The 60,948-nt window shown below is 40.3% G+C and overlaps 1 protein-coding gene, 3 non-coding genes and 1 pseudogene across 4 annotated transcripts; 3 read left to right on the forward strand and 2 right to left on the reverse strand.

The window, feature by feature from the left end:
* Window positions 1-2,335: 2,335 nt before the first annotated feature.
* On the reverse strand, window positions 2,336-45,509 carry SLC28A2 (solute carrier family 28 member 2). The gene is made up of 18 exons (XM_054564930.1): window positions 45,281-45,509; window positions 42,282-42,378; window positions 42,060-42,148; window positions 30,323-30,414; window positions 28,982-29,165; window positions 27,384-27,525; window positions 26,665-26,778; window positions 26,237-26,314; window positions 25,100-25,180; window positions 24,567-24,647; window positions 22,582-22,707; window positions 22,373-22,503; window positions 21,775-21,943; window positions 21,366-21,563; window positions 20,664-20,745; window positions 19,229-19,327; window positions 18,909-19,020; window positions 2,336-2,450 (listed from the first exon to the last, which is right to left on the reverse strand). The coding sequence occupies exons 2-18, from the start codon at window positions 42,360-42,362 to the stop codon at window positions 2,336-2,338; spliced, it is 1,974 nt and encodes a 657-aa protein (XP_054420905.1). The 5' UTR covers window positions 42,363-42,378; window positions 45,281-45,509.
* On the forward strand, window positions 37,365-38,031 carry LOC129063849 (SIN3-HDAC complex-associated factor-like; annotated as a pseudogene).
* A 12,182-nt stretch (window positions 45,510-57,691) lies between the features above and the next one.
* On the reverse strand, window positions 57,692-57,763 carry TRNAH-GUG (transfer RNA histidin (anticodon GUG)). The gene has a single exon. It is a non-coding gene; the product is annotated as a tRNA-His (tRNA).
* Window positions 57,764-58,438: 675 nt separating this feature from the next.
* On the forward strand, window positions 58,439-58,510 carry TRNAH-GUG (transfer RNA histidin (anticodon GUG)). Its single transcript has one exon. It is a non-coding gene; the product is annotated as a tRNA-His (tRNA).
* A 1,476-nt stretch (window positions 58,511-59,986) lies between these two features.
* On the forward strand, window positions 59,987-60,058 carry TRNAH-GUG (transfer RNA histidin (anticodon GUG)). The gene has a single exon. It is a non-coding gene; the product is annotated as a tRNA-His (tRNA).
* Window positions 60,059-60,948: the final 890 nt, after the last annotated feature.

Below are 60,948 nucleotides of genomic sequence, written 5' to 3' on the forward strand. Positions count from 1 at the left end.
GCCTTTTGCTTTTCTGGGAGCAAGAGTTAAGTTTTTAAAAATAAAATTGGTAGAAGTTATTCAGTCTAATGAAAAATGTAAGCTGTAACATGGGTAGAAATTATATAAATTCTAATAAATTTCCTAAGTCATGCTTTTCTTGTTGATGATAAATGTTTATCATAAGAGTTGTTCTTTGCATTAGAACCATTAGATGACCTAGTTGCCCTTGTTCCCAGATCTGCATCACCATTACCTGAATAAAGATTTGGCTGCTTCAGTTTTGATCTTCGGACTTGTACTTTCAACATGCCATGGGGCACCTGTCTAGGTGCCTCAGGCCACCCCCAGCAACTACCAGCCAGACCTATTCCAGCTCCAGGCCCCACCCTTCTGAGACTACCTGAGGTGCCAGGAGAGGAGCGGGACATGGAGCAGGCACGATTGAAGTTGCAAAGAAATACGTGGTAAAGGTATGCAGAAAGTACTGGGTGTTAAGTTGGGATATATGAGAAAGAAAGATAGCCAGGGAACCAAGGAGAGAGGAGAACATTCCTTAAGCATCTCTATGTTCCAAGTGCTTTAACATTAAGACACTTAATCTCCACAAACCTTTGATGAAGCCATTATTATCTTAATTTGTGTAACTGTGAGAATAGAGGCTCCAAGAAGTTAGAAGCCTTTTTCAGTTACTTAGGTATAGATTTCTTAGGGAAAGTCAGTAGTTCTGTGTGGTAATTACATACATGGATGGGTAGCATGAGACAGTGGTAAGAAACAGATTGAAAAGCTAGAATTCCCCCAGATAATGGAAAGCCTTATTAAATCATGTCCTTTTCACTGCAGTAGGCTGGCTTACTTCCTTGTTAGCTCTGTAACCAAAGGCAAGTACACTTAAGCTCTTTACCCGAATTTCCTTGTTTTTAAAATGGAGAGGGTGAGGAGTGATGTCATCCCACCTACCACAAAAAGTTCTGTTAGGAGCAAATGAGACAGATTCTCCTGGATGTGAGATGTGGGACAGCCAAAATAGCCAGGAGCTTGCGGCCACAGGCAAGAGCCAGGTGGGAAGGGCCAGAAGAAAGAGGTGGCTAGAAAGAGGCCCAGACAGTGGCCACAGGAATCTAAGGCCTCATTTTAGTGTCAGGGCTTCATTCTCTATGGCAGGGTTTCCTGTAAAGAACAAGACAGTAAACGTTTGCAGCTTCGCATAGTCTTTATCACAGCGACTTCACCATGCCCAAAACTAGCCATAGATAGTAGGTAAATGAATGGACACGGCTGGGTGCCAATAATACTAACTGTGGACATTGGAAAAAACTAAAACCCAAAATTTTGTTAGTTCCAATGAATTAATGTAAAGAAGACATTCATACAATCTTTTGAAACTCTTCCTTAAGCCTTAAGTTTCTAATATATCCAAAGGAAGTCTATATATCTAATATAGGAAGTTTCTTCCTATAATATTTATAATATTCTTATAAATAATATTAGACATAAGAAATATATTAAACATTTTAAATCAGAATGTTTCAATCTTCGCACTGTTGACATTTGAGGCCAGAGAATTCTTTGTTGTGAGGGCTGACCTGTGCGTTGTACAATGTTCAGCAGTGACCCTGGCCTCTACCCAGCAGATGTCAGTAGCATCCTCCCCTGCTTTTGTAACAATTAACTAATGTCTCAAGACATTCCCCAATGTCCCCTGGGAGGCGAAATAGACCTACTTCCCACTGAAAACCACTGTTTTAAAGGATTCCCTGTAAACATGAAGCAAAAAATGGTCCTGAAGCAGAAAACTAAAACCAAGTAAGGGCCTTTAAAGAATGGACATGCCTTTCAAGTTTGCATACAGGAGATACTTTTTGTTTACTATGTAATGTTAAAGACTTTGCATGTGTGACAACCAGAAAAAATTTTATTATTAAATATTCATATAACTTTCATTTGTACTTTTAGTACCATAAGTCTAGCTCATCCACCAAACTCCCCAAGAAATGCAGCCTTTCGCCACAGTACACGTTACATACAAAATCACATTTATAGCAGACTGCATCACATAACTTTTAAGATGGCAACTAGAAGCAAGATTTGCAAGATTTCTTTTGGTATGGTAATATTTATTATTTCACATATAAACTCAGACAGAGCCCATAAGAGCCTATTTAGTTTAGCCAAATAATGGAAAGACAAATGCTGATTTTCATTATTGGCATAGAGTGAACCAAAATGAAATTTTTACATTTGCTGTTAAAGGTCATGGTGAGTTAGTTGTAGAGCAGGAATTCTTGAGTACCTTAATACCTTTGCCATCGGAAAATCTGTCAAGATCAAGACTTACAAAAACGGGCCAGCCTTAGGCACACACAGCATTGGTGTAGAATTCACAGCAGTTAGCAAGGGCTATGGCACTGAACTCTTTATTTTCCCATGGACCAGAAAAAGAAGCATTGGTGCCGTTCAGAGAAGTACTGAAATGAAAAGCCAGAGAGATACACAGTGGGTCAGATTTTTAAAAAATGCAATAAGGCATAGCAATAAGTTCTACCAAGCAACTGAAAAACAAAAATAAAGACCTGTTAATGGATCCAATCACAATGACCAATTGAATAGAACAGAATTAAGTGCATGTTTTCTCATTCGTGCCCCAAACTAGTACCTTTATATCTAGTTCCACACCCCCCACCCAGTACCAGGCAACCACCATTTGGCTCTGTTTCTATGAGTTTGACTTTAAAAACAATTTTTTTGATTCTCCATAAAAGTGATGCAGTATTTGTCTTTATCACTCTTATTTCACTTTGCTTAGTCTTGTTGCAAATACCAAGATATTCTTCTTTTATAAGGATAAATAACATGTATATACGTATAGTTTGTCTGGAAAAAGTCCAGCCATTGTTAATATAACAAGAACAGTTTGCCCAACATCCATGTAACGTGGCAGCCAAGGAGAGTGGACCAGAATGTGCATGTGTGAACAGTGAGACTTCACTGTACTGGTCAGTGTGGGCAGTAGACACCAGTTGACTGACTATGTGTACTGTGTGGCCATACATTCAAAATGACTAAGAGAGTGAAGCAATGAATGTACATCAAATTTTGCATTAAGCTTGAACATTCCTTTAATGGGAAACTATTCAGATCATTCAGGAGGCTGCAGCTGTGGGCAACTGATGATTGGCAGCTTCGTCATGAGACAGCACACTCGCTCATGCATCACCTCTCATGCAGAGTTGTTTTGCAAAATATCAGATCACGCAGGGGACTCAGCCCCACTACAGCCCAGATTTGGCACCCTGTGACTTCTGGCTTTCCCCAAAACTAAAATCACCTTTGGAAGGGAAGAGGCTTCAGACCATCAGTGACATTCAGAAAAATACTACAGGGCAGCTGATGGTGATTGGGAGAACTGTGTAAGATCCCAAGGTGCCTACTTTGAAGGGAACTGAGGTGTCATTGTCCTATATACATTGTTTCTTGCATGTTGAATCTCCTTCAGTAAATGTCTCTATTTTTCATATTGCATGGCTGGATACCTTCTGGACAGACCTCGTATATATACTTCATTTTTTTATTCATTCATCTCTCAGTGATCATACAGGTTGTTTTCATACCATGGCTACTTGAATAATGCTGCAATGAACATGGGAGTACAGATAGTGATTTCCTTTCCTTTGGATATATACCCAGCAGTAGGATTGCTGGGTCATGTGACAGTTCTATTTTTAATTTCTTCAGGAACCTCCATACCCTTTTCCATAGTGTCAGTACCATTTTACATTCCCACCAACTGTGGATAAGGTTTTCTTTTCTCCACATCCTTCCCAGTATTTATCGCTTGTGTTTTTGATAATAGCCATTCTAACAGGAGTAAGGTAATATATCACTGTGATTTTGATTTCCATTTGCATGCTAATTAGTGATGTTAAGCACATTTTCATGTACCTGTTGGCCATTTGAATTTCTTTGGAAAAATGTCTATTCAGTTCCTCTGCTCATTTTTTAAATAGGATTTTTTTAAAAAACATTTTTGCTATTTAGTTGTATAAGTTCCTTATATAGTTTGGGTATTAATCCATTATTGGATATGTGGTTTGCAAATAGTTTTTTCCAATATATAGGTTTATATTTTAAAATTTGTTAATAGTTTGTTTGTCTTTGCTGTGCAGAAGCTTTTTAGTTTGATGAAGTTCCACTTGTTTGTTTTTTGCTTTTATTGACTTTGCTTTTGATGTCAAATAAAAAAAAATCATTCGCAAGACAAAAGTCAGGAAGCTTACTATGTTTTCTTGTGTGTGTTTTAAGGTTTCAAATCTTACATTCAAGTCTTTAATCCATTTTGAGTTGATTTTTGTGTGTTGTGTAAAATAGGGATCCATCTGGTTTTATTCTTTTGCATGTGGATATACAGTTTTCCCAACACCATTTATTGAAGAAACTATTTTTTCCCCATTGTGTCTTGGCCCCTATATTGAAAACTAATTGAACATTTGTCCATAGGTTTATTTACGGGCTGTCTTCTGTTCCATTGATCTGTGTGTCTGTTTTTATGCCAATACCATTCTGTTTTAATTACTATAGATTTGTAGTATAGCTTGAAATCAGGAAGTGTGATGCCTCCAGCTTTGTTTCTTCTTTCTCAAGATTGCTTTGGCTATTTGGGGTCTTTTGTGATTCCATATGAATTTTAGGATTGTTTTTTCTATTTCAGTGAAAAATGCCATTGAGATTTTGGTATAGGTTGCATTGACTAGATTTCTTTGGGTAGATGGGCCTTTTAATAATATTAATTCTTCTAATCCATGAACATGAGACATCCTTCCATTTATTTGTGTCTTCAATTTCTTTCACCAGCATTTTACACTTTTCAGTATACAGATCTTTCATTGTCTTGGTTAAATTTTTTCCTAAGCATTTTATTTTTTGATGATATTGTAAATAGAATTATTTACTTCATTTCTCTTTCCAATAGTTCATTGCTAATGTATAGAAACACAACTGATTTTTGTATATTGATTTTGTATCCTGCAACTTACTGAATTTGTTTATTAGTTCTAACAGTTTTTTGGTGGAGTCTTCAGGGGTTTTATATGTAAGATAATGTCATCTGCAGAGACAATTTTATATTTTTTTTGATTTGTGTGCTTTTTATTTCTTTATATTGCATAATTGCTCTATGTTGAATATAAGTAGTGAGAGTGGGCATCCTTGTCTTATACCTGATCTTACAGGAAAATCATTCAGCTTTCTAACATTGAGTATGATGTTATTTGTGGGCATGTCATACAGGGTGGGGCAAAAGTAGGTTTACAGTTGTGAGTATGCAAAACACAGTTTATTCTTCTATTATTTATTAATTATTATATTATTTTTCATAAAAACAACTGCAAACCTATTTTTGCTCCACCTTCTATATGGCCATTCATTATTATGTTAAAGTGCATTCTATACTCAATTTGTTGAGAGTATTATTTTAATCATGAAATGATGCTGAAGTTTGTCAAATGATTTTTTTTTGCATCTATTGAGATGATCATATGATTTTTTCCTTTATTTTGTTAAAGTAGTTTATCACATGTATTGATTTGTGTGTGTTGAAACATCCTTGCATTCCAAGAAACAGATTACACTTGATCATGATGTATGATCCTTTTAATGTATTGTTGAATTTGGTTTGCTAATAGTTTGTTGAGGGTTTTTACATATATATTTATCAGAAATATTAGCCTGTAATTTTCTTTTCTTGTAATTTCACTATCTGACTTTGGTATCAGGTAATTCTGGCCTCATAAAATGAATTTGGGAATCTTCACTCCTCTTATGTTTTTTGGAGTAATTTGAGAAGATTGATGTTAATTTTTCTTGAATGTTTGGTAGAATTCACCAATAAAACCATCTGGTCCTGGGTTTTTCTTTTTTTGAGAGGTTTTGATTACTGATTTCATCTCCTTAGCAGTTATCAGTGTGTTCAGATTTTCTACTTCATGATTCAGTCTTGGTAGGTTGTACGTTTCTAGGAATGTATCCATTTGTTCTCAGTTATCTAATTTTGGGGGGTATAATTGTTAATACTACAACTCACCCTTGAACAATATGGAAGTTAAAAGTGCCAATCTCCTATACAGTAAAAAATCCATATATAACTATAGTCAACCCTCTGCATATGTGGGTTCTCATTCATGGAATTGACCCTTGAACAACTTGGGTTTGAACTGCGTGGATCAATTGAACTTCAGTCAGTTGAAAAAAATTCACATAAGTGGACACACACAGTTCAGATCTTGTTGTTCAAGAGTCAACTGTAGTTTCTTATGATCCTTATCAGTATTTCTGTGTTCAGTTGTAATATCTTCTATTCCATTTCTGATTTTGTTTATTTGAGTCTCCTCTCCTTTTGTTACCTTAGCTAAATGTTTTCACAAAAAAGTAAAAAAGAACATCTGCTAGTTTCAAAGATTTTTTTTCTGTTGTTTTTTTGTCTCTTTTATTTATTTATGCTCTGATTATTGTTATTTACTTCATCCTACTATCTTGAGGCTTAGTTTTTTCCTAGTTCTTTGAAGTGTTAAATTGGTTGTTTATTTGAGATCTTTATATTTTTTCTTAATGTAGGTGTTGATCACTATAACTTACCTATTAGAACAACTTTTGCTGAATCTCATAAGTTTTGGTATGTTGTGTTTCCATTTCTTCATTTGTCTCAAGTTTTTTTCCTAGTTTTATTGAGATATAATTGACATATAAAATTGTATAAAGTGTGCAACACAATGATTTGATATATGTCTCTATTATGAAGTGATTACCAAAATAAGTTAACATCCATCACCTCACATAGATACAATGTTTTCCTTGTCAAGATATTTTTACATTTCTCTTTTGATTTCTTTTTTGACCCATTGTTTAGGAGCATGTTGTTTAAGCTCTACATATTGTGAACTCACCAGTTTTTTTCTTGTAATTGATTTCTAGTTCCTATCATTGTGGTTGGAAAAGATGTTTGATATGATTTCAATCTTTCTAAATTTATTAAGACTTGTTTTGTTGCCTAACATGTGATCTCTCAGATAATTTTCATGTGTACTTGAGAAGAATGTATATTCTGGTGTTGGGTGAATTGTTCTGTAAATGTCGGTAGGTCTATCTGGTATAACATGTAATTTAAATCCAATGTTTCCTTATTGATTTTCTGTCTATATCCTCTATCCATTATTAAAGAGGAGTATTAAAGACCCCTACTATTATTGTATTGCTATCTGTTTCTTATAAGGCTGGTCTAGTTGTGATGAATTCCTTCAACTTTTGATTGTGTGGAAAACACTCTTAACTCCACTTCTGAAAGACAAGTCTGCCTGATAATGTATTCTTGGTTGGCAGTTTTTTAAAAATATATCATCCCACACCCTTCTGAACTTCAAGGTTTCTGCTGAAAAACCTGCTGATATTCTTATGGGGGTTCCCTTGTATATAACAAGTTACTTTTCTTATGCTGCTTTTAAGATTCTCTCCTTGTTTTTAACTCTTGACAATTTACCATATTTTGCCATGTATACTGCACACCCACATTTTGGGCCCAAACTTTCAGGGAAAAAAACTTTTGTTTTAATTTTTTAATTCAATTATTTATTTATTTATATTTAGATACTTGTTTTTTTGTATTATAAAGGAATTTTAGCATTTATTTTTGAACATATTATGGTACAAGAAATTTTATGTAACAAATAATTACAAAACACAAGAACAAATACAAAGTACAAGAAATTTTATGTACTGGTAACAAATTTACAACATTTATGCATCATAGAAGGCCACAAACTCTTTGTCACTGTCAATATCAGAAGTGTCATCTTCTTCAATTTCTACATTACCACTGTCTTCTAAAGAGTCACTTTCCTCATCGTGGTAAATTTCATCATCCTCAGTTCCATCTATAGCATTTCTGATGCCGCATTTTTTAAACAATTTCACAACTACTTCCTTCTTGACACCATTCTTTGATCTTAGGATCCAATCACAAACCTGGGTGATGGATACTTTCTTGATTCTGCCTGTAGGTGTTAAATTATTACCAGCTGACTGCATCCTGGATGTCCACTCTTGCTTCATTAGCGCCTTAAAGGGTTTGTTTGCTAACACATCAAGAGATTGCAGTTGGCTGGTTAGCCCACCAGGTATCCCAGCAAGTTGGGTTTTCAAGACTGCTACAATTGCTTTTGCTCTTTATGAAACATGGGCTTTGAGGTGATCAAAAACAAGCAAAGGTGGTTTTTTTAAGTAATCCTCCAGGCCTTCATGACCAGACTTTGTTAAAACAGATTTTCATTTCTTCTTCATTCATTCATCCTTTTTCATGCATGTGGACAATAACTCCATTTGGAATCTGTCCTTTCAGAAACGTTTTTCTCTTAAAGATGATCATAGGTAGTAGCTTTGTCCCATCTGCACAACAGGCTAGAATAACAGTGAAATGTGTTTTCTCATGACCGCTAGTTTTAACAGCCATGGTCTTTGCTCCTTTGATGTCCACAGTTCTGTTGGAGGGCCCATCAAATGTGAGTGGGACCTCATCCATATTGGCAATTTGGGACAGCTCAAAGCTGTAAGTCTTTCAAAGATTGATAACATAAGAATGAAGTTCCACAATTTGATTTTAATAGGCTGCTGGAAGTTTTTGGACAAGTTTCATTCATGTCCTCATTCTCAAACCTTCTCTCTTCATAAAGTTAAAGCACCATTTAGGTGTCCCTGAGAAATCATCAATATTTTTTTCTCATGCAATCTTTTTACCTTCTTCTTGTATCATCTTGGTCGAAACCAAGATCCCAGTTTGACGCTGCTCCAGAATCCAGGTCTTCGCCTCCTGCTCCACCTCCAGCCACTTTGGAGGTTTCCCTTGCTTTGCCTTCTTCTGTCACGGCATCTGAAGAAGTTTTTCTTCCTGTTGCCTCCACAATCTGATGACACTCTCTGTCATCACGGCAGCTTTGTTGCTATGCTTTTTAGCATATTTAATAACTTTTAGCTTAAAGTTTGCAGTGTATGAAAACTGTTTCAACATTTTCCAAGGGATTTTCCAATAATTTCTCCCACCTAAAGTGTACAAAGAGAAATTTCATGCTGTTCACCCTATGGTAATAAAGTCGGCATCACCTATCTTATCAAGTGAACAACAATCGGCATCATGTATCTTACTCTGTGGATAACAGTATGTCTCTCTCCATTTCATTTCATTGAATCATTGGCAGAAAACTGCATTTGTTGCAAGTTCATCGTAAGTTCAAAAAGACCAATTTTCACACTCCAGGGTATTATTTTGTGTAGATATCATTATTGCTTTCTAGAGTTATACTTTTAACATATAGCATAAATAAAATAATTAAAAATGTTTATATAGATATGAAATTAGTACAATGCATATCCTTATTTTTACCTCAAAAATTTGGGCAAAACTGTGTGCATTATACATGGCAAAATACAGTAATTATGTGTCTCCATGTAGGTCTTGTTAGTGTCCCAAAGGGGAGATTTGCAGTGAGCACCTAAATGTAGCTGATTAGAAGCTGGATTGTCAGGTAGCAGTTGGGAAAGTATGCAGCCAAATCCCTTTTACAGGGAAACTGGGAAATGGGCATTTTTGCCTATTCCTTCTGCACTGAACCTGGGTGTATAGCTACAGGGGGGTGCTTCTGTGCTCATTTAAAAACTGCATCTTTGTTTGCTATTATATGAATGCAAGCTGAGATTACTAACAGAGTTAGGTGATTTGGGGACCTCTCTCTTTGGCAGCAGCCATAAAAATTGTGGCAACTTGGTTTTATTGTTGGAATGAGATGGAAGGAGAAAGTGGGCTCCAAGGAGGGTCACAATCATCCCCTAGAGGCATGCTACTTAGAAGCTGGACCCTCAGGCAGTGGCTTATAAAGTGTGCAATCAGTCCCCTTCTAGGAAAGACAGGGAGAGGTATGTTTTTGCCTCTTCCCTATGCACTGAGCCCTGGGAGTATAGCCCGGGAGAATGCTTTCACACAAACACACCCATTAACAACAGCTTTTTATCTGCCACAGTCCTATGGGACTCATGAATGCAAGTCACATTGGCTATCAGAGCCAGGTGATCTGGGGGTTTGTCACTTGGGCAGCACTCTGAATATTGTGGCAACAGGCATGTGTACAAGCCATTTCCAAAGAAATGCTGATGACCTGATTTTATCATTGAAGTGTGCCTAGGGGAGACGGTGGGGGAAGTGCTCTGGAGAGGATTACAGTCAATACTTAGAAGAAACCAGAAGCCCAGGCAGCAATTTGGAAAGTATGCTGCCAAACCCTTTCTTGAGAAAGACTGGGAGATGAGCAATGTTGCCTGTTCCCTCTGCACTGAGCCTTGTGGGATAGCTACAGTGAGTGTTCACTGCCTGTTAAGAACTGCTCTTTGTTTGCTATAGTTCTGTGAGACTCAGGAATCCAAGCCCCATATGCTTTTAGAGCTAGGTGTTTGGGGATCCTGTCCCTCAGGTGGGAGCCTTATGATTTGGTGCCCATTCCAGATGGTGATATAGTTGAGCTGGGAGGCAATTTTTTCCCAGAAAGAAGTGTGGGCAGAGGCCATTGTTCCTTTACTGACCCCTCCTAAACACAGCCACAGAGCCAGAAAATGGGCACCCTATATGAGATTCCATCAACCTGGCTATCAATGTTTGCCTCACCTGGGATTCCCTGAGGGCCCACCCCAACCAACTTTCAGGTCCACCCAAGCTGTTTCCAGTGGCTTTTCCATACAAATGGCTTGTCTTGGCCTATGCTTCAGATTTTCCTAAATCATTTCAAACAAGTAGCATCTGGTTTCAGCAAACCCTATACCCACTTGCTAAGTTGCTCCAGGGCCAGTGCTAGCAGCAGCCAGCCTTGGTTCACAAGATGACCTCACCTGGGCATTTCCAAGCCCAGCACAGGTAGCAACTATCTGCAGATCACTTTGTAGCTTTTACTGTGTGACCCTGGAAAGAACACAGGGGGTGGCTGACGAATGTGCCAACAGCAATCAAGGCTCAATTACCTTAGAAGGGTGTACACAGCCCACACAGTTGGGGTACCCAAAGTATCCAGCTTGGGTAATAGAGGAGGCTATATAAATAGACCCTACAGGACATGTACTATATTAGGCCACTCTACCAAGCCTGGAAGATGTTGCAGCTCTACCAAATACATAGAAACAAACACAGAGAGGCTGCCAAAATAAGGAAACAAATAAACATGGCCCAAATGAAAGAAGAGATAAAAACTCCAGAAAAAGAACTAAACAAGATGGAAACAAGCAATCTACTAGATGCAGAGTTCAAAACACAGTTTATAAGGATGTTCAATGAACTTAGTGAGGACCTCAACAGCATAAAAAAGATCCAGTCAGAAACAAAGTGTACATTAAATGAAATAAAGAATAATTTACAGGGAATCAATTGTAGACTTGATAAAGCCAAGAATCAAATCAGCAATTTGGAATATACGGAAGAAAAAAAAATTGGAACAGCAAGAAGAAAAAAGAATGCCCAAAAATGAGGATAGTGGCCCTGGCTGGTGTGGCTCAATGGATTGAGTGCCAAATTGTGAACCAAAGGATTGCCAGTTCAATTCCCAGCTGAGGCACGTGCCTGGGTTGCAGGCCAGGGCCTCGGTGGGAGGCACACAAGAGGCAACCACATATTGATGTTTCTCTCCCTCTCTTTCTCCCTCCCCTTATCCTCTCTCTAAAAATAAATAAAATATTTTTTTAAAAATGAGGATAGTGTAAGGAGCCTCTGGGACGACTTCAAGCATACCAACAGTCACATCATGGGGGTGCTGGATGAAGCAGAGAGAGAGCAAGGAATTGAACACCTATGTGAAAAAATAATGACAGAAAACTTCCCTAAAGGCGAAAGAACTAGACATACAAGTCTAGAAAGCACAGAGTCCCAAATAAGATGAACCCAAAGAGGCCCACACCAAGACATATCATAATTAAAATGCCAAAGTTTAAAGAAAGAATCTTAAAAGCAGCAAGAAAAAAGCAGTTAGTTACCTACAAAGGAGCTTCCATAAAACTGTCAGATGATTTATCAAAAGAAACTTTACAGACTAGCAGCAACTGGCAAGAAATATTTAACGTGATGAAAAGCAAGGGCCTACAACCAAGACTACTTTACCCAGCAAAACGATCATTTAGAATCAAAGGACAGATAAAGGGCTTCCCAGAGAATAAAAAGCTAAAGGAATCCATCATCACCAAGCCAATATTACATGAAATGTTAAAAGGTCTCCTTTAAGAAGAAAATATTAAAAATATGAATAATAAAATGGCAATAAATACATATCTATCAACAATTGAATCTAAAGAACAAAATAAATGAACAAGCAGAACAGAAACAGAATCAAAGACTCAGAGAACATTTTGATGATTGCCAGATGGGAGGAGGGTCAGGGGAATGTACAAAAATGGTGAAGGGATTAAGAAGTATAAATTGATAGTTACAGAACAGTCATGGGGATGTAAAGGGCAGCATAGGGAACAGAGTGGCCAGAAAATATATATGTATGACCCATGGACATGGACAGCATTGTGGGGATTGCCTAAGGAAGGGGGGTCAGGGTGGAGGGTATTTAAGGGATGAAAATTTGGATAACTGTAATAGCATAAACAATAAAATATAATTTTTTAAAAAAGTCTGTGCCCTAGATGGGCAGCCCAAACCCTTCACTCCTTTGGGAGTGCCTTCCATTATATGGTGCTATTCCAGGATTGAGGTTTATGGTAAGATTTTGTCTTAGCCTTTCCTAACCATTTCAGTGTGGGTATTTTCTCAGTTGCACAATGTGTAGGAGTCACTCAGCTAGTTTCTGGTTCTCTCAGAGAGAATTACTATGTAGCTGTGCATTCGGTGCAGCTGGGAGAAGGGAAATTCTGGAGCCTCCTATATTGCCATCTCAGTTGGGAGTCACTCAAGAGTATAAATAAATTGGAAAAAATATGATCTCTATCAGATTCTAAATGCTGACACTCAGTAAGTAACTATAGACAGAATCAGTTGCAGTTTTGGAAGCAGAAATGAGCAGGAAAGAATATTCTATTTTTTAGTAAAGTTCAGTGAAGGAAAGACAACTCATCTTTAAACAAAAATGAGCAATTTTCACTTTATTCGTTTACTTTAGATTATGCTTACATAATGAAATCCATTGAACTGCCAGAAGAACATAGGAATCAAAACTATGCCAGTCTATCCAGTTTCTTATTCACCTTTAATAGTATATTAAAAGGATTATTTTTTCAAAAGATGTTGGTTGCCTACTCTGATGGAACATCAAAAAAAAAAAAAGAGGGTAATATCTGTTAACTTGGCATAGTAACCTGTTGCGCAGCTAGCACCCAAACATTTGTCTATATAGTGAACAGATAGATCACTAACTTAATGATAACTTTCAAATATAACTCCAGGTTTGATTTCTCTCCTGAACCGCAGACTCCAATTGTCCTGTGAGTAGCTTCACATGGAGGATCTATAGGTACCTCCAAGTCAATGTATCCAGCTGAATTAAACTAAGCCACAATCTTTCCCCTTGATTCCCATTCCTGGAACTAGTCCTTTTCTCAGTGAAATAATGGTGCCCCTTAGACCCACCTGCCCAAGCCAGAAAGGAGACAGTATTTAGGGCTCCTTCCTCTTTTTCACTCCATTCTTCCCTCTTATCTAGCAATGACAAATGCTATTAATTCTCCCGACCTATTGCATCTCCATCTTCATAACCACTTAGTATCAGCTGTCACCATTTCTCACTTAGACTATTAAACCAATGTGTTTATTGGTCTCCCTGACACCTAAAGGCTATAAAAATGATCTTTTTAAAAATGTTATTATGCCAATGTTCATAATTCTGTAAGTCAAATCTATATTCCTTAGCATTTCGTATAAGGCCTTTTAAGATTTAGCCTCATCTCCAAGAACTCTCTTCATTGTCTTCAGAACTCTCTTCATTCACCCACATATTCCTACTACATACATCTTTTGCTTTGGAAGAACCAAACATTCTAGTTCCTCGATTCTTTATGTGTATCTTATAACTAGCTCTTTTAGTTTAATGATGTATGCTCTTTATTTCCTACTGGCTTCTTTCAGTATTTTTCTTAACCTCTGATTTTCTGTAATTTGAGAATATGCTTACGTGTCGTTTTCTTGGCATTTATCCTTCTTGGTTCCTGGATCTGTGGCTTGGTGTCTGACATTAACTTGAAGAAATTCTCAATCATTATTGTTTAATTTTTTTTTTATATTCCTTTCTTTTCCTTCCAGTATTTGTAGTTGTAAGAGAGTCCTTGGATCTTATGTTCTGGTTTTTTTTTTTTTGTTTGTCTTTTGCTTCAGTCTTTGTTCTCTTTGCTTTTCAGAATTGATGGCTTCTATTGATATATCTTCAAGCTCAGAGATTCTTTCCTCAGCTGTGTCCAGTCTACTAATAAGCCCATCAAAGGCATTCTTCATTCCTGTTACAGTGCTTTTTGATCTGTAAAATTTCTTTTTGGTTTTTTCTTAGGATTCCTATATCTCTGCTTACATTGTCCATCTCTTCTAACATGCTGTCTACTTTATCCATTAGAGCCCCTAGCATATTAATCATAGTTGTTTAAAATTCCCAGTCTAATTAATTCCAACATCCCTGCCATGTGTGGTTCTGATGCTTGCACTGTCTTTTCAGATTGTATATTTTGCCTTTTAGTGTGCCTTGGCATTTCTTTTTGATAGCCAGACATGTTGTACACATAAAGGAAACTGCTGTAAATAGGCTTTTAGTGATGTGATGTGGTAATAAGATGTTGGGGGAGGGGAAGTATGCTATAGTGCTATCACTAGGTCTCAATCTTTTAGTGAGCCTGTACCTCTTTAGGTCTCAATCTTTTAGTGAGGACTGTGAACTTCACAAGCTTTTCTCAGGTTCTTCCTCCCCCTCCTAGGTGGGACAAGATGGCTAGAGTGTGCTGAAGTTGGGTATTCCCTTCTCCCTGGTCAGTTAGGCTCTGATAATACCCTAGCTGGTTATGCTATGGTTTACTAGTTGTCCCTGAATGCAGTCCTTGTTAAAAGAAAAACAAGAAAAACAACACAGTCTTCCAATCAAGATTGCAGCATAGGTATAAATGTAGTACTCGCATCTTCCTATAACCCCATCAAAATTACAACTAAACAAAACAACATCTTTCAGATCCACCTGAAATCTAGCTGAACCAAAGTCCTAGAACTAAGGATATAAAAAAGAAGCCACGTTGAGACTGGTAAGAGGGGCAGAGACATGGAAAGGGCTGGTCCCACACCTGTGTGTGGTGGATAAAACTTGAGATGACAATCTCAGCTGCAGGGATCTCCCTTGAGGAGTAAGGGGTCCCAGGCCCACACCAGGCCCTCCAGCCCAGAGTTCCAGGACCAGAAAGATTAGGCCCTATAACATCTGGCAGTGGGAATTGTAGCTGAGTGAGACTAAGGGCTGCTGGAGTCCCAGGTGTTCCTCCTAAAGGGCCAGTGCATGGACATACTCAGACTTACTGGCTCTGAGCTGCAGCTCTGGGGCGGCAGTTCAAAAGGCACCAGGCACATAGGGTGAAGAACTGAAATGTCTGGCATCAGAACAAGAACTGGAGGAGCAGCTTTCTCTCAGAACAGCTGGTAGAGTTGGCAGAGTCCTTTTTCCTTTTCTGAACCACCCCTCCACACTCAGAACTGGCAGGCAGGTATATTTGAGACTCTATCAACCTGGCTCACACTGTTATCCCCACCCTGGTGATTCCCTGAGACCCTGCCCCACCCAACTTTCAGGCCCAACCAAGCTCTTCCGCTGGCTTTTTTACAAATGGCCTATCTTGGTTCATGCTTCCAACTTTCCTAAACTCTCTCAGACAAGCAGCATGTGGCTGGCTTGAGCATGCCCTGTACCACTAACTAAGTGACCCCAGACACAGCACTAGTGGCAGCCAGACTTGGTTTGCAGCTTGGTCCCTCCGGTGCATCTCCAAGCCCAGCAAAAATAGCAGCCATTTTTAGATTGCTTTGTAGCTCATGGTAGGTGGCCCCAGGCAGAACATAGGCAGCAGTTGACCTTGGCCTGCACCTCCCAGAGTCTCCTGAGCCAGCACAACCATGAACAGCTTCAGAGCACATCATAGCACCACCCAACCATCTCTATAAGTGAGACAGTCAAGGGATGAACTCAGCAGACACCAAAGCCCTGCTGAAGTAAGTACTGGTCCATGGAGTGGGTCCCTGCACAAAAGGCTCTCCGCAATGGTTGTAGCCAGTTCTTGCAGCCAATTGGCCTCGTGGTATATGCCTCCCTTTGATGTGCCAACATCGATCAAGGCTCAAATAGAACAGAAGGGTGTACACAGCCCACACAAGGAATGTGGGGAGTTATACCTGAAGTGCCCAGCACATGTAAACAAGGAGGCTGTACCCCTGTACCCTACAGGACACCTACTACATAAGGCTCCTCTACCAAGTCCAGGAGACTTGCAACTCTGCCTAATACATAGAAACAAACACAGTAGGTCTGCCAAAATGAGGAGACAAAGAAACATGTCCCAATTGAAAAAAATAACAAAACTCTAGAAAAAGAACTAAACAAAATGGAGACAAGCAATCTATTAAATGTAGAGCTCAAAACACTGGTTATAAAAATGTTCAATGAATTTAAAGAAAGAGTAGATGAACTTAGTGAGAACTTAAAGAGGAAACATAAAAGTAGAACTATAAAACATAAAAATACCAGAAATGAAGAATACACTAAAATAAAGGATTCATTACAAGGAATCAACATGGAGTAGATGAAGCAGAGGATCAAATCAGAGATTTGGAAGACAATGAAGCAGACAACATCCAATTAGAACAGCAAAAAGAAAAAAAGAATCCAAAAAAATGACAATAGCATAAAAAAAACCTCTGGGACAACTTCAAGTATACCAACATTTGCATTGTGATGGTGCCAGAAGGAGAAGTGAGAAAGCCAGGAATTGAACACCTATGTGAAAAAATAATGACAGGAAACTTCCTTAACCTGGTGAAGGAACTAGACATACAACTACAAGAAGTGCAGAGTCCCAAACAAGATGAACCCAAAAAGGACTCACACCAAGACACATCATAATTAATGCAAAATCAATAAAATGCAAAAATTTAAAGACAAAAAGAGCATCTTGAAATCAGTTAGTTACTTATAAGGGAGCTCCCATAAGACAGTCAGCTGATTTCTCAACAGAAATTTTGCAGGCCAAAGGGATTGGCAAGAAATATTCAAAGTAATGAAAAGCAACGGCCTACAACCAAGACTACTTTGTCCAGCAAAGCTCTCATTTAGAATTGAAGGCCAGAAAAAGAGCTTCCCAGACAAGAGAAAACTAAAGGAGTTCATCACCACCAAACAAGTATTATATGAGATATTAAAGGGTCATCTTTAAGAAGAAAAAAAGATAAAAATATGAATAATGAAATGGCAATAAATACATATCTATCTACGATTGAATCTAAAAACAAACAAGCAGAACAAAAACAGACTCTTAGATACAGAAAACATTTTGACAGTTGCCAGATGGAAGGGGGTTTGGGGTTATAAGGGAAAAAGTTGAAGGGATTAAGAAGTACAAATTGGTAGTTATATAATAGTTGTGGGATATAAAATACAGCATAGGGAATATAGGCAATAATATTACAACTGTATGGCGTCAGATGGGTGTGAGATTTATCAGGATGATCTCTTAGTAAGTTATATAATGTCTAATCACTGGATTAGAAAGTAATATAATTTTGCATTCAAATAGAGAGAAGAATTCATATAATACTAAGACTCAAGTGGAGCACCTGATAAAGTAATTCTATTTGACCACACAATTCTACTGCTCTACAGACCAACTTCCCAATGGCATATGTTTCATCATGCATTTATCTGCTTCAGGGCCCTACATTTCTACTCCTGGTATTCACTTAAAATAAATAAAAACATAGGTCCACCAAAAAAACAGTGTGTTCTGGTGTATTTTTAAATGGTTCCCTTTTTCCTGTCACGCAGTTGGAAGCACAAGGGGAAAAGGAACCATTTTGAACCTAATTTATCTCCTGGAGGTAAAACTCATGAAAGCGTGGGTCGCCCCCGATGACGGCCCCCCTCCTGAGTTTTTAACATTTAGACTTGTCCTCACTATGCCTCCACCAATTACAGTTTCAGGTTTTCCTACTCCTGCATAGGTTTCTGCAGCAGTTTCCACTCATGAGTTTCTGTTCCAGTCAAACATTACTTCCTGTATTCACCTGTCTGTCCAATACTGGGGACAGTGGCTTGCCCTGTGTCCTCACCTCTCATATGAATCTAAGAATTATTGCTTTTTCAGATTGTTTAGTTTTTAATTTGTTACAACGGAGTGGTGACTTTCATGCTTCTTACATGAGGAACCAGAAAACTACTTATATAATGTCCCAGAAACTGGTAAACAGGTTCATTTTTACACTATCTGAATGCATTATGATTTTATCAAAAACTTTATCCTTTTTCAGTAATCATTTCTGTCTGAAGAAGCCCATAATTTTGTAGCCACTTAGGAGGAATGCCAAGTCTTCACCTACAATATTCCAGTCACAATAAGTACAGTAACTTCTTGTCAGGGAAACCCCACATCCTTTCTTCTTCCCCTGCCCTTCCACTTCTCAGTGTCCCACCAAAACAGGTAACATCTGTCACTTGTCCAGACTAGAGATAATAAATACTGAAGGTGAGAGAAAAGAACATAAATCTAGACCACCTTCCTTCTTAAATACTCTATTCAGCGTTCACATGATTACTCGCAGCCCTTATTTCTCCCTGCTCCCAGAAGATTCCTGAGTGGAGGGCAGCATATAAGAGGAGGGAGCTGGGATCCTCATGCACACTCACCTCTGAAAGAGTTGTCTGCAGCACACATAGGCCTCGTAGGTTCGATTGGTGAAACTTGTGTTTAGGAAGGAGACACAGTCAGTTTCAGCTCCCCTGGGAACATAGAGGATTCCTGGATAAAGGAGACAGAGATACTAAGGGGAAGATTTATACATGTTCCTGAGGGCTCTTAATAATTTGAGTGTAAACTGGAGAACATTGTAGATTGGGTGCCTTTTCTATGCATCTGTGAGGTGGATGATTAAATCAATATTCTGCGAGAGATCTTGTCAGGATGTAGGTATGTGACTTCAGCCAAAGGACTAAGCTGAGGGACCTACCTGCCACACAGGCACTGATAAGGGATACACAGGCTCCTGTGAAGAGGGCACTGACCACAACCTTGGACAAGTCACTCTTCCGGTGGGGTACCATTGATGCTGCAGACAAGAAAACAAAATAACTTGATCTTTTTCTCACCAGCCAGTCCAGGATTTCCCATGAGCCCCAACTGAAGAATGAATAAGAACAAATGCAGATGAATAGCTTCTTTATTTTTTAACCACTAACAACCAGAGGCTGACCAGAGGTACCCTAAGAAGTATGTCTGTCTATACATTAGTCCTGAGGGTTCGCTAACTCAGACGTTCCATAGGTCAAGGAATGTTTGACCCTAACTTCAGTGGTTCCAAGAACACTCTCCCAAGGCATATCTGGGTCCAGTTTGCTCCAGACAGGCACACATGCCTGGGTGTTCACTAGTTGAGATCTGCACTCTTAAGCAGGGATCAGAAATAGATGGACTGTTTTGAGCCAGAGGGATAAGGATGGCAACATTCAGCTCTGCCTTAGTCACATGATGCACATCCCACTGCCAGACGGCAACCTCACAATCAGACAGTAATAGGGCATCAGAATTAGAACAGTACAGACAGATGTTTAACAAAGGGAAGAATTAAACCAAAAGGAAATTGTTTCACCTTTAAATTGTTCAATCAGCTATCAAATAAATCAACTGAATTATTCTACCGCAGAATATGAGTGACATAATAAATGGACACACTGAGCTGTATTTCTTTTTATACTGTATTTCTAACTTGTATCTTCCAAACTCTTGGAATCTGCTAGTCATATTCCCTGCCTCTGCCCTCAAAGACAACTCCACCTTCCTCATATTTTTTCATCCAATCATCACCCACACTCAGCAATATTTTCAACAATCTAAATATATCTGTGTCTGCTTCAAATACTCACTTCTCCCACGCCTGGTGATTTGTAGCTTTTAGTCCAACACTTGCCACCACTCGCTCTTACTATGTATCTGCCTTATGTGTCTGATAATTTTATTTGTCTTTTGGTTCCTTGTGCAATTTCTCTGAAGACAACTGGTGAGCAGCCTAATTTCAGAAAGTACCTTTGCTACTGAATATAAAGCAAAATATCTTTACTTATATATGCACTATGCCCATTTAATGGCAAAGTAAAAGCTCTATCATTATAATCTTCCTCAAAGGGAAAATAAAAATAAAATAGGTCTTTTGGGCCTCAAGTTGAAAGGAAAAAGAGTAACAAATTGAGACTGTAAGCCCAGCCTGGACTCCATGCGTACCCAGGTAGCATGGTTGCCTTAACTCCAAATTAACTGCACCTGAGAGGACTCATTTTGCATCAGCTTCTCTGTCTGGTCTCAACTTGTACTGAAGCACCAGGACTGCCTACTACAGAAGGTGGGATCTGGCTGGCTTATAGGGTAGCTGGGAAAATGAATGAACTCACTCAGGCCTCCCAGTGTGATTCCTATGGAACTAAGATTGGCAAATCCACAGAGTGAAAATGTTGTAATGATTTCAGCTCTCACCTAGGAAAAACAAAAATAAGTAAGTAAATAAACTCAGTTCCATATGTGCAGTCATATATTTATGATAGAAGTTCCAACGGTAAAACAAAAGTTCCAAAGAACATAGAACCCCCATTCCTGTCCACAGTACCCTAAGGCACGTGGAAAAGATGCTCAGAAAATAATCATTTTCTGAGTTTTCGCAGGAATAATGATATGGAAACCACTATGGGCCTCTTTGCCTAACACCCTTGTTGAAGTCCATGAATGAGGAGAAGGCCTAGGAATGATGATTGAGAGGGAAGAGATAAACAGAGGGAGAGAGAAAAGGAGATCAATTTATAGCAATTTAAACTTATAAATGAAGAAGGGGACCTTAGACCATCAAAAATACTGTCCACCCTAGACTGCCCCAACTGTAAAGACCCAAGAAGTACATTAGAGAAAGAAGTTGGGTCAGAGTGTAGGGGAGGGATAGCAAGAAGACCTCAAGGGAGCTGGGGTGCTGGAGCTACGCATATTGTTATGCTTGCTTTGTGGTTAGGCTGGGACACTGGAGAGGGATCCATGGGTGTGAAACAAATTTTTGTGTAACTCTGCTTGCCCACAGACAATTTATGCTTTTCTGGATTGTCACCTACAGAAATCCACTGTTTCTTGCCCTCGATCCACTCTTCCATTCCAGAGAGACGTTTGTTCTTGTACTGAGAGAGTTGCTGGTAGGCCACAAACTCATTTGTGAAGAACTTGATCCCCACCATCTCAGCCACCATTGGACAATCTGCCCAGTCTACACCCATCATGAAAACCAAAGGCCTTAGGATGTACGAGCAAATCACCTAGGTGAAAAGAAAGAGATATCCCAGGAAAAGAGAGAATAAGTAACACAGGTCAGGACACGAGGACTTTCTCTGGAGCCTTACCTGAGTCTCTTCCACCCTTCTATACCCACGCTTTCTTTTAGCTCACTGTGGGTCAGGAGGGCATGCACATCTCAAGGACTACTTAAATACGTCCTGCAGGGACGGCCCAACAAATATAATTCTTTACCTGAAAAGTAAGCCCTTGAATGTCTACCAATTCCCCTAGCCAGGAGAGGGCAGCATTGATGAAGGCCAACACAGCCAAAAAGGCAATCAGGTTGGCTGCTACATTAGTAGCAAGGCTTATGGCATCTGTGGCTCCGTTGCTGGCAGCTTCCAGGATATTCTTCTCTTTCCTGTGGTTGTTAGGCATGGGAGAAGGATATGGTGTCTGGATTAGTGTCAGCTACTCACAGAAGAGAAATCCCACTTTCCCTGTGCGCGGGAGTGCAGGACAAGGGTGCTAGACCAGCTTGAGAGGTGATGGGGTTCCTTAGTGACCCTTTTGGTAGAAATTACACTGAAGCACTATCAGATTTAATTGCCATGGAATTGCACCGACACCAAGGACAGAGGATACTTGTATGCAGAAGATAGAGGCAGGTAGAGGGTGAAACAAGCAAATAAGCTCAGCACAATTAGCTAGAGGCAGAGGTGAACAACAGGGGACATGGAACCAGATTATTCCTTCTCCAGGAGACTTTAAGCCTCTGCCACCACAGCAGCGCTCCAGAGTCTGCACCTGACCTCACCATCTCCCCAATTATATGCCTCATTGGACTCACCCACGGGATAATTTTACACCCTCCTTATTCTTGAACTTGGATTCCTCCACTTCTGGATATACCAGCTTTGACAAGGCGAGAGCAGAAGGGGCAGCCATCACAGACGCAGAAATCAAGGATGATGCTTCAATCTGTAAGGCCAGACTTAAGAATCGGCATCTGCAGAACCTAGATGTGGGCTCACCCAGGAGTGATCAGACTATTCCTACCCCAAAGGATATAAAGGCTCCCAACACAGTGCCTGAGATGGTGGCAAACCCTCCAGTCATCACTGCGTGGATTTCGGAGAGTGTCATGTCTCCAATATATGGACGGATGAGCAGAGGTGCCTCTGTCTATGAACAAGGAGAAGTGAGTCAGTTTCAAGAGGGTGTAAACCCCCACCCCAGAGTGCACACTGCAGACCCAGGGACACATCCCTGTAATGTGAGTGCCCTTCCAGCACAGAGCTCTGCTTTTAGGCCCTCCCAGCATTGGCCTCACTCTCTCTGGCACCTAATCATACATGGGCTGGCATTGGTCTCATCTAGTTTCATACATGTTTGTCTCATTTATTTAGATTTTAAAATGCTATGGAAGAGAAATGGTATATATTTTTTGATATGTTCTCCATGTCTAAAATCATACACAGTAATTCTTTTTTTAAAAGATTTTATTTATTTATTTTCAGAGAGAAGGGAAGGGAGGCAGAAAGAGAGGGAGAGGAACATCGGTTTGTGAGAAATACATTCATTGGTTGCTTCTGGTATGCCCCAACCGGGGGACCTGGCCTACAACACAGGCATGTACCCTGACCAGGAATTGAACCAATGACCTATCGGTTTGCACGCCAGTGCTCAATCCACTGAACCACACCAACCAGGGGAAAATCATACACAGTAATTCTTCACTTAACTTTGATAGGTTCTGGAACTTCAAGTAAAACAATGTATAATGAGACCAGTTTTACCATAAACTAATTGATATAAACAAGAGTTAAGTTCCTCTGACATCTTATCAACTTTATAAGAAAACAAAGTTGAATGAAATACTTTTTGTCCAGACATTCTTCAAGGTCCTGATGTACTTAATGAATGACCATATTAAGTATAGTGCACTTCCTGAGTACAAATTAGTTGCTTAAAAAGTACTCATTAAATGAAATGCAAAATAGAGTATTAGGCCCAATGTTGATGAAAGAATCAAAAGAAATAACACTTGTGAAAATTTTATGAAATTATGAAGATCCAACTCTGTAAACTATATTTAGCATCAACCTAAGATAATGTCATTTAATGAGTGACAATAATGTGCCTAGTCTTGTACTAGGGATGTTAATATAAATAAGGCAAAGTTTCTGTTCTTAGGAACTTATAGTCTAGCATTAAAAACTAAGCTGATTATGGATAATTTCAGTAAAATGTGGAGTGCTATGGTGGAAGTGTGCAGAAGTGCTTTGAAAACATTTCAGAAACAGTTGATTGGACTAGAGCCTTGAGAAAGACCTCAATTTGACAAGCCACTGTCCCTAACATTGAATTAATCAGTCAATAACATATAATGAGCACCTATTCCATATAAATGTTTCAAACAGTATATTATGGGGAAGAGCCTTGTTGCTAGCACTGAGCAAGGCAAGCTATTAGCTCCTTAGAGGACCTGGAAAACAAGGATCACAGGAGAAACAAAAACCATAGAGCAAACATCCTTCATAGACACTGAAGGCAGATAAGATTTAGACCAGGATGTTTCCCTAAATTTCTGTGATAAGTAATTGTATTGGCCCTAGCTGAGTAGTTCAGCTGGTTAGAATGTCATCCTGATAAGCCAAGGATGTGGGTTCAATCCCCAGTCAGGACATATACAAATATCAACCAATGAATGCATAAATAAGTGGAACAACAAAGCTCAATCTCTCTTTCTCTCTTGCTCTTTCTCAAATCAATTTTAAAAATTAAAAAAAAGAAGAGAAGTTGGATCCATGGTTAAGGATGTCCAAACTAAGGCCCAGGTACGTATTCTTACACATGAAGGGCACATGAAGGGTAAAAGCAATGAACTGAGTTTCCTTTAAACTTCTGAGTTTTCTTTCATTACTGACCATACAGTACATTTATTTCACTTTTCAGAAGGACAACATACTTTTCTTAACCTGTTTTCCTCCACACTACTTGTTCCTCAGGAAAAAAAGAGCAGAAGGCCTCGGGGTACTTACCATACCCACAAAGATGTTTCCTGCCACAGCCAGGGTCTCTGTGGCAGTGGTGCCCATGGTGATTTGCAAAAACCAGGCAACCTAAAGGGATACAAAGCATAAACCATTAACATTAGCAAGAATCTTGGAGCGTACACAGCAAACCCCCATACCCTTCTCCATTATACTGGTAAGGAAACTGAGGCCTAGAGAATTGGAGTGACAAGCCCAAGGCCACAGAGCAAGTTATAAACAGCACCTGGACCAGAACTCAGGACTCCTGGCTTCCAGAACCTGTAGATTAAATGTCAGTATGAAATGGCTGTCCAGCCCATTTCCTTTTCCTGCCCTGCCCTGCCCTGCCCTTCAGCCAGCCTAGAGCCTGGGCCTGATCATCTGATATCAGGCATGCTTGAAAGTTTACCTTTTTACATTATTTCTAACATCTAGATCCTACATAGGAGCAGTTCTCCAAATTAAGTGTCATTTTCATGCTTCTTGGCAGATCACAAGATGAAGGTCCACCTCCTGAGTGGTGAGGGAGAATGACTCACCTTCTGAACTACCCACTGCACAAGGCCCAGGTAGTAGAGAATAGACATCACACATCCAAAGAAAATGATGATTGGTAAGGCCTGGAATGACAATGACAGGCAACTAAGGATATATTACAGAGGTCCCCCCTTATCCATGGTTTCACCTTCTGTGGTTGCAGTTATGGTCAACAACGGCTAGACAATATGTAATGGAAAATTCCAGAAGTAAACAATTCATAGGTTTTAAATGGTGCGCCAGTATGAATAGCATAATGGAATCACATGCTGTCCTGCTCTGTCCTGCTTGGGACATGAACAATCCCTTTGCTAATCTATACACCACCTACCAGCCCGTTAGTCACTTAGTAGCCACCTAGGTTATCAGGAAGACCATCACAGTATCTCAGCACCTGTGTTCAAGTCGCCCTTATTTACTTAGTGGCCCCAAAGCACAAGAGTAGTGATTAAAGTATGCCAAAGAGAGCCTGTAAAGTGCTTTCTTTAAGAGAAAAAGTGAATGCTCTCAACTTAATAAGAAAAAAAATGGTATGCTAAGGTTGCTAAGATCTATGATAAGAACGAATCTTCTATTTGTGAAACTGCCTAAGTTATAAATTAAACTTTATCAAAGGTATGTATGTATATGGAAAAAAACATAGTATATATAGAGTCTGGTACTACCTGTGGTTTCAGGCATCCACTGGGGGTCTTGGAATGTATCCCTCACAGACAGAGGAGGACTGCTGTATGGATGTGTATGCCATAAATAGACTGCATTTCAGGTTGTAAATTAAGCTCTCAGCCTTCCAAGAGCAGCTCATACAGTATAGATAGATACTCAATGGATATTTCTACACAAGCTCCTTCAGGAATAAATTTTAAATGTATCACATATCTATTATCCCATTAGTACTAAGCCACAAGGAGATGTTTTTCTGAGCCTTTCTTCCCAACTCCTATTTTATTCCACTTTCAGTATGGTAATAATCAAAAGGCAAGAGATTGATGCTGTTCCTTCTACTGATGGGATCAAATACTCTTCTTGGGCTCAAATTGGTAAATAGACTGGCTGATCTCTTGGACATACATTTGCAGCCTCTGCTTTACATCTCTCCCCACACTGACCCTCATTCATGCCTACAAAACAGATATGACCTGAAATGCAAAGACATCCTTGACCAGTATATCCCCAAAGACAAAACTGGAGCCAGCCACAGTGTAGTTCAGGAAAATCTGTAAAAAAAGAGAGAGAGAGAGAACAATAATGAAGCCCAGGAGGATATAGAGGAATATGAGGTCAGCCTCATGCATGATTACGTCCTACTCCTATTACTGAAGTTGGCCTCCGTTTGACAACCTGGGGACAGGCCATATCCCCAAGGACTGCTCACTGAATGACAGAGGACTCAGCAGTTCAGTTCTTTTTGTTCATATGATTAGTGGTACCCCAGGATACTCTTTCTTTCCCACCAGATCTGCCACCACCATCATCAACCAGACAGCCCAGTCTCTGCATGCTTCCCCCAAATCTCCTTTCTCTAGGGTTCTAAAAGGGCAGAGCCCTCTCATTTGACTCCTCATACCTGAATCTGGTTTCCCAGCCATTGAAATGCATTAAATCCAGGATCAGTTCTGATGACCAAGATCCCAAAGACAAACTGAAGACCCAGGCCCCAAAGCACTGCTCTCCAGGACACCTGGGACCAATAAGAACATTCTTTCAATGTGAGTTCTAAATCCTACTTGTCCATTACCTGGATGGAGTTTTAAACATGGGTACATATACTCAGTGTGAAACTAACCTAGGACATTAACAGGAAATATGGGGTAAGATGGAGTACGAACAGGAGGAAACAAGGCAGTAACATGTAAAGAGCCATGTATATCCATGTGATTTTTAAATCTGTGTTTACAGATTAGATGACACACATGCATACATACATACATACAAATAAAAGTATCATAATCCAACACTTTAATATTACTATGCACAATGCAGTCTGATTTTCTATTGTATTCTCTTTCTATACTTTTTTTTCTTTTGTTCTTTCTTTTACACTGGCCTAGATCCACAAATTTAATACCAAGGCTCACTAATAGATTATAACTTAACTGTATGAAAATAAGTGGTCTAGGGCCTTTGAGAACTTTAAAACTTCTCTTAGGAGTAAAAGCATCAAAAAAGCAAATTCCAGAGATTGCAAAGAACTTAATTTTATGCCTTTGTAATCAACATTTGACACATCCACTTTGTAATCAGTAATATATAGCCCTTGGCCCACCCTGCATACCCCAAACTCACTGCACTGTGGTGTTTGGAGCAAGCAAAGAGGATGAGGATGATCATGAAGATTCCTGCAAGGGACATCAGCTGCTCTGGCCTCTTGGCTGTGTCTAGAGCCAGCCACAGGATAAGGCCAACCAAGCAGACTCCAGCGAACACCCTGAAGAGAGAATGTCAATACCATGTCATCAACTCAGTAAATGAATAACAAATAATTAATCTTACCTCTAAAAAATAAAGTTAACCCCAAAGGTAAGTGAAAAAACTCAACAGATTAGACATAAAGACCTATCTTGAGAAATATTCATTTAGTGGTTTCCTATCTAGCAGCTCTCTCTTCAATTCTTTTACTCACAGAATGAAATTGAAAGAGTCCACCATGAGGATGTGAATCACATGACCTCCCTTCCTCAAGCTTCAATATCAGTAAGATGTGATATAAAGACTCATTCTTTAAGTTTGCACTTAAACACCAAATAACCAAAATATTTTTAAAAGGAGGAAATGTATGCATGGTCCCCATTTATCCTCACCCAATTTCCAACCACTCCAAGGGCAAGAGTAAGGGCTAAACCGCAAATCAACCACTATGGTCTATGGTCCCTTGATGTACCAAACATCCTTGATAAATACAGAGACTGGATTCCTAACATCTGAGTGTGGAGTCATTTAAAAAGAATTATAAAGGAGAGCACACATGAAAAGAAAGCAAAACAGAAAGAGCACATTGTCCATTGAGATACCTCAGGCACAACAATGACAAAAATGCATTATAAATCAGGGTTGAATTTTGGAGCTGTTCTTACTTGGACTCTTCTCACTTAAAGTGAATAAAACCTGGCTTCCAGAATCTATCCTGCTAATAAATAGTGTCATTTTAGCATTGTCTCCTCCATGTCATATAAATCAATGATCCAAAATGTAGGTTGTGGGCCCATGCATTTCTCCAAATAATTGCTGTTGCAAACATTCTTAACACCCATTATCTTTGCATCTGTTGGAGAACAGGCAGAAAAGAGGAACTCTATAGAGAGTTTGAAAGTTATTCTGTCACTCCAGGCCTGTGGTCAAAGGACATGCTCATGCTATATAGCTGGTTAGATAAGCTGTGGCTGCTGTAGAACCCAGTTCAGTAGTCCCTCAACAGTAAGTCTGCTGGTCACACTCTAAGGAATTGTAAAAGACACCAATGGGTGCAGAAGTCTGGGGGATTAGAAGTAAAACAGCATAAAAACTATCAGGGAACTAAGGGAGACAGCTATGACCACCAAATCAATTTGATAGCTTAATGCAGCTGCAAGCCTCTTTATTTTTATTACTTCATCGCAGAAGAGTACAGTTTTCCTTACTTCTGTTGCAAAGCCTGACAATAAACAGAAACTCTTCTCTGAAACATAACCCATCTTGTCCCCCAGCAATGTTGATACACAAAGCTACAAGAAAATAAAGTCCAGTGCTCAGAGGCTCATTTCTATTTGTTCTCTGAGCATTGATTTTGAAAAACATAGGTGAGTGTCTGAGAGACAGCTCAAGAACTGCCTCAGGAGAAAAAGAGAAGCAGACTGGGGCTTCAGACGAGTAGGGTCAGGGGTATCAAGAGTCTTCTCTTAACTCACCATTTCGTCCAACGCTTCAGACAGGAGTTTTCAAAGGGCTTCACACATCTCATTAATTTTTTAATGAAGAACGATTTCAGAAAGCGGTGAACCAGGACCAAGAGCACCAAACAGGTGAGGACGAACAAGGCCAGTGCCCGCTGGAAATCCAAGATGCAGGCTGCCAGGAAGTAGGCAGCATAAGCTAAAAGGAGAAGGTTCGGAGTAAGGATCAGCAAGACAGGGCTCTCCAGAGGCAAATAAAGTTCTAGTCATGAATGTCTCAGACTTAAAGCAAGAGAAGCCCTCCAGCTCCATTGCCACCCAGCCCCCAACTGAGCTGCATTCTCAAGGCCAGGACAGACGGCTGTTTCCTTCCTGAGGATGCCCAAGTAGTGTCCGACTTAGTTTGAATGCTACATGTTTCCGCTTATCTTTAATGAACCCCCTTGAATTGACTCTAATAAAAATTGTTTTCTCTTGGAATAGATTTGATCAGTATCCACCATTAGACACTCCAAAAGTCATCTTTTCTAAAACTCCATAATTCCAGTCATTTCAGTCTTTCCTCTTGAGCAAAACCACATAAGCAAGGCTACTAATAGGAGCATAGCAAGTCCTCTAACAATGACTTTTGTTATAATGAGAAGCTTAGTTCTTGTTTATATCAATCAGCCTCTGGTAAAATTGGTTCATTATACCGCATTCCACTTAAAGTGACAGAATGTACTGACAACGTTAAGACTTACTGGACAGCCGTGCAGGCCTCACCCCATGGCTCCTTGACTGGCCCCCAAATAAAATTTTTGTTCTCATCATCCCGGCTGCCTCTAATATTGACATCAAAGTCCCATATATCACTGATTTTTTCAATATTTTTAAATATTTAAAATAGAGTATAAGAAAAGTATATTTTAAATATTTAAATATTTAAAGTAGAGGGGAAAAGTATATTTTAAATAGAGGTCTGCTGTATTTAAAAAAATATTTTATATCATTGATCTTACTAGCAAACCAGCAAATAACTACAGGATTCTCTTGTAAAGACTGTGAAAACCATGCCTTGCATTGAAACAAGGCACTAAAATAGAGACAAGCCCAGATTCTCTGAAATATTTAAGTCCATCCAACAATTTTGAAAGATAGTTTGTGCTCAGATTTTACTTATCCTGGAACTACAACTCAATAAATATAGTTCAACGATAAAGCCAGTATTAAGATCTATACATCAAATAGCCCTCTGGATCAATTTGTGAATAAAGGTGCATCACATCTAGAAATGTCTTGACACAAGGTCACTCTCCTAATTCTTTAAGTTTGATTGATTATGTCTCTCACTTCCAGGAATTCTCAACACCTCACCCAAACACAACAGGTACAGCAGGATCTTCTTGAACAAGCTGGCATGTGTTTTGCAGAAGCTTCTCGCCCTTGTGAAAGGTCGTAGGCTCCTCCTGATGAGAACCCAAAAATTAAGATACAAAATTTAATTCATCCCATTTGTATCACTTCCAGAACTTAGACTACCTGGCCTGAGGAAGAATTTTCTCTTAATCAATAAGGAAAACTATTCAGCCAGGGGGACATTAGGTAGTGTTCCGGCAATCCCAAAATGGCCAGGAGGAACCATGCCAATGGACAGCAGGTCAGAACAACCATACCCAACCTAGCCTGGCAATATCCTCAGTAATATCCTACCACAGAGGTAGACAGGTAATCACATCAAGGAGAGACTTCTAGAACCTACTCCCTTCCTGTTCCCCAGGGATGCCGGCATTGCTCAGTGTCCAGGTTCAGAAAAGGGCTTTTTCTTCTGAGAGGCAGCTTTGAACATACTTTCCTAAACACCACACAAACCCCTAACTGAACAGTCAATCAGATATGCATTGACCAACCAGAAGCAAAACATCAAGAATCCCTGAGTGGGCAGGGCCTGAGAGCAGATGCCCAACAGGTGAGACTATTCAAGTTTGATTTAACAAGCATTTATTTAGTCCTCTCTATGTGCTGAGCACTTTCTAAGAACTTTACCAAGAGTAATTCATTGACTCCTCCCAAGAATTCTTGAGGAGTCAATGAATTACTGTTACCATTCCCATTTTATAGATGTGGAAACTGGAAAACAGAAGTTAAGTAACTTCCCCAAGTTCATGGAAACTGTAAGGAGTAAAGACAATAAACTCAGCAGTCCGGCTTCAGAATCTGAGCTCTTCACCATCATCCTATGCTGCACTTTACCTAGATCCCAGGCTCGCCTGTCTCTGCCATTCTTAGTATCCTGTAGTGATAGGAGCAAAAAGCTCTGATTTCTAAACTGCTAAAGCTCCAAAGAAGGTGAGCCCAGCAAGAAAGACCCAGTTGGCCATCACGCTAAGGCAGGACAGCTTTAGCCAGGACTGCAACCAGCCACTAACTCCAAATGTGTTGGGGTCTTGGCTCACAAATTTCCATGGCTCTTTTCTCCATTGCTGCCTTTCCCATTTAACATGCTCCCTCTTCCTTCTGCATAATCTTCCTTTAAACTACTCCATCTCCTCGTTTTCCTCCTCCTTATTTCCCTTTCTGCAGGGAGTCCAGCCCTGTGTTAGCTGAGTAAAATATATATTAGTAGATATAGGTAATCTGAGAAAGAAGAAAACAATCTTTATCATCACCTAACTGAATCAATTCAAGAAGGTACCTTAGGCTCTAGAACTCTGCTGCCTTTCCATACTTACTAGAGAATGTAGTGAGTAAAAAGAATTGCTTAGCAGTGTCAGCGTACCAAAAGAACGTCATTATCTTTGGAACATCATTCTCAAAGCACATCAAGGAACTAATTTAGTTTTAACCCTATACTTCTTGTGAGTGCCAGATTGATTTGCTCCTCCATATCCACTCTCCACCTTGCTCTGTGCCCAGGGAGTCTTACCTGTGGACTATACCAGCGCATGCCCATGCCTTCTGGCTTATGTAGTTGGGTTCCACCCGGGGAACCCAGTACTGGATCAGAGTGTAAGAAAAGACTGAGGTCAGTGTATTGAGGTGGTCTTCATTACCTGACCCTCCTACTATCTCCTACATCTTGTCCCTTCTGGCCCAGGAGTAGTAACGGCTCACTGATGCTGGCCGTGGGTTCTTGCACTGTCTTTCCTTGTGGTTCCACTATATCTTGCACACATCTTTGTAATGGTCTCTTTGTAAATAAACTCTTTTCTAACTATCCTAATTTAAGTATGCCATCTGTTTCCTGTTGGAACCCAAACTGATATGCTAAATGAAGCTGATGTAAAATTATACCCAGTCAAATGCCAGCTCAGCAAGGCCACTGCAAAATGAGTGGCATGCACTAGTCCAAGAGTAAATATAAATCACATGCCTAGAAAAGGTTTCTGCCATCACCTTGTAATCAGGTTTGACCACTTTCTGGGAACTAAAGTTCAGTGGGTACTGCCAGAAATCAGTTAGGAACACACATTTCTGCAAAACCCATTAACAATCTGATCTTAGAATATCAATTTGGAACTGAACCTCTGGTCTAAAAAAATTAAAATTAAAAAAAAAAAGAAAAAAGAAAGACTTGAGGGGCATTCCAAGTGAAAAGACAAAAAAGGTTTCTCACCCTTTTAAGGCGGTTGAGAAGCAGTGCACAGAGGCATGTGAGCAGGTATTCAGACTAAGGTACACTGCTTAGCCCAGGAGCTTGCTAATACTACCAAGCTCTTTACATAATGGTACAGTTTGAGTGTTAGTATCATGTTATAATAGGGAGCTTAACTGAGAAGAAATCTATCTGGTAGATGATAAAATTCATACCTTGCCCATAACCTGTTGTAAAGTATGTGCCCATTGGTAAGTTCTCCCAGTGTGTGCATGAAAGGCTTTCCAGCTATGGACTAACGATAACCCTCTCATCTGCATGCTTACTGCCTGCAGCTTCAAGTGACAGAGAGAGAAGGAGAAGGCTAAGGATGGTAGGTCATGCTTGCTGACTGTTACATTAGAGGGCACTATAGGTTAGGCCTAGTGGCAAGAGTGTGCATGCATTTTCTCAGGGACTATCCACAAGATGTGGAAACTCTCCTGATTAAGGGAGACAGTTGTGCAAACTCCTAGGGTCTGGGGTACTATCATTTCTCAATTAGAGAGGAAACCTTAGGACAGCTTCCTAAAAACTCCATCTCCAGTGACTGTCGACATTGTTGTCCTGGGTGAATCCGTTAGCTTGAAATAAGAACTAAAAGAAAAGAAATGAGTTAACCCAGAACAAAATGATGGCCTGAGTAAAGGGTGAGGGCCTCAAGGCAGAAATGACCAGAATCTTTTCAAGGGGTCAAGGGTTTTACTTTAACAATGACATAAAGAGAGCTGGTCAAGGGGTACTGTACTTGTACCAGTTTGCCAGATTCAAAGTTATATATACAACTGGTTTAAAACTGGATGGGCAGGGAGAGCTGAAGAGCTATCAAAAGTGTCCAATGGAGAATGGTGACAGAGTCTGAGAAACAACAAGCTTATCAATAAGCCAAAGTGGAAGCCAAATAGGAGTTGGAAAACGAGGTAAGGCAAGAAAAAATTCTGTCCAATAGAAGCCAGAAAACTTACATTGGAAGCAGAGGGACTGTGGATCTGGGGACGACCAGTTCTGAGAGCCATCAGCCCAGGTGCTTAATTGCTGAGTTGTGATGGATGTATTGTCTTGGAAAAAACTCTTCCTCCACACTGTATCCAAGTCTCTGCTTGATGTGTCCATTTCAGATATCAGAAAACATCAGGTCTTCTTCACACTAACAGTGGAGACCCAATGCCAAAGGTCCACAAAGACAAGAAGGATCTGTGTGATGGAATTTCTAACTAGCCCTTCAGCCCACCCTCAACTTCGTCCTGCCAGAACTCTATTCTCTCCCAGTCAGAGGTAGCAGGGTTCTGACAGGCCGTGTCTCTGATCTCTTCCTAGATAAGTGCTCTCTCTCATTAGCAGGAGCCATAAAGCCTTCAATAGCCTTTTGAGTCAGGCCCTTTAGTTCTGTCGTTAGGAAAAGTTTCTCCTGCTTTCTAGTATACGGTTAATGCCCATCCTGGACTTCCTGTGAAAACACAATTTGCCCCTATTTACAGCTTTAAAAATGATTCCAATAGGAATTTGAGTAGAAGGAGCTCTAGCTCCTTCAGCTATCAAATTAGGCAGGCCCTAATAAGTCAGAAAATAAAGGGGGGCTTTGTAAGAAGGAGCTCCCAGCAAGGAAGGGCTGCCTGAAATTCTTCACTTGGGAATTGCATTGACATACAACACAGGCCAGAGGGGTCCTTCTACACCTCCCTCCTGGAACAGCTCACACCCACCTGCCCATCTTGCCATCCCCACCCATCCCTACCAGGCTTACTGCCATCCTCCCAGGAAGTCAGAACAGCTGCTCTGATGGGGCAGCCAGAAGACACAACAGACTAAGTAGGAGCCATTGGAAAGCTCGGAGGAAAAGTGAAAAAGAGAAATGATCTTTAAGAAGGAGGAGAGGTCAATGATATTCAATGAGGAGAAAATCAAGTAGTGTGGTGAATGAGAAGAAGATGCTAGATTTGGCAGTGAAGAGGTGACTGATTCTATTTGAGAGCTGTTTACAGGAGAGTGACTGGGTAAAGCAGAATTGCAGGAGTCTGAGTGCGTGTGAGCGTGTATGGGCCCCCTTATTTTTAAAGTTTGCCTGTGAAGAAAAGAAAAACCAGATACTATTTATTAAGCACCCTTTTTTACCAGGCATTGCAAGACCTCACCAATCATTCTCCCCAAAACCACAAGGTTAGTTTATAAGCAAGGGAACTGAGCCTGCCAGCAAGTAGCAGAGTTAGGTTTCAAAACCCAGATCTTTCTGTTACTGCATGTGGCTTCTAATTAGAGATGTAGGACTAGAATTTCAGAAGGTTCATTCCCGAATTCCAAGTTTATGATTGCTAAGAGAGCAGAAAAAAGAAGCAGGTAATTCTGCCTGTGAATGTCAAAGAAGCTTTCACAAAGGGGAGGACAGGTGAACTGATAGGGTAAGAAAAGGGAAGAAGTCAGCTAAGAGGAAAAGCGCGCTTGAGTGAGCCTAGCATGTTGAAAAAACAGTATGATTTGTCATCGCTGGGAAGCAGGGAGCATGTAGATGGATGGTGGGACGAAAGCTCGTAAAAAAGGACAGAAGCCAGGTCATGCAGATTGTACGCCTTGGTTAGGGATTTAGATACTATCTTGTAGGAAGCAGATAGTCACTGTAGAACTTAAGCAAGGTAATAATGTGAACGGATGTGTGTTTCGGAAGGGTCACTCTGGTGGCAGTGGGGTTGGAGATGGTCCGGTGTCCATTTCAGAAGTGACTGAAGGTGCAGGGGAGGACTGGTAAGAGGAGTGAATGGCGTAGAAGTTTAGGAGAGAGAATTAGCATCAAGCTGAGGGCAACTGAGATGACAATGAGGTCCCTGCTATGTGTGACTCAGTCAGGAAGAAAACGTTCACCTAAATAGAGAATCCAGGAGAAGGAACAGACCTGAGGAAAAACAGACAGGAGGCGGAGATGTGAGTTTATTCAGCTTTGTCTGCCTAGAACCCAGCCCAGGGCTTGACAGAGTATGGAAGCCTCAAGCCTATGCTGACAGGAGTTTGGTTTCAGTGTTTAATTTGAAGTATATATGTGACGTCTAAGTGTTTATATTTTTGGCAAATGGTTAGGTATACAGGGATGAAGCTTAGAATAAAGGTGCAGGCTTCAGATACGGCTTTGTGAGTCAAGACATTAAGTGTAGGAGTGAGAAGAAAAGACACATGACAGACCCTGGAAAATGACAAGGAACATCCAGACAGGTAAGAGAGTGAGGGAGGTGTAATGTCATTAAAATGAAAACATTAGTTTCAAGGGAGAAAGAGTCAGAAGCGTCATACTACAGAGATTCCCCATGAAAGCATGTGTACATGGGACTCGATAAGTCGGTTTTCATTGTTCACCTAAGTAAGAGAATTTCAGCTGACCAGGGGTGGTAAAAACTGGATTGCACAGGGCTAAGACGTAAATGGAGAAGTGAGAAAAGGCTGTTGCAAGTAAATCTTACTTTTCCAAGAAACTTGACAATGAAGCAAAAGATATCAGAAGGTTGAGGTAAGGTTGAATTGTTTGTTTTTTCGCTATTTATTATAAGTAAAAAACTTGAGTACACTTACAGATTGGGGAAGGGTCTAATGAGGAAGGAGTAAGGAACATGTAGGGAAAGAGGACTCTGTAGAAGGGGATAAGAGGATGGGAATAAGAAGGTGGGTAATGAGGCTGGCTTCAGACTCAGGGAGAGTAGGCCTTCTGATAAAGGAGGGGGAAACAAGGATTCGTGCAGGGACAGGTACATTTAAGTTGGGACATATGAGAAAATAATTTAGTGTTTAAACAAAAATAATAACAGTGTAGTATGGAGTTTTTATCATGTGAAGTAAAATGATAAACATAAATAATAGACATAAATAATAAAAAATAAAGGCTGGAAGGGGAGATACAGAAATGTATTATTATAAGGTTCTTATAAGATATATGAAAGGGTACAATATCACTTGAAGGTAGACTTGCTAAGTTGAAGGTGTGTATTATGAACACCAAAGCAAGCACTGATACATCAAAAGAAATTATTATAGCTAAAAATGAACAAAGGAGATAAAATAGAATCATTTAAAAAATATTCAATCAATCTGAAGGATGGCATAAAAAGAAGAAAGGCATTTAAAAAATAAAGTGGACACTCATGTTCATGAGTCAGAAGAATTAATATTGTTAAAATGTGCATACTACCCAAAGCCATCTATAGATTCAATGCAATCCCCATCAAATTACAATGGCATTGTTCACAGAAATAGAAAAAAAACCCCTAAAATATGTATAAAACCACAAAAGATCCCAAATAGCCAAAACAGTTCTGAAGAAACAGAACAAAGCCAGAGGTATCATACGTCTTTATTTCAAACTATACTACAAAGTTATAGTAATAAAAACAGTATGGCACAGCATAAAAAGACACATAGGCCAACAGAACAGAATAGAGAGTTAGAATTAAACTCCCACATACACATTCAACTAATATTAGATAAGGGTGCCAAGAACGCACAACAAGGAAAAGATAGGTTTTTCAACACATAGTGTTGGGAACACTGGTTAAAAACAAGCACGACAATGAAATTGGTCTCCTGTCTTACACCACTCACAAAAATTAACTTGAAATGGATCAAAGGCTTAAACATAAGACCTGATACTATAAAACTCCTAGAAGAAAATGTATATGAAGAAGTTCCTTGTCTTTCTAGACAATGCAGTTGAGGAGAAGGGAGTGATTGGAAGTGGGGTTGGCCTGGCGTGCACTCTACACCTTGGGAATGTTATTGCACGTGGAATGGCCACTTTTGGAAGACTACTGTTCAGAAGAAAAGATGTTTGGTTTTCACAAGCCAGAGATGTACCAAAGTACAGAAGGCTGCTGTGTTTGCAGAGCTATATCCTCAAGTTCTCAATTCATTGACAATACATGCTATTAAAAGGACTTCTGGAGTTGTTTTGGGTCGCATGAGACTCGTTCAGGAGGTATCCGTAATGCCTGTGTCCTGATGTGAAAAGATGGAAGAAATCACCAGCAGCATTAAAAAACAAAAAACAAACAAACAAAAACCGGGATCATGTGGTAGATGCAAGCGCAGGGCCCAGTCTAAAGACAACACTGAAACCAAAGAAATTGAAAATTCTATCTGGAAACAGGATAAAAAGCAGTCAGATCTGAAAACTGCAGAAGGAATTCTGACGCTCACAGCACCGCCTCAGGGGCCTCCCCAGCTCAGCCTCCTTTGTTTTAGTTAACAGTCAGGTGATGACTTTGGGCTCTAACAGAATGCCAGGTTTTTTTTTCCTTTTTAGATCTCACATACTGGAAAAGACAGAAAATATGTTGTGGGGTTATCTGTAAAAGCCGTTCTGGGGAAGTCCTCATTGACACACATCTATTCAAGCCTCCCTGCAGCAATGAAACGGCAGCTGCTGAGAAGCTGGAGGAACGGGGCAGGGCCTCTGCCCATCTCCCCTCAGGAGTGGTGACTGAGGTTTATGTGGAAGGGGAACAAAAAACGATTTACATTTCAGAAAAAAAATTTTAAAAAAAACACACACACACACACAACAACAAAATGGCCATCCTAATTTTAATCTCGGACACCTGCTATTCTGCCAAAAGACAATTTCTAGAATAGTTCTGAATGGGTTATTTTTCCTCAACTTTTACAAGTTCCACAAACTATAAAGTCAGTGTCTAGCTTACTAAAAGAAAATTAGACATGTACATAACACTTAAGATGCTGAGTATTTCATAAATAAAAGGCTGAATGCTGCTGTAAAATACTCTTTAAGTCTTTTCTGTTAAATTCCCTTCTAATGAATGAAGCTAGGGGAATTTCAGGGGACTGAGATGGGGTTTGTTTTATGATAAATGTATGTAGTTTTAGCCTTTCTGTATTGAAAAGCAGTGGTTGGGGCATTTTAAAAGATGACTGACTATACTTAGTTTCCTTCATGTTAATAAATTGTCATAACTCAGTAACCCAGACTTGCCCCTAGAGGTGGTTATTAATAATTTTGAAATATTAGGGTCTTGCCAAGGTTCTCATGATTCAAACCTATACTACTGAATATTAAGCAGGACAGTCTAGGCTTTCTGGTGCAAATACCTTGAAGGAGTAATTTCTAAGTATACAAAGAGGTAACTGGACTGTGTGTGTTGTGTCCTGTGTTACCTCTCTCATATTGATATCTGATGAAGATTTTAATTTATATGAAACTTCTAAAGCAGAATAAAAGCTCCTCTTGGAGAAATGTCAAGTCTTTAGGATAAGTAGTCTTATGTGAATAGTAACAAGGCTTTACCACATGGTAGAGAACACACTTTATTAAAAATGTTAAATCATCTGAAAATTAAAATGTGCAAGCCTTTAAGATGGCATAAAAATAGCAAAGGTTAATGCTTCTTGGGGCACATTTCTTAGAGGGCTTGCCTAGTGTGTAAATTGTTGACTTTTTTTTGTGTGTTACATGACCAGTGACTTCATTGAAAATCTACACAATTCAATTCAGTTTTAGCTCTGGATTACTTCAGCTAATCATAGTCAACGTTTTATCTGTTTAGAGTGGCTGTTTGACTTGTTATAATCTATTAGGGTTTGGGTTTTTTTTCACTATATTAAAGTAAAATTCTAATAAAAGAAAAGAAGTGTGTTAATGTTCAGTGGGTTGGTTTTGGTTTGGCTTCTTTTAGTCAAGCTTTCTGAACATTGAGATGTTAGATGATAAATCCTTAACTCAAGGCCCTTCAATTCTAAAATCTTTATTAAAAGCCTGTTACTTGGACCCAAACCCAAGTACTCTCATTGCCTCTTTTCCAAAGTTCATGAAAAATATTACCAGTTCATACTTTTCATAACAAGAGACGATCATTTGCCTTCCTTGTAGTAAAATGACTCACTGCTTATTCTGGAAGCTGGATTTTAAAAATTAGGTAGTAAAAATAGCAATAAAGGAGTGAGCCACTTTTTATGGGCACCCCATAGCTTTATGGTTCTTAATCTAAACTTAAAACTTTATATTCCTTTGAAAGAAATTACAAGCTACAGTTTGTACATTTGGCTGCAGTATTGGTGGTAAAATATACTATAACATGGGCAATCTCTATTTCTGTATGCATTTATTTATTATTGGACTTCAACCACAGTCTTCTTTTCCCCCTCCCATCTCTCTTTGCTTCTAAAATGTACTGAATGTAGTCATGCACTTTGTATTTATATTATTAGAAATCTAAAAATCTATGTTGTACTTTTTATGCTGCTGGTTACTTATAATCAAAACTTTTACTAGGCTATTGAATAAATTTAGTCTTATTAGAAAATAAAAAAGAAAAAAGAAACTCCCCAACATTGGTCTTGGCAATAATTTTCTGGATGTGACACCAAAAGCACAAACAACAAAAGCAAAAAATCAACAAGTGGGACTACATCAAACTTAAAAGCTCCTGCAAGGCAAGAGAAACAATTAGCAAAATGAAAAGGCAACCTAAAGAATGAGAGAAAATTTTTGCAAACCATATATATTGGATGAGGAGTTAATACCCAAAAATATATAAATAAATTATACAACTCAATAACAAAAACACAAACCATCCTATAAAAAAATGAGCAGAGGAACCAAAAAGATATTTTTCCAAAGAAGATATCCAAATGGCCAACAGGTGCATGAAAAGATGCTCACTATCAGTAATCATCCGAGAAATGCAAAGCAAAACCACAATGAGCTATCATCTCACACCTGAGATGTATATAGAATAGCTAATAGAATAGCTATTGTCAAGAAGAGAAGAGGTATGACTAGTGTTGGCAATGATGTGGAGCAAAGGAAACCCTCATATTCTCTTGGTGAGAATGTAAATAGGTCCAAGCACTATGGAAAACAATATTGAAGTTTTTCAAAAAATTAAAAATAGATCTACCATATATGATTCAACAATTTCACATCTGGGTATATACCCACAGGACCCACAGGAAGTGAAAACAAAATACTGGAGAGATGTATGCACTCCCATGTTTATTTCAGCATTATTCACAAGAGCCAAGATATGGAAACAATCAAGCTCCCATCAGTGGATGAATGGGTGAAGATATGATGTGAATATATATGTAAACATAGCTAAATTCAGAAAGAATAGTAAAAAGAAAAGCCAAAATCAGTTTGCATTGCAGGATCAGATTAAGGATTTCCTGAGGAACCAAGAACAGGAGTTAGACAGGATAAAAACGGGTCTGAGTGTGTGTCCTGAAAATGGTTCTCCTTCAGTTAATGACTAAATTTTGCCAATTCTACTCTAACAGTGTTTCTGGGATTTAACTTCTCTAATTTATTCCCACATGCCCATGTTGATATATATCAATTTGTATACAGAAGTGAATTTCTGGAGAAGAAAATAGAATTTAAATTTTTAAGCTTATTTTCTCTGTGAAGTCACTAAGTTAATTCTTAAAATAAATTTAAAAAACAAACAAAACTAAACTTTTGTTTGGAAGCTGCTCTGGATCATATTAGCTTTAGAAACTACTCAGTAGCGTCATCTAAGCTTCTCAATGTATGATTTCCACACATTTTTATAAATATCTAGACTGTTTCCACACCATACAACATGGCTTTCATCTGACCCATTTTACCCAAAAAATGTCTTAGGCATCACTTCTGGGACCAAATCCATGTTCAAATTCAAAGATTTTTCTCACTCCTCCCTCCTTGACCCCTGTTTCAGACAACATTGTGACCTGAGCCTTCATTCTTGACACTTCCTTCTCTTTTGACTTTCAGGACTGTACTTTTTTACTTTCACTATTATCCCTTAGGAAGGTCCCTCTCTGCCTTTTTTTTAATCTGATTTTTTTCTCCCCATCCCCAAATCTGAGTATTCCTGAAGAGCTTTTTCTTTTTCTTTCAGTGATATGGCTAAGTTGATTTCTAAGCCTCAGCTTTCTAATTGAAAACAAAGGGAATAAAATTAGTATCTACCTGTTGCTCTGAATATTAAATTAATTACACAAAGCATTGTGCACAATAGTGAGTACTCAATAAATGTTAGCTGTTGTTATTCTCTTTTTTAAAAAATATTTTATTTATTTATTTATTTTTAGAGGGGAAGGGAGGGAGAAAGAAAAGAAGAGAAACATGAGTGTGTGGTTGCCTTTCACACATCCCCAGGCATGTGCCCTGACTGGGAATCAAGCTAGCAATGTTTTGTTTCTCAGGCCGGTGGTCAATCCACTGAGTCATACCAGCCGGGGCATAGCTGTTATTATTCTCATTGTTGTTATCTTTGTTGTCAACCTGACCACCTCCCATTACTTAGAGCACAAAGATTATATAACAATTACATATAAATATAGACGTGCATATGGTAACAACAGGTGGCTGTTGTTATTATCACCACAAAAAGACCCTAAAGTCTCTGACAATGGGGCAATTTTGACCTCTTCCGCGTCCACTGGCCACATTTAACCCACCCTAGCTCCTTAGGTCCTAACTGAACCCATTCAAGAACACTTCTGTACCTCTGGTGCGTAGAAACCCCAAGCACATCCCCAAGGTTTTGTCTTTGCTCTTCAGTCCTGCTGGTTTCCTCAGGACTTAATCCTTCTTCCTGTAAGCACAGGTAGAGTTGGGGTCAGTCATAGGGCCTTGCCAGGGTTGATGGGGATTGTGAGCAGTCAAAGACCCTTAGAAGGCCATGCAGCCGACCACAAAGCTCTGCAGAAATTAAACTGGTGGATTACCGTGAGCTCCAGCCCTGGGTTCTCTGTGCCAGTCCCCACTGTGGACAGAGCAGTGGCCTCTCTTCCATTTGTTTTCTCCATTTCCTGTTCTCCTCAACTGAAAAACAAATTCAGGGCCAAGGCTGAAAGGCTGGTCATTCTATAATGTGAGGCTAGAGAGAATGTTTAGGACTAGTTACCCACGGGAAAAACGAAACTAAAAATCTTTAGGGGTTTAGTTAATTTCTTTAAGGACTGAAAATTGGGAATATTGGAAGCAAAACATAATCTAATAAATAATAAAATATAGACTTCTGTGTCCTATTGTGGATAGGTAAGGAAGGGGTAATAAGAGGAAAAGAGAAGTAAAGGGCAGGAGGAAATTAAATGAATCAGTGGTTCAACCAGGACCCCAGGACCTAGACTAAAAAGGACCCTATTAGGTCCCGTAAAGGAAGACTTAAGGGGCAACTACTCCTGTTAGCCTGGGAGAGGCCCTGTGGGCTGTGCTGGGTAAGAAGAAAGCAGAAAGCGGGGCAGAGTGCTGGGGAGGCCCCAGACCCCGACATATTGCTGGGAAAACAAAGATTAACAGGCTTTCAAGTTCCCAACTATATTGTGGCACAAAATTGTTTTTGGAGCATCTTAAGAGAGCTCCTCATCAGTTAAACAAAAGAAACCTTCACTTAGGATTGTCAGCATGAATGTTAATTATTCCAAATAAAAAATGTAAAACAAAATGAGAGAATCAAGAAACTAAAGCAACATTTGAGCCTAACTCTAAGCAACCCTAATAGACATTCAAATTTATGAACTCATTTTGAGATGTTTCTTTGCAGAAAATTTCCTTCCCCATGGAACTGTTATTTTTAAATATGATCTCTTCAAGCATTTAAAATATAATTTCATTAAACACATATAAAGAAATTTTTGTTGTGTAAAATAGGGCCTCCTATATAGGCAGGGAACAATGTGAATTTGGTCTAAATATGATCAATTAAGAAATTTGGTAAGTCAGGTTCCTGCCCTCCCCAAACACCCTTTCTTACACCAGCTTGTAGAATTCCTTCTGTCTCCTCAGTGAAGAACGGAAAGAAAAATTCAGCCCCAAAAGGTCCTGGTTCCCTCAGGATTTTACCCTTCTTCCTGTGAGCACAGGTACAGTTGGGGTCAGTCACAGGGACTGACTCTGAGGGGACAGTGTGGGACTGGCTTTCCTGTGATTGGCTCTTCTGTTTTGGACCCTCCTCTGTGCGCAGCTCTCAAGTTAAACATTTATGTATCTTTACCAATCTGCAGAGCCAGGTCTAAGAACTCTGTAGGAACTCCTAATGGGCGTATGAGCAGAAGCATTGCCCAGCACTGGTCTAGGCACTGGGGAGCATGTAAAAGAAAATAAGAGAAAGGTCTCTGCACTCAGAAAACTTAGCTTTTTGTGTGGTAAAGATAATTACGGGGGGCGGGGGGGACAACAGAAAGCAAGGCTATACAGGATTCAATGCCAAATGATTGCTAGAAAGTCTTTTATTAATCCATTCAACAAATATTTATTGAGTGCTCACTACCGCCTAGGCACTGTTGTGGGTGCTGAAGACACAAAGACGAATGAGACATTGCCTCTGCCATGACGGAACCTACAGATCATTAAGGGAACACAGATGTGTCAGAAAGGTTCATGGAGTTGGTAACATTTGCCCTGAGTCTGGAAAGTCTTGAAAGGTAAGTAGAGGATCAGTGATGGAGAAGGGAAAGAAATACCAGCAGAGAGAGAAACTTGAACAAAGGCACAGAGGTGTGGCCTTCACTAAGGAGCCCCTTAAGGAGGCTGCAGCAATTAGCTAAAGAATGGAGAGAAATTTTTGAGGAATTAAGGAAGGACAAAAATAAAGCCAGAAAGAAGTTATGGAATGAAAGGGGAAAACATAAGTGGAATGGGGGTGATCTATCCAGAAATAAGTCTGGAGATGCAGCCAAAGGCAGAGGGCTCTCTGTAAGCCAGGCTAAAAGTTTGGACTTATTCTGAACCAAATGGGGAGGCAGAAGGAGGGTGGATTGAAAGGATGCACATTAAGGACAGGGACACCGGCCAGGAGACAAAAACAATAGTCCCGGTCAGACATGGTGGGGCTCTAACCAGAGCAGTAGCGAAGTTGGATAGAAGGAAACAAGCCTATGGGACTTGTGATTGATGGAGCACAGGGAGAATGTATGGAAAAGGAAAGAGAATTATTCAGAAGTGCTCAAAATGATCTAGTTTCTGCCTACTCCTACCCTCCAGTAATACTTAGCGGCATGATGTACCCTAAAGACACAACGTTCCCTTGTGCCTGTTGCAGTTTGTGGATGTTGTTCTTTCTGACTTGAACACACTGCCCCTATTTATCTATCCAGCAAATTCCTGCACCTCTTTTAGGTGTCTGTTACAAGGCCACCCTCTTCACTGAAGCTTTCGCCTTTATCTCTGCAGACAAGACTAAGGACGTTTTCCCCGTCCTCCTGCTGCAACGTGCTGTTGCAGAACCGTACAGGAGGCATATTTCTCTAAATATTTACATGTCTCCTATTAGGCTGTGATCTCCTCAAGCACAGGCTTTCTATCTTGTTACCGCAGTATTCCCAGGCTCAAGGCCTGCCATAATATTAGGCAATCAATAAATATTGGTTAAATAAGTGAAACACACACACACACACACACACACACACACACACCCCAATAAAAGCCCTAGCAGAGTAAATGTGTTATATTCTGCGACAAAGAGCAAATCACTTCACTTCCCTGGGCTCGATTCTCTTATCTCTTCCCTACCTAACTGCTTAATGCTATCTCACAAGACCACTGTGAAACTTACGTAATTTATTTGGAAAACAGCATATGGCCTTATAGCTGTGGGCTACTATTGTAATAATTCAAGAAATTTACAGATATTTTTCAGTCTGACGTCTGACTATCATTTCGGTATGGCTGTGAAGTCTATTTTACTCATCCTAACTCACACTTAATCTCTGGTTTTTATTTTTACCTGAGATGATTGACGGTTCTGGGAGCCGGCATACGCATAGTGATAGGCACAGGTCCTGGCCTTCCGTCCAGGGGCAATGACGCTAGTGATCACATCTCTCTCTTCTCTCACCCTCCTTCTTCCCTTTTTCTTTTCCTGTAGAAGGCATACAAATCCATGTTCATCTTCTAAGTGCAGTCTGCGGCACTCATCTCACTTTCCCAAGGGATCCACGTTTCCTTTAAATGCAGGTATTATTGACATAACCCAACTGCCAAGAGGAAGAGAATTGATCTGGCAGGTACCTTCCTTCAATTAACTGTTGGTTTACAAACAGACTTGGGCTTCATTGTTTAAGTGTTTTCTTCTTGTCTTATTACCTACAGTTTGATAAGCTCTCTCAAATTACAGATCAGGAAGAATGAAGTGATTTGCCCAGAGTCAACAGCTCTTTAGTGACTAAGCCAAATTCAAATCCTGGGATACTCATTCCCAGTTTTGTGCTACTTCTGGGCTATGGGGTGAAAATTAAGTAAGAGATGCCTCTGTTTCTGCGGCCTTTTACAGTCTTTCAAAAGATTTTTCTATACTTTCACTGTTGATCCTCCTAACATTCTTATAAGCAAGTCAACTACTAATCCTGTGTTAAGTACAAAGAAAACCAGACTCAAAAAGATGAACAATTTGTCTGAAGTCATACAGCTAGTTAGGGTACAGCCAGGATTAGAGGCTAGCTCTGCTCAATTCCATGGAATCTAGGCCTTCTAACTGTGCTAATGCCTGGGGGTTACTCCTGAGAAAGTAAGTAGGCTATTACAAACTCACCTGGGAAATAGGCAGGGCATAAATTATATAAGATTTTTATCCCCCCTCTCCCTTTATCTTTACTTCTCCCTTGATTACTAATAGAAGCAGGCAAAACTAAACAGAATAAAGGGACTTCCAATGTGGATCTTAATGAAGTAGCCTGTCTTTAACTCTCCTGTTGAAAGCAACAAAAAAGTCAACACAAAATTGTAAGCCAACAGTTTGAAGGCATTTCACAGTGACTGGTGGACACAGTAACCGAGGGTCTATGATCTTTGAGAGAAGGAAAACACAGGAGTTGAGTTCTACCTTTATATTAGTTCTTTTTCTGAGGACATTTTATTTTTCAAATCACAATGCAGAGAAATAATACCCAAGAAGTCTTATGAGTTGAAGAGAGTGAGGATGGACTTTGGGCCAGCCAAATGGCTGCAATTTAAGAGAAAAGTTGTAAAAAAGAAGAGAACCACAAAAAAGGAAAAAACCTGCAGCCATGTTTTGAAATTATTGGCCAACTTAGAAGTTGTATATGTTCAAAACAAGACACCAAGAAACTCAGGGGGAAAAAAAAGCAGTAGCTGTATGGTGCTGTACCATAATATTAAGTGTTAATTTCAAGCCCCACTGGATGTGGACCTTCAGAAATTCATCCAGCTTTCTACTGAGACCCTAAAAGGGCCATAACCCAGTAATAAGAGACATACCTTATCAATAAAATCTATGCCCTAGAGGAAAGACAAAGCTGAAATAACAGGCATAAAGCAAAATCTCAACAAGATCAAGCCAATCCATTTCTACCAGACACACCTAATAAAAGAAATGCTAACACTCTTCAAATGTATATAACATCTCCAGAACCTCCACAAATCTTTCATTATAATGGCCAGCATCTAATTTAAAATTGGAAGGCATCTTTTAAAAATAGGACCAAATGACCAAAACCAAGAGAAAAAAGAAGACAATAGAAACAAATTCATAAATGACTCAGGTACTAGAAATATCAGACAGGGAATTTAAAATAAATACAGCTAATTTTTTTCAAAAAATAGGAGGAAAGGTGAACAAAATAGAAAAAAGATAAAGATTTTTGAAAAGACAATTAGAATCTATAAAAAAAATACACATTCTAGAAATTAAAATCAAACACTAAAAGGGGTTCCAGTTCAAGATGGTGACATAGGAAGAACCTGAATTCACCTCCTTCCATAGACACAGTGAATCTACAGCTATATATGGAACAACTATCTGGGGAAAAAAACCCTAAAAATTGGTGGAGCAATCCCTTCACATCAAACAAGAGGGAAACCACACAGGATATTTTTTTCAGGAAAAAACTCAAAACCTGAAGATTCTCCCCCAGGAGTGAAGGGTTTATACTCCACATTGGGCACTTAACTTTTAAGACCAGTACCTGAGAGGCAAGGCCCCAAACATCTGGCCTTGAGGAACAATTGGACTCACACACATGAGACCACCAGGGCTGTGGTGAACTAAGGAATATTTCCTTAATAGTCCATGCCTTCCAAATTCATTTATGAAGTCAACATTATCCTGATATCAAAACCAGGCAAGGACAACACAAAAAAGAAAAATATAGGCCAATATCTCTGATGAACATAGATGCAAAAATTCTCAACAGACTATTAGCAAACCAAATTCAACAATACATTAAAAGGATAATCTACTATGATCAAGTGTGATTTATTTCAGAGATACAAAGATGGTTTAATATTGGGAAATTGATTAAAAAATTGAAGGAACAAATGGGGAGTATACTGTTGTAAAGTCTTCCTATTACGTATGAAGCTCTATGGCATTATTTAGACATAGAATCTGATCTTTAATGATGTAAGTTGCAAACCCTATGGCAACCACTAAAAAACTTTAGAGGTTAAATAATCAGCCAGTTGTGGAATTTAAAGAAAATTAATCAATAAATCCAAACAAAGGCAGAAAAATAAACAAATGAAACAGAAAACCCCTACTAAGATGGTAGATTTTAATCAAACCATGCCAATAATTACACTAAATATAAATAGCCTAAACACACCAAAAAATATAGAGATTGCTAGGTTGGATTTAAAAAATAAAACGAAAACCCAACTGTATGCTGTCTGTAAGGAACTCATCTTAAAATAAAAACATAAAGTGAAAGTAAAAGGATGAAAAACAAGATTTTATGGAAACACCAAAAAAACACAAAAACCCTGGAGTATCTATTTTAATATCAGAAAAACCAGGCTTTGGAAAAAATAATATTGCTAGGTATAAAGAAAAGTGCTACATTAATGGAAATGAGTAAATTCACCAAGAATGTTTAATAATCCTAATTGTATCTGGACTAAGCAATGTAGCTTCAAAAGATGTAAAGGCAAAAACCAACAAAATTGAAAAGAGAAATAGGCATATACACAAGTATGTTTAGAGAGTTCAATACTCTTCTCTCAGTAATTGATAGAACAAGTAGACAGAAAATACATGAGGAAATACAAGATCTAAACAACCCTATTAATTTACTTGATCTAACTGGCATTTTTGAAACATTTCACCCAAAAAGAGCAGAATATGCATTGACTTTAGATATATATAGAACATTTACCAAGATAGACCATATTCTGGGCAAAAAACAAACAAAAAAAAACAACAACAAAAAACCTGTAGAACATTTAAAATAGTTGAAATTGTACAAAATATACTCTAAGACAATAAAAATATTAAGCTAGGAATCATTAACAACAACAAAAAAAAATCTTGAAAGTCCCCAAATATTTGGATATTTAACAAGATACTTGTAAGTAGCCTGTGAGTCAAAAAGGTTATAAGGGAAATTAGAAAGTATTTTAACAATGAAAATGAAAACATTAAAATCTATGAAATATATATGAAGCATATACTCATATATACACACATATGGTCTAAAATCTGTTATCTAATACAGAAGACATGCTCTAAGGGAAGGACCTTAAAAGCTTAGGATCTTTCTGACACCCCTGACACATTTCCACACATGACCCCTTCTTGAACTTTAGGAAGATCTTAATACTGGTTGGGTTCACCAGTGTTAATGCAGCTAATGTTGTTTAGCTAACGCTGGAGGAAATGCTGAAAAAATTTTCAAATGAAGCTAAGCATGTGCTAGGTATAGCCCTTATGCTAGAGTTAAGTCCTTTGTTCCCTCTAACCAGGGAAAAGTGCCTAGAAGAAACTGAATTAAGAGGAAAGGCAGAGAACCAACAAAGTGAAAATCCAACTTTTCATCCTTGGTTAAGCTAATGTTGAATGGATTATCTCATTATCTGCTAAACAAGAGCACAGATTAGGAAATTATCTTCCAAGGAAATGACTAAACAAATCAATGTACCGAAGGGAAGTACTTGGAGGCCCTCTTGTTCCTCCCTTGCTCAATTTCAGCTTGCCTTGGCGCCAGCCAGGTCATAAAATAGCTGTTATCTAGGGGTGTGGAGCAGGCTATCTTGTAGAGTCATAGAGATTTTGAGAGCAAAATGGACCTTTAACACGTTCTGGTTCACCACAAGTGCACTGACTGTAGGTATTGTAAGTCATCAAGCCACAGGCAGCGGCCTGGTGGACATGGCATGAGTACTCTGTGCTCTGCTGGCCCTGTACTGAGGCCCTCAGTAAACCCGGCAGCCTATCACACACCTCCCACTTTATGCAAGTGATATCCAATCCCATTCTCTGACCCTGGCCCTCAGAAGTCTCCTCCCATACTCCTGTCTTCCCAGGAACCTGAAGGTCATTTCTGCTTAGATAACCCACTGATGTCTCAGCACCAGTATGTTCTAAATAAGAATTTTCTGTTATCTTCTCAGATGCCACCTCGTGCCCTAGGTAAAGCATTCCTTAGACTAACTTGTCTCTTTCTTTCACCCCCTCCCATTGGCACTCTCTCTCACTCAGCCGTGTGTTGGAGTTAAGCCTGTATTAAAGCCAGGGAGAGCTAAAACCTTCATTCCTGCTCACCAGAGGGGAAGTTCCTGGAGAGAAGAGCTTGTGAAGGAGGAAAAAAAGACATGGATGGAGTAGAACACAAAGGGAAGAATTTAAAGATCCATTTCTTCAAATGTCACGTTTGAATAGAGTTGGATAGAGTTGACCCTGAATTCCAAGCCATTTGAACTACTGGGAGCAGTTTAAATGGTTTAAAATGGTGGTGATAATTAAGTGTTTTCCAAGAACCCCATTATTTTTATAATGTCTTAGGTAAGAAGGTAAACCAATTATAGTTTAAGAAATGTTTGCCACTTCTCACAGAATCCTGATGCTTTTTGAATTTTGCCTTCAGGGACCTTAAGGTCTTTTTCTGTCTAGCTTTGTCCCGCACTCAGATTCCGTTTAGAGTAATGAGACACTGAACGTGTGAAGGGTGTGGAAACAGAGAAGGGAGATGATAAATGCCCCTCCACCCTGAAGCACTGAGCCTGGCCAATTCAGCAACCATGTGCTGGACTGCCTGCTTTTTCAGCAAAGAGTTTCTAAAAATCCCTAACTGAAAGATCAGATAAACGTTATCTGACCACAGAAAGCAGAGTGAGAACATGGTGAGTCCTAAGGATTTGTAACCTGTCTGCCCTGCCATTAGGGACTTCTCTCTTTTTTCCTGCCCTCTGCTTTTACATCCTGCTTTTAATTTCTCTGTCTCTCTGACTCCACCTCCCTCCCTCTCTTCTCTCTGTCTCGCCTTCAAACACCTTCCTCTCTATTTCCCACATCTTCCTCTACTTAACTCTGCAGGAGAGACGGGCTTCACCTGAGAAAGTTGTGAAAGAGCTCTGGGAAAATAGGCTCTAGAACGCCTTTTGGGGGCTGCTCAGTCCTTGCGGAGCAGAGCTGGTGATGGAGGCTGACAGCACTAAGGGCCTACATGGCAGGGAGCAGGTGGGCGAGCTGCGGGTGAGTTAATGATGGGAATGGATGAGGCTGTGGAGAACCCAGTGGGGCCCTGCCAGCATGCTTGTGTTCTAGAGACTTTGCATCAAGAGGCACCTCCCATAAGCAGTCCTACCATGGATCAGAATCTTTATTCTCTTTTTGCTGAATTTCTTGGGAGACTTTTGACTTGGATTCCAGTTAGAAAAGCCTGACCTCTAGTATTGCTTATTGAGTTATAGTTGGCTAATGATTTTCCACGGCTAAATTGCCAGGTGGACAAAGTCTAGGAAAGTTGGTGTTGGTGTCCCAGTCCTGACCCTCCCCCAAGATGGTCTAACATTAGCCCAGTAGTGAAAGTCTACCCTTGTTTGGGAAACAAGTGATAGGAAGTAGTTCCATTTGTTATTAAGCACTTCAGGGTTGATCTCTCCTGCGGTTTTTTACTTTCAAGACAGGATTGGAAAGATCCGGAGTCAGAAACTCCATGGGCACAGAGACCTCATTCCCAAATGATTACATTGCAACAGAAGTGAAAGGAAAAATCATTTGTATAAACAGTAAGGTGCTCCAAAAAATTTAAAAGCTAAAGTGTGAGGTTCCTAATACAGATCCTTTGTTTTTTTAAAGCTATATTCCTTACTTACCATATTTCAGTCACTGTATGCATTTCACACAATGTTGAGGAAGATACTGTCGCTATCGCAGTTTTCTAGATGAGGAAACTCAGACTTATAGAGATGAAGCAATTTGCCAAATACCAAAGTGAGCAAATGACAGAACTATATCTGAGCCCCGAGTCCTTGCTCTCAGCCCAAACTGTCTACTGTTCATCCTGGCCCAGCCTCCTATGCTTCCCTCCCTTCTTCCTGTTCTCATAATACCCATTCTTTAAGATTCAACTCAGATAACTTCCTTTTTTTCTGAAAGTCTTTGGACTCCAGTTCAGCCTCCAATGAACTCCCTGTCTTCTTTTCTTGCCTGAGCTACCTGTGTGTCAATCATTTGGCATCTTTTATATTTTTCTCTGATATTGCTGTTTGTCACAATATTGTCATATTGTAGTCTAGAGCGGGAAAAAAGTTTTGTATAAAAGTGGCAGCATAATTCCTCTTTGAGAATTGTGAGGGTTTTTTAAAAAAGATTTTATTTATTTTTAGACGGAGGGGAAGGGAGGGAGAGGAACATTAGTGTGTGTGAGAGCTACGTCGACCTGATCCCTCTCCTAGGCCCTCAAACTGGGGAGCTGGCCCACAACCCAGGCATGTGCCCTGACTGGGAAAAGAACCAGAGACCTTTCAGTTCACAGGCCAGTGCTCAATCCATGAGCCACGCCAGCCTGGGTGGGCTTGTTGTTGTTGTTGCTGTTGTTTTTGGTTTCTTTCTTTTTCTTTTTTTTTTTAGCAAATGATCTTGATTGGCTTTTTTGCTATGAAGCTCCATTAGAGCAGAGATCCTAGCCCCTAGGCACACAAAAATTGTGAAAAAATTATTTGTTGATAAAGAAATTAAAACTCCTAGGTATGTGACCAGATACCTGGAGCAATGGGAAGTGAGAATGTCAGTTACTTGAGAAGTGTGCAGCACTTAGCATGGTGCCTGGTACCAAGCAAGCATTCAGTAGGTGGTGGCTATCTTGTCCTATACATGTAATAGAGCAGGAATTATTGGAGCATCTTAGAAAGAGCAAGTAGAAAAGGGAAGGAGAAGAGAAAGAAATGGAGCAATATAGTGGTCACTGGGGCTCCATGTAAAGACCAGATCAGTGAGGTCTTTTCAGAGGTGATAATGGCCAAGAGGCAATTAAGGAAAAGGACATTTAACACTTTCTGTACTGGTCTACAACTTTGCTCTCCTTCCCTCAAATCTTTAGTAAAATCTGCTACACATACAGCTTAGTGTTGGTAATATATGGGGAATTCAGGAAGCTGGGTGGTGTTCAGGGCTGCCAGGGAGCAGGGTCAGTAAAATGATATAGATATAGATAGATATAGATATAGATAATAAATATACATATACATATACATACCCCATTCAGCCAAGTTAGAGAAGTCAAAATGTGCAAACAATGCCATAGACAACAAGGAGAGAGGCCTCAAAAATTTTCAGAAATATTGGGAATGATGATGATTATTTTCATTCTAGATGATGAGTGGGTTCAAGACAATTTTATTTGAATATTAAAGTATGGGGCAGGGGCAGATCCCAGCAGGCCAGAGGACTTGGGATCATCCAAGTGATTAACACTCTGGTCACATATAGATTATTATCATATGGTTTATGTTATGTCCCCTTAGCTGGATTAAAACCTCCTTGGAATAGCAATTCAACACCTATGACAAGGTGTTGAATTGAATCTCTATTGCTTTTTTCCCCTGGATGAATTTCATTCCTGGAGATCAACATACCGTATCCTGCCAATAAACATCTGAAATAGTATGGCAAGTAGCAGTGTATTTTCCCATTTTCAATATAAGACATTGTAGCCTCAGAGTGGCGACATTCTGCTCCCTGGGGTACAGAGTCAACAATGAGCCAACCCAGCCTGGGGCAGTAGGAAGAGCCTAGATGCATGAGAGTGAACCTGGATGTCAGGGTGAAGTCTAGCTTTCCATCCTATTTTCTCTCTTAACATCTAGAGCCACTCACACCACAATCATGTCCTCTCTAGCCTCACAGGAGTATTTTCTATTCCTCCCAAATCTCACATTTACCACCTAAGGCAAAACCTTTAGACAAGCTTATTTAATAGGTGAAAGGGTGATAACAGTGGCATCTTCACAGAACCGTGTAATTAAATGAAACAAATAATTTATTTAATTAAATAAAAGTCTTTGGCTCAGTGCCTGGCACGTAGAGATGTTCAATGAATGTTCTCTCTCTTCTCTCTTCCCTCTGTGGCTCTCCCTTCTTTCTCTGTCTTTAAATTTAGGTTTGATGTTTTGTCTATCATGCCATGTTCCTTATGTTTTATGGTACTTCGATGGTTCCTGACACATGACTGATCATTTGGCCCTCCACCTGGGGGTAACCCCGAGGAATGGGACCAGGAGCTGGGCTGGGCTTGGGTTTGGGATGAGAGAGCCAGATAGAAAGCCCCAGGCCATGTTTAAGGTACAAGGACAGAGATCCAAACTGGTAGAGCCAAACCTGTTCTCAGGTTCAAGAGGTGACCTCAAAGCCAGAACAAAGGTCAGCCAGGTTATTGGATGGTTTCAACGCAAATGCTAGTCCATGTGAAAACTTCTGTCAATGAAAGAGAACATGGTCTGGAAAGGCTGTTGATGTATGAGTCAGTTCAGGCTGTCAAAACAAAATGCCAGAGAGTGAGTGGCTTAAACAGCAGGAGTTTAAATGTATTGCTCACGGTTCTGTAGGCTGGAAGTCCAAGATCAGGGTGCAGCATGGCTGGGTTGTGGTAAGAGTTCTCTTTCTGGCTTGCAGATGGCCTCCTTCTTGCTGTGTCCACACATGGCAGAGAAAGAAAGTAAGCTCTGTGGTTTTTCTTCTTATAAGTGCATTAATCCCACGAGGAGGGCCCCACTTTTGTGACCTCATCTAACCTATCTCTCAAGGGCCTCATCTCCAAATACCAGCACAGTAGGGGTTAGGGCTTCAACATTTGGGTGTGGGGGAGGGGAGGGTGGAGGTAGGCTAGGGGGAGATGCACACATGCAGCCCATAGCAATAGGCAACTACCACAGCATAGCTTTTATTTTACTTTAGTCTGTACAGCTTTGACCATTAAAGAGAAATCTTTCAGAAACTTGACTTTGTTTCTAACCAAGTGAAATGCATATTTTTGAAAGCACAATGTTCATTTTTTGTTTACTGACACAAGGCTCAAGGATACTTTACTCATTGGTTTACAGATTTCCTTATAAATATTGCTATAAATATCGTCCCATATGTTTGATACAGGAGTTGAATTCTGCTATTAAGCCTTTTTTTTTTTTAAGCAAATTTGGAGCAGCAAGTTCTTTGCCAAAACCACATTTCTTCTTTTCAAGAGCCATTGTTCTCTTAAGGGAAGTAAACATTATATCTGCAACATTGACCTTCTTATAAGAAGAAATTAAAGGGAGCTCCTTTTCCCCTGGTACATACCCTAGGTTTAAATTCTTGGTCAAAAGATCTCTTTGTGATTAACAAAATGCACAGGATGATAAGGTATATTTCCTTAGGAATATAGCTTTTCAGATCTATTGCATATAATAAATTATATAGATTTCATTCAATAAGTTATTTATTACATAATAAATTATTGGGGGATTAGAGGCAAATTTATTGACCATAAACAGGCAAATAATCCTTTTGTCACATGACTATAACATTCAGACCAAAACCTATATTATGCCTTAATAATTCTATAGCTAAATTAAATGCTACATTTTCCCATTTAAGGTAACGAGGCTTATAAAAAAATTAATCTTCCAAATATTCCTGACCTTTAAAAAGTGTTGCAACACAGAGTAGTCCTTAAAAAAATGTTAGATATTTTTTATGGAACACTGCAGAGTATGAACAAGAAAGGCTAGACAAAGAAACGCCCTCTGAGGAGTCATATGTTGGTAAAAGAAAAACACTCCATGCCGCAGCAAGTGAATGCCACCTGCCTGAGAGGCCCCGCTTGAGCTTGGTGCCCAGGTCACCGTGGGCCCAGCCTAGGCACTGATGAGGTTTTTTCACACTCTCTCTATGGCACAACGCTGAATGGCCTCATTAAAATTTGACAAAGGCCCACAGGGAGAAGGAGAAAATGCTCATAGAAACCATCATGTCCTAGCATGATCATCAAGAAACTCAATTAATAATAAAAATATTAGTTAACCTTTATGGAGAGCTTACGTGGTGCAAAACTCTGAGCCAAAGAAGTTAAGCAACTTGCCCGACTGCTGTTAATTGGAAATCTTAGATATGAATCCAGACAGTCGGGTATTTTGTCAAGTAGTCACAAACCCCCAGTGGTAGGTATCAAACTTGTCTCCTGGCTCCCCTAAGCCCCAGAGGGCGCTGATGGGACATTGCACAGTTGATGGGATACTAATTTGGCCTCTCAGTTCATATCTTCTCAGGAGGAGGCTTTCAGTTCCTGAAAAAAGCTTTCTGCAAGCAGTATTGCAATGAAGATAAGCATAATTCTACGTTGTACTAAAATGAATTAAGATAACGCTAATAATAGGGAAGGTTGCTAGGCTGGTGCCAGCTTTGAAGCCTACAAACTCTGCCTATGAGTCAGTCCACAGGCTACTTCTCAAGAACTTCTCCAGCTGGAGGGGCCGCTGACTCTGTAGCTTGTGAGAAAGATAGAAGGCAGCGGCTGCTGCCATCTTCTGGCGTCACTGCTCTCCCATCTACCTCTGCGAGCAGCCCCAATCCGATCCTTTCCAAGGAAATCACTGTCTATGCCATATTTTTGAGAGCAGGAGAGGGAAATGGCGCCCAAACTGGGTCAGACGGGGACATGGAGAGAAGTGGTTATGCTTGAGACATGTACTGAAGCAGTACAGCACAGGTAAATGGGAAGCCAGCGAAGAGTCTTTGGAGCTAAAGCCCCCCTTTTTCCTTTCCCTTTTCTCCATCTTCTGTTTTCTTTCCTCTAGCCTGATCAAAATACAGCCTCTGGCCCTGGCTGGTGTACCTCACTGGATTGAGTGCTGGCCTGCAATCCAAAGGGTTGCTGGTTTGAATCCCAGGCAGGGCACATGCCTGGTTGTGGGCCAGGTACCCAGTAGGGGGCACTCAAGAGGCAATCACACATTGATGTTGATCGGCTGCCTTGGAACAAAGTCAGGAACTTCATGTGGTTTCCGTGCCCTGTTAAGGGCTTTTAAGAATCAGTGATCAAGTCAAGCCCACTCTTGGATGAATGTGAATGGCTAGAGTGGGTTACCTCAGATAGTGTATTTTGGTGGTGTTTATTTCCCTGGTTGACTGTTTTTACTCATAATACTGTTAGAGGGAGACTAACAGACTCTGGGAACAGCTCGTTGCCCAGTATTGCAGCAGCTGCAGGAAAGGAGTGGGAGGACAGTGGCAGGACCATCAAAGCCTTTCCTTGTTTCCCACCCTGACACCTTATTCCAGCCTGCGGATTTAAAAACCTTCAGTGGAGTTATTCAGTAAGTGGTTAGAGGAATGAAAGTTGCCACATTTCTGTTGGCCAGTTTTATTTTTGCATGTGATGTTGATTTCATATTCATACATATACACATGAGTGTGTATACTTTAAATCTGGCAGTTTCTCAGGCTCACCTTCCCCCATTCTGTTCTCTCATGGTCTAAGCTGTTCTGTTGCATGGCTTTAAGCTCATCAAATTTAGGAAACTGGTAGTGGGGAGACCTGGGAATTACAGCCATCAATAGTGCCTTGCTCTTAACACGCCATTCCGTAAGTGTCTGCTGACAGATGGTAGGTAAAGGGGACAGAATCGCACTGCAATGTTTACCTCTCCCAGGAACTCTTCCTGACTTACTTTGCCACCCTCCAAGTCACCTGGGAGCAGTTGGAGAGGTTCATTCCTCGCTAAGTTCTACCTGATTCTGTCCTTGACAGTGATACAGCAGCTGGCAGCCACTTAAGAGCCAAATCCAAAACTTACTTCTTTCATCTTTTGCCGTCGTAGACTTTCGGCTTTGGCCTAAAGCCAGGTAGCAGATTGGAAGCAATGGCAGGGAAGAATATGCCTTACCAAATCTAAAAAGAGCGCCCTTGCCGTGCCATTGTTCCCACAATGCCGTGACTCGGATTCGAACCGAGGTTGCTGCGGCCACAACGCAGAGTACTAACCACTATACGATCACGGCAAGCTACCGGGACGCCACAGTCCTCTTGTCGCCAAGTACTATCCTTTTGTATAGGGCCACCATTCTCTCTCAGTTGACCACTGTCTATGGGTCCTCTCTGGCCCTCCTACCGCTGAAGCAGAGTACCGGCGCCATGGACTCCCTGGCCAGCCTACATCTCCGCTGGTCGCTCCGAAGGACCACAAAAGAAAGGAATGAAAGAGCTTTGCAAACTGAAGGACTCCAGTGAAGCCAGGCCTACATAGCCTATAGGGATGTGAGACCCTGGAGTAAACAAAACGGTGGCTGTAGGTCCCTTCTATATCCACAGTTCCCCGGCGCTTCTGCTATCTGATCAGATGCTGGTTTGGAATGGGGCTGTCTCTTAAAGTTCTACAAGAAGGAAAATCAGTTACGATCCACCCACACAACTTTCTTTGTGACGCGGGGAAGGGGAAGACAGAGCCCAGCCTCCCTGGAGGTGAAATGCTGGAATCCGGGCTGCAAACGAGTCAGGACCGAAATCAGGATAGCATGGAGACTAATGCTCCAACGTTCAGTTAGTTCACTCTGAAAACGGGGAGGCTGGGACTGGGCGGGAACAAGCAACGACAAATTAATGACATGTCGAGGGGCGGAGCTCTTAACACAGAAGATCTCTGGAGAAGAACCCAACTTTCGGATCCCCAGTAGCTCGCCGTGATCGTATAGTGGTTAGTACTCTGCGTTGTGGCCGCAGCAACCTCGGTTCGAATCCGAGTCACGGCATTGCGTAAAGCAATGGCACGGCAAGGGGTCATCTCTTTTAGAGCTCTCCTCCATTTTTATCTCGAGTTTTTTACGACTTTCGAAAAATGGATTCTAATCCCCTTGTGACAGTGGAAAATGACTTTAGCCAGCTCTGGCTAAATTGGACTTCAACATACAAAAGGCTTCCAGTTTCTCCGGGTCTACGCGTGTTATCGAGTTGTTGGGGACAAAACACAAAGCACTCAAAAGTCTGCATTGTCACAGGTCTGTAAGAATTTGCATGACAGCGCTGAAAACGGATTCCCAGTGACTTCGGCAGCGCGAGCGACTTGAAGCAGCTCTTAAAGGCACAAAAGAAATTTGTCATCAGCCAGGATAATCTCTTGTGCAAAGGCTTAAAGAACCATGTATCGTAATTCCTCTTTGTAAATTTTCTCTCTTCCCCCATTCTCAAGACGCCCAAAGGCCCTGGCCTGACAGGCGTTTCTCAAGGACCTGTTGAGTGAATGAATGCAAGTAATTAGGGAACTGGGAAGAGACTCTGATGGAGATCCAAGAGATGAACTGGAAAAGGTAGATGAATTTCTTGCAGTCGAGGGTCGGAGTGAGAGGTGGAGCGATCAAATGTTTCAATTCTGTTCAGCAACATCTCTCCAGCGATTCTGTAGGGTGTGGGGAGGTGATTACAACAAATGACACTGAAGAAAGGGGTGGGTAGTCACCGTGGGTTCACTTTTCAGAACCAGTGGCGCGTTCTCAGTTCAGCAAAAAGCCACCGCCTACAGTGGATTCGGCCTGGTTCTAGGCGCCGTGTGAGCGGGGCTTCTGAGAGGCAAGAAAAACCCAGCCTAGGCTCTGCTGCCGCCCCGGGGCACAACAGAGGTGGGCACCAGGTGCAGTGGGAGCACCGCGGAGGGAGCAGTCAGGGCCTTCGGGGAAGTAGAAGCTGCAAGGAAGTGGATGCTGGGTGGGGCGGGCAGACGTACGGATGAGGTGCTTTGAGTCCGTTCTACGTGGCCAACCCCGTTGTGGGGGCATCTACATTCTCAGCAGATGCCGCGTTGGGTCACTTCTGGGGGAATCAACAAGAAAAAGAACCCCCGAGGAGTGCCCCTGCAGGCCCGTGGGGGCTTAAAGGGTCTCCCGGACACAGACGATGGGTGTCCTCCAAGGAATGGGAGTTAACAAAGCTTGTGAACACTCCGATTTCCAGCCAGTAGTGTACCTGATATCCAAATGATCCCCTCTAAACTTCCACTTTACTCACATGAAATCCACCCTTTCCCACTGCATTATCACCGTATCCAGTGGCTAAAGGACCAAAACAGGGAAGAATCCGAGCAACGGGGAGAGCACAATGCGTCTGCGCAGTCTCAGTCTGGGCCTTAGAACTCCGCCCCATAGGTGGGCCGTATAATGACGTACAAACTGGGAAGGCCTATGACTGTTGAAAAGGACATTAAAAGGCAACCGGTCCCAAGGCTCCGGTAGCTCGCCGTGATCGTATAGTGGTTAGTACTCTGCGTTGTGGCCGCAGCAACCTCGGTTCGAATCCGAGTCACGGCATTGTGGGAACAATGGCACGGCAAGGAGCCTGTGTTTTGTTTTTCCTATTCTTTTCCCCAGTCGATAATGTTTTCTAAATATAACCCACTTTTCTTGAACTAAGTTACTGTTTCTCTCTACCTTGAATGCTGAGCCACTTCTAAGATCGCGACTTCCAGTAATTCTTATTTAACACTTCAGCTTCATATCAGGCAGTTCGAAAATCGGCGACTATATCATTCTCCTATACTGACAAAACAGTGTCGCTTTCACCCCGTGATCTTGCTACTCTTTTCCTTTTTCTTCATTTTTAAAAAACTGAGTTGTTTATTTTTAAATAGTGCATGTGCACAAGTCCAATGAAAAGTCTCCTCATTCTTCACCCCATCCACCAATTATTGCCAATTTCCAGTATATCTTTCCATGACAGTCCTTGTATAAACACTTACACATGTATATATGTATGCGAATATATTCCCCCTTGTTTCTTGCAAAATACTAATGGTCCTCTCTTCCTGAATCAGAACTTGTGTCAGATTTGCACTGGTAGGCAATCTCCCTTTACTGGGGAAAATAATACACATACCTAGAAAGAATCTCCGCCCACCATGATCTTGTCCTTTTTCTCCTCAGGCCCTGGCTCCTGGGTGAGGAGGGTGGGAGATGTCTGGGTTGGTAAGAGAGGGGAAAGTGATTCTTTACCGTGCCCATAAAGACCTTTGGATGGGAGCCTGGGCTCTGTTGGGAAGCAGCCCTATTTTGATTTCAGGTTGGAAGTGCAGAAAAGCATCCTGGGTTTAGAGCTGGGAAGAGGGACTTGACTTGTTGATAATCCATTTAGAGACCCTCTACTTCCATTTCTCCCCAGTCTTACTGTCAGGATCCAACTTAAGTCATAAACCACTGAAGTT

The sequence above is a fragment of the Pteronotus mesoamericanus genome, unplaced genomic scaffold (genome assembly GCF_021234165.1).
Source record: "Pteronotus mesoamericanus isolate MK-2021 breed Mesoamerican mustached bat unplaced genomic scaffold, CSHL_Meso_final contig_164, whole genome shotgun sequence".
Taxonomy (NCBI): Eukaryota; Metazoa; Chordata; class Mammalia; order Chiroptera; family Mormoopidae; genus Pteronotus; species Pteronotus mesoamericanus.

What these genes read in the sequence shown, in the direction of transcription:
- SLC28A2 (XM_054564930.1), bottom strand. Translation starts at nt 42,362, where the DNA reads ATGGAGAAAACAAATGGAAGAGAGGCCACTGCTCTGTCCACAGTGGGG. An exon ending in AGGATGTCTTTGCATTTCAG is followed by an intron (nt 25,181 to 26,236) that starts GTCATATCTGTT and finishes TTGTCATTCCAG; the next exon opens with GCCTTACCAATCATCATTTT. An exon ending in TGCAGTGGGTAGTTCAGAAG is followed by an intron (nt 24,648 to 25,099) that starts GTGAGTCATTCT and finishes GTATCCCTTTAG; the next exon opens with GTTGCCTGGTTTTTGCAAAT.